The 72,089-nt window shown below is 34.6% G+C and overlaps 1 protein-coding gene across 1 annotated transcript; it reads left to right on the forward strand.

Moving 5' to 3' along the window:
- Nucleotides 1–7,352: 7,352 nt before the first annotated feature.
- Nucleotides 7,353–26,298, forward strand: LOC149168935 (ABC transporter G family member 39-like). The gene is made up of 22 exons (XM_089426995.1): nt 7,353–7,681; nt 7,793–7,913; nt 9,703–9,791; nt 9,871–9,955; nt 10,041–10,200; nt 12,226–12,302; nt 12,452–12,505; nt 12,728–13,120; nt 19,226–19,504; nt 19,615–19,931; nt 20,300–20,460; nt 22,134–22,237; nt 22,338–22,482; nt 22,644–22,780; nt 23,023–23,130; nt 23,313–23,645; nt 23,740–24,030; nt 24,138–24,346; nt 24,727–24,954; nt 25,067–25,238; nt 25,565–25,819; nt 26,029–26,298. The coding sequence occupies exons 1-22, from the start codon at nt 7,353–7,355 to the stop codon at nt 26,296–26,298; spliced, it is 4,317 nt and encodes a 1,438-aa protein (XP_089283121.1).
- Nucleotides 26,299–72,089: the final 45,791 nt, after the last annotated feature.

A 72,089-nucleotide genomic window follows, 5' to 3' on the forward strand; every position in this document is an offset into this window, starting at 1 on the left:
TCTCCGACCAAGAATTCCTTCCGGTCTGCAAAACGTTTTTGTCTATCCTGGGCAGCCTTTAAGTTGGTACGCACCCTTTTCACCATGTCTTCCATTTCCTTGAGCATTTCTGGGCCAAATCTTAACCTATCTTCAGGTCCACCCCAACTTGAGGGTGTGCGGCACTTCCGCCCATACAGGACCTCAAAGGGACTCAGCTGTGTTGACGTGTGATACCCATTATTATACGCGAATTCAACCAGGTGAAGATATTCTTCCCATTGCGTCGGTTTCAGCATCACACATGCTCTCAACATGTCCTCCACCACCTGGTTCACTCGTTCCGTTTGGCCATCGGTCTGGGGATGATAGGCTGTGCTAAAGTTCAGTTGTGTTCCCAGTTCAGCAAACAATGTTCTCCAAAAAGTTGATGTGAACTTGACATCACGATCAGATATTATCACCTTCGGGAGTCCATGCAATTTGAACACATTTTGCATGAAAATATGAGCAATTTGCACAGCCTTATACGTGGATTGTACAGGTATAAAGTGTGCTGCCTTACTCAGCTTATCCACCACCACCATAATGGAATCATTATTTTTCTTTGTTCGAGGCAACCCGGTTATAAAATCCATGGAAATAGTTTCCCATTTCCATTCCGGAATGGGTAAGGGTTGTAGCAGTCCTGCTGGATGCAAATGCTCCGCCTTAATCTGTTGACATTCCAGACATCGCGCCAGGTATTCAGCTACATTTTTCTTCATTCCTGGCCAAAAGTATTCCTTCCGAAGTGCGGTGACCATTTTTTGGTATCCTGGGTGCCCGGTGTAGTGGCTGATGTGAAACTCGTCCAGAATCAGTTTTCTAAGGATATCTTCATTAGGTACATACAGCCTTTTATTAAAATACAACATTCCGTCATCATCTAATTCATATCCTTGCTGTGTATCCCTACCAGAAAGTTGTTGTACCTGCTGTTTAATTTGCTGATAATCAGCATCCTGATCAGCTGCTATTTTTATCTTTTCAAGCAAGGTATTCTGCCATCTACTGACCGAAATTTTGCACAAGCACTGCACCTTTCGACTCAATGCGTCAGCTACCCGGTTCTCCTTTCCTTTTAAATGTTTAATTTCAAAATCAAACCCACTTAGGAAATCCGCCCAACGAGCTTGCCTCGTGTTTAAGGTGGGTTGGCTGAAATAGTTTGTTAAACTATGATGATCTGTTAACAACAGAAATTTTCTTCCCAAGAGGTAATGTCGCCACATCTTCAGTGCATGAATAACGGCTGCCAACTCCAAATCATAGGCAGAGTATTTCTGCTCGTGTTCCTTTAGTTTTCTTGATTCGTATGCAATTACCCTTCCTTCCTGCATCAACACTCCTCCCACACCCTCTTTACTTGCGTCAGTACAAACCACGTAATCCTTATTAGGATCAGCTATACACAAAATGGGTGCGGTGGTGAGTAAGTGTTTAAGCTGCTCAAAGCTCCGCTGACACTCTGGGGTCCATTTGAACGTCTTCCCTTTCTTTTGTAAGGAGGTGATAGGGTATGCTACCCTTGAAAAACCTTCCACAAACCTTCTATAATAGCCAGCTAGCCCCATAAAGGACCTAATATCTGCCACGTCCTTTGGTATGGGCCATTCCATTATGGTCCTTATTTTCTCAGGATCTACTGCAATTCCTTCCTTGGTGATTATATGGCCTAAGTATTGTATCTCTTCCCGGAAGAAATCACACTTACTAAACTTAGCATATAACTGATGTTCCCGCAGAGTCTGTAGCACTACTCTAAGATGTTCCTCATGCTCCTCCCTCGATCGAGAGTAGATCAGAATATCGTCAATAAATATCAACACAAACTTATCCAAGAACCTGTGAAACACACTGTTCATCAAACACATAAATGTAGCAGGTGCATTGGTCAGACCGAAAGGTAGCACCACAAATTCGTAATGCCCATACCGTGTTCTGAAAGCTGTCTTAGCGATATCTTCCTCTTTGATTCTAATATGTTGATAACCAGATCGCAAATCGATCTTAGAGAACATCGTTGCCCCCTTCACCCAATCAAACAGTTCATCAATCCGGGGCAGAGGGTATTTGTTTTTAATCGTGAGCTTATTCAGCTGACGATAGTCAATACACATCCGAAGAGTTCCATCTTTCTTTTTGACAAATAACACTGGGGCTCCCCATGGTGATACACTAGGACGGATGTAATTTTTGTCTAGCAGCTCCTGCAGTTGCATTTTTAATTTTGTTAATTCTGGTACGCTCATTCGGTATGGTGCCTGTGACACGGGTGCTGCCCCCGGGGTCAGTTCGATGGTAAAGTCCACATCTCTTTTAGGTGGTAACCCCGGTACCTCCTCTGGAAAAACATCTGCAAATTCTTGCACCACTGGAATGTTATCCAGCGTAGCGGTTTTGTCCTTCTGATTTGCGTAACCCACCTGAATAGCATAAATCTGACATTTCTTTTTGATGCATTTAGCTAGCTGGGACGCTGTAATGGGTCGGATCCGTACGGGGTGCTTGATCCCTTGCAGTTCTTGCTGCTCACCAAGATCATTCTTGTAGTAAATGGTTTTAGTCTTGCAGTTTACTAATGACCAGCGTTTCTCCAGCCAATCCATTCCAATCAAGATGTCATATGAACCCAAGGGTAGTACGTTCAGATCTACAACTATTGGCTGTCCTGCTACAGTTAAAGAGCAATTATTTATTTTCGCCAAGACCCGTCTTTTGGCTCCCGTAGCTAGTTGGACCAACCACGGATTTCTGAATTTTTCAGATTATAATTTACACTGTTCCACTATTTTTGGGCTAATATAACTTAAAGTAGCTCCTGGATCAATGAGAACAGCTATAGAAAAGTTTGAGATTTTACCTTCAAATTCCACCATAGTCGGCTGGTATTCTGCCTGGCGATCATCCAAAGCTGCGTTAATCCTCGGTACACTACGTGCCACATCCCCAACGGTCGATGCTTCGTGAATCTGGGATATCTGGTCTGTACCCTTTCGCTGTGGGCAGTTCTTAACATAGTGGGGTCCTCCACAGCCCCAGCCGTAAATCATGGAATTCCCTTGCCTTTTCATCGTAGAAGCGCTCGGTCAGATATCTCTCTTTGAAGTATTTCTGGAACTTCTCCCATGTGATAGTCCGTTCACTTACCCCCTTGACTATCTTGATTTCCTCCCACCACAGGGTTGCTTTACCTTGTAACTGGAAAATAGCCAGTCGCGCCTTCAAGTTATGATCATACTCATACAACTGGAAATATTTGTTCATGTTTATTAGCCATGCTTCAGCTGCTTCTTCCTGTTCCCCATCAAAATGTGGGGGTTTAATTTTTTGAAACTCTCCCTGCAGTTCCATCCTCTGACGTTTTGAAGTTTGTTGTTCTGGTACATTATCAGAATGGTCCTCCTTACCTTCTGAATTTTCAGGTCCAATTTGATAGTTTCGTTCTTCCATCATCTTCTGTTGTTCCGCACTGGGATTAGATAAGGGTGGGTTCTGCCTGTCCGACAAACTCTTCAGAATTCTCTCTTGTTCCACCGTCAAGCGCGCGTTGTCTTCTCGTAATCGTGCCATCTCATTTTTCAACTCCTGAACGGTTTCCAGGATTGCGAGATTTGTACTTCGTGTTTCCTCGCCCAGCTGTACCCACAGCTCTGGGTTTTCCCGAGGGGCGCTGCCGGCTTCTTGCATTTTTCTTCTTTTTCCTAGCTAGCTATTAGCTGTTGAGTTCCTGTATCTCACCCCTAAAATGGACAGAAACAGCAGTTAATTGATTTATTAACTCTCTATACATATGTATGGTGTAATTTTCTGCACAGTGAAACATGTCGTTCCTGAGGCCACAGTGTTGAAACTGGGCTCTGATACCAATTTGTCACACCCTCATTTACATATACATAAAAAAAATAAAATTAAAAAGCCATAAACGGGAACTTTACTACCCTATACAACTTTTCCCTTTACGCATTACTGCATGTTAATTTATGTGTTGCATTATCCAACACCTTATACTATATAACTTTGTAATTTATATGCTGCATTGCCCAACACCTTACCGCATGTCGGATTATATGCTGCATTGATGTTTATATACTGCACTGAGATTTGGTTTATGGTGGGTTGTATGATATTGCATTTAACCCTAACTCATCAACCCCCACCAGTACGCGACTTATATTAATTTGGCGCGGAGATTTGTGGTTGGGCCGCAGCCCTTGCAGGTGCCAAGTCATCCGCTGTCTTTATGGTTTTGGTACACACTATGGCAGGTGGCATGGCTTGCCCGCACGGCCATGTGACACCTCGGGTTCTGGTTTCTCAGATTTTCCGCTCCAGTTTCCCGCTCTACTTCAACAACCGAGATTCACTCCTCAGATCGAAGGGCTGGGAAAAGCCAGAGGGTTTTAGGTCAATACATAAACCCGCCGGAGCAAGCCTGGAGCTCATTTGTTTCACAGGGTTTACCCGACTCCACTCTGGTGCTCAGACGCCAGTTTGAATCCACCAGCATCGTCCTCGCAACCTGTTAACCTTCCGAAGGCTGTGGAGTGCTCAACGTAAATCTTACACAGGTAATGTTCATCTGCTTCTCTATTTGTGATTCGCATTCAGAGTTAAATTTGTTACCCGTTAGAAATTCATACTGATTTGTTTTTCCTTTGCTGATAGTGCGTGCAAATGGGTTCGTTCAAGCCCCTCTGACAACATCGAGGTGCTAACCTCAACGCCTCATCTCTCTCGGCAGTTACAGGTATTTTATTTTCCTTCTGGGTGTGAGAGCTCTAAGCTCCTTCGACCCTAATATATTCGCATTTGTGATTATTGCAGTCCATTGTCCAGATGCTGGTTTTCTCTCGTTTTCGATTTGCTGAGGTATTTCCCCAAGAGGACCCTCACGACTTATATGGGTTTTATAATCTAACTTGAAATCCATGTTCGGCCCTGGTGCAATGTAATACACGGCGGAACCTATGTACTCGATTTCATTTATCTGTGGATTAATTCTTGGTATATCTACCCTTTCGGCATCTTTGGACAATGGTGCCTCTGTATTTAATTTAAAGGCAAACTGTATACAACTGGCCGTAATGCCAACTTTTGGTTAGCAGAACCAGTCTATATTTTTGAGGTTTCGGTTTTATATACAAATGTTTACACTTTCAAGGTTATACTATCTGGGTTCTTTTCTAATTTGCATTTGAAGATTTTACTCTGTCTGAGCCCCCTTCTGGGTTGCTTGCGCTTTGAGCAATTGTTAATATGATTTGCGTTCTTAACAATATTAATATGATGCACGGTTTTCTTTGCTTACCAATGGTTTCCGCCTCCAGCTATGGTTAAGCTGTCCGTCTCTGCGACGGCAGGGTTCTTCAAATTTACTTATATTTTGTTACAGTTTCGGGGTAAATAGTTCTGGTATCTCCGTGCAATTCTTGTCATTGAATAGTTCTGTTATTGATGTTCTCGGCTCGGTTTATTCAGTAGCGCCATACTTCTTTCCCTTCCTTTGAAAATGTTGGATTATAACACATGTATGGGGTTTCCTGGTAGCATGCACAGGTTCTTTGTTCTGATATGGGTTACCCCGGAGGAAAATTCCTCTCGGCCGTGCTCACAGCTGCGGTTGCGCCTTCTCCAAATTGTTTAACCCTAACGTGTACCCTGTTTGATGTCTCGTTTTCCTTTGTTAATCTATATTAGTCTGATTCCTCTGCTGCTGTAGCTTCAAACATTATTATTTGATAACTGGTTACTGTATGGCTTTCTCCATCTCATACGATTGCAGAGTTTGTTTTTCTTTGCCTGGAACAATATGTTAGATCTTCGAATTTCAGCAGTTTCTTATAATTAGAAGTGGGTTCATCTCCTTCCTGTCGATGTTTTTAAGAAAAGATTTACAGCCGGCATTCATTGCTCAGGCTCAGAATGTCTCTAATATTGTTTCGGCACATTACATTAACAGTTGGTTATATTCTAGGGCATTCTGGACTGCTTGTCTCATTAAATGCTTTTCTTTACTTGAGACTACCTCTGTCTCTCTGGTTGTTTCTTATTATGTCTATCGATTAATAGCCTGTCTTTTTAGTTAAAACTACACCTGTGTAGCTATATTAACAGCATGACAGTATCTAAGGGAATGAAACACAGTTATTATTTGACTACTATAAGTCCACTGTATATTCATCATTCAAAATTCAGTAAAGGCTCTGCAGTTTGAAACCATACCTGGTTCGCCAGAGTCATGAATAGGTACTTTAGCAAGTCACCTGCATTTCGATTCTGCTCTTCCACCCAACCATGAGATCCATCTATCAGACTGGATTCTCCCCCCGAGCCATCTTGCAGGCCTTCAGCCCTCAACAAGATTTTCGCACCCTTGTGCCTGGTTATCTGGTCCTCACCAGACTTAACCAGTTTTCTTCTATTTTCCTCTTTTTCTCTTCTTGGAAGAGAGATCCTTCTGTCTGTCCCCACAACAGAGAACTTCCTCCCCACTACCAGGACTTTTCCTGTTTGGGAGGGTAGTTTCAATCAGTTATTACAACTGACTTCTTTCTTTTAAATCCTTCTTTAAGAGACTGCCAGCATTTCAAGAAAAATATTTAAATTTTTCAATAAAGTAACATATCAGAGTTTTGTTTTCTTTTTCTTAAAATAAAACAACAACTACCACACTATCTTTTACCATAGTAAAATTCCACATTACATCATCTAGCGTCATTACATAAATGACTCTGAACTATTTATTGAATATTATTAGGTTACATTATATTTATTCAATGCTTAAGAAAGAAGAAATTGAATTGTCAACTAACCATGCTATAGAATCTTCCTGTAACATGATTACATCTGATAAGTCACACCAATTGTTAATTCGATTTCCTTGTATATCTGTCACACCAATAGTTAATTCGATTTCTTTGGATCTTACTTGGACCCTACCGAATCTTCCAGTAACATCGATAATTACATCATCTGATAAGTCAAAACAATTGTTAATTATGTGTTGTCACTTTCCCTCGAAAATTCCGAGGTAAGTTAGGTACGCAAGCGCGATGGTGAGCGACGATGGGAGATGTGCATGAATGTGCCAGTAGGTTAAAATGGCGGATCTATGCATGAAACATTAACACAGCCAAGAAATGCTGTGGCAACGATGTCAACGATGGTGTCGTAGGAGAATGTGACACCCTCCGCCTTAAAAATGCAAGAGATGTATATAGTATAGTAAACTGGCAATCTCTGAGAATGAAACATTGATTGCAGCTGTCTGTGAAATAGAAATTGGTCCCATTTGTAGGTCATGATTATTCAGAGAATTGCAGGAGGAAATGGAAAGCAGCATATTGGGCTCTGGCAGATCAAATATGTTTGGGGGCAGCGATCAATTCCCCAGTCTGTCATCGAGCTCAATAGCCCGCAGATGCGAGGAGGAGGAGCTGGCATGGGCAGCCATAGAGAGGCTCCCCACATACGAACGTCTCAGAACTTCCATACTGAACGACCTCCTAACCAATCACTCCATCGGCTCTGGTCACCAGCCGATAGATGTCACAAATATCCCACCTGAAGCTCGGAAGCAACTCATTGAGAGACTCTTGGGAGTTTCGGAGGAGGATAATCAACGCTTTCTGCTCAAACTTCGTCACAGACTCGACAGGTTCTAAACATTTTACACTCTCTGCTTTTCCTTTTCTTCTATCGAATTTGCTTCAGTTTGTTGTACCCGTATTTATGTGTAATGCCATCATCTTGTGCTTGTGGTACTCAGAGTGGGAATTACCTTACCAGAGATTGAGATCCGTTTCCAGGATTTGAATATTTCCGCTGATGTTTACGTTGGCAGTCAGGCCTTGCCAACCTTAATTAACTGGACAGTCAATATGGTCGAGGTAATATGTTCAGATACAGAATACAGAATATATAGCTTTTTACAGTAGAAAATCATTTTGTTGATCAACTGTCCTTTTAGAAATAATTGTAAAGCGTAGGGAAAGTTATCGATGCTTTAGATATTTTCAGGGACAAGTAAAGCTTTCACAACGCATAGAATATGTAGTTTTTCACTATTGGAAATCATAGTGTTATTCGTCTTTCATCATTTTTACAATTAACCGTAAAGAGTCTAGAAAACGAATTGATGCTTAATCACCATTACAGATGAACAAAGTTTTCGAAATGTCTACCCAAAACTTATGACATTTCCTACACTGTACATAACTATTACCTACACTACATATTTATTTTTCATTTCCTACGCTCTACATATTTATTTTTCATTTCCTACACTACATAATTATTTCTCGCTTCCTACACTACATAAATATTTCCACACTGCATATTTATTAAGAAACTTCAAACATTTCTATTTGATGCTTTGAGGCATCATCAGGGACAAAGAAAGCCAAGCTTTTAGAATGTTCACTTGAAACTTGGGAAGTTTCTTATATCACAATTATTTCTAAAAGATTTCTACACTCTTTATAGTTATTTTCCAAAAATAATTGATTAACCATCATGATGTATGAAAATTCAACATGATTTGAAAATTCAGAAGGAAAAAATATTTGCTAATTTAAAATTTTGATTTGAAAATTCAGAAGGAAAAAGTATTTGCTAATTTAAAATTTTCTATTTAGTTTAAACTAATAGAAAAGACGAAAAACTAAAAAATACAAGTAAAAAAATTGTTGATTTATATTTTTTTATTTATTTCAAAAAAATTAATAAAAAGAAAAAGAAGTACAGGGAAACCAGTGTTAGTTGATTTCAATGTTTTTATTTACCTCAAAGATGTCTCATTTCTAGTTTAAAAAACACCATATATATCTCAACAATGCCTATTTCTGGTCCAATTACATTTTAAATATAAAATATAGGCCATAATAGTTAGAAAAAAAAAATACCATGTTAAATATAAAATATAGACCATAATAGTTAGAAAAAAAATGATTTAATTCAAAAATGCCTCATTTCATATATATATATATATAAGATGTCTTTGTAACTTAGTACCATAAAATTTTGTATTATAAATCAAATAATTTGTACTTATTTGTTTGTAAAATATTTATATGGGACTGATGACATATTTTATACTGTTTTTTCTGAAATCTATAATAGTATGAATCATTATAGAAATCTATAAGATGTCTTTGTAACTTAGTACCATAAAATTTTGTATTATAAATCAAATAATTTGTACTTATTTGTTTGTAAAATATTTATATGGGACTGATCACATATTTTATACTGTTTTTTCTGAAATCTATAATAGTATGAATCATTATAGAAATCTCCAATTAGTCATATTATTTTTTTTAAATATTTATAATTTATCAAAATTAATCTCTTATATATATACTTGAAAATTATTTTGACTATATGAATGCAGCTTCATTTTTCTATAAGGTCTTTAAAAAAATGCTATAATTTTTTATTTTTAATCCATTTTATCTTTTCGCAATGTCATTTTTATTTTGAAATGCAAACTTATTTTGTACTCAACCATTCTTGTCTGTGTGTATAATTGACAAGTGTTAACATTGTTATTATTATGTAAACAAATCTTTGCAAAATACATTATTTTATATATTTATATTTATTATAATAATAACCCCGGGTTGCAAAGCCGCGTTGTGTCTTATTTTTTAACATAAATGTGTGGAATGTTTATCGTAGGATGCTTTAGTAGCTCTTCGGTTCCGAAAGACAAAGAAGAAAACTCTAACAATTCTTCACAATATCAGCGGTATCGTTAAACCCAGCAGGTAAATATCTATCTTGAAATTTATTCCGATGCTCGAAGCTCTGGGTTGATCTGTGGCTTATAAAATTAAAATCGTGAAGATTGACGCTGCTTCTTGGACCTCCTGCCTCGGGCAAGACTACTCTACTCTTGGCACTTGCCGGAAAGCTTCAAAGCACGGTAAAAGTAAGTATGCTTCCAAATCTTAAGTTCATTGGGCTATTTTGAATGAAGGAGATTAAATGTATTTTGTATGAGGTTTTTCGTTCAGGTTGAAGGAGGAGTTACGTATAATGGACATGCCCTCAACGAATTCGTACCAGAGAGGACTTCTACTTACATCAGTCAGCATGACACCCATATGGGAGAAATGACTGTTAGAGAAACTCTCAACTTTTCGGCTCGTTGCCAAGGCGTTGGTTCAAGATATGGTATTTTTCTATTACAGGCGCTTAGATTCTCCTTATCCGCATTTACATTGTTGAATATGGTTATTATACTGTTGAATCTGTTGTGTTTTTTTCTTCCTTTTTAATTTTGGGTTTTTTTAATGGTAGGTGGGTTACTTAGTGGGTTACTGATCTTAGAGATTAGTGACCACTATTTTTATGGATATTTGTATAGGGATTATAGATTCTAGAATATTCTAGATATCAGTGTTGTTTTTCTTTTCTTTTATTTTTTCTATTTTTTAATTGTAATTTAGGATGCAGAGATAGGCAAATCCACTCAAAGCTCAATCTACTATTTTTATGGCTATTTGTATTTTAGATATCAGTATTGTTTTTTTTATTATGTTTTAATTTTTTAAATGTAGTTTAGGGATCTTAGAGATTTGTGATGGCAGATTCACTGAAAGCTCAACTTTTTATTTTTATGGATATTTGTATTACGACGGTAGATTTTAGAATATTTCAGATATTACTGTTGTTTTTATTTTATTTTATTTTATTTTTTAATTTTTTTAATAATAATTTAGGGATTCGAGGAGATTCACTCAAAGCTCAACCCGATTGTAGATTTTAGAATATTTTAGATATCAGTGTTGCTTTTCCTTTTTATTTTATTTTTTATTTTCTATTTTTTTAATTGTAGTTTAGGGATCCCAGACATGGGTGACCGGATCCACTCAAACCTCAAAGACAGAGAGTGATCCATAGAGTATTGAGATAATTGAGAGTGACCAATAAAGTATTGAGATATTTGTATTTTAGATACCAGTGTTGTTTTAATTTTAATTGTAGTTTAGGGATCCCAGAGATCTTTGATGGTAGATCCACTCAAAGCTCAACTCATTGTTTTCATGGATATTTGTATAAGGACTTTAGATTTTATTTTTATTTTTTTAATAATAGTTTAGGGATCCCAGTAGATCCACTCAAAACACATATCAGTGGTTTTTTATTTATTTATTTTTTATTCTTTTTTTTAATAGTAGTTTAGGGATCCTAGACATCTATGGCTGTAGATCCACTCAAACCTCAACCCAATTGTAGATTTTACAGTATTTTATATATGAGTGTTGCTTTTTTTTTTTTCTATTTTTTTAATTGTAGTTTAGGGATCCCAGACATATGTGATTAATCCACTCAAAGGGAGAGTGACCCATAGAGTATTGAGATAATTGAGAGTGACCAATAAAGTCTTGAGAAAATTGAATATGTGATTTTCCAATAATAAAAGTGCTTTAAAAACTGACTCAATCAATTAAGCTAATTCTCAAACTTAAATATCAACATTATTCAAGTTGTCTTTAGTGCGATTTTTTTGAAGCTTTTTTCGTGAATTTTTCTGGTCTAATTCTCTATAATCCAGAAAGAATTCATTGAAATCATAAGTTTGATGGTTTCTCTATAATCCTGAAAGAATTCATTGAAATCACAAGTTTGATGGGTTCTCTATAATCCTGAAAAAATTCATTGAAATCACAAGTTTGATGGGTAAGTCCTGCATCATAAAAGTGTCCTAGGGTTTTTCAGGGTGCTGAATCCATATATACAGTTAAAAATTTAGTTTAAATAACATAAATTAAGATTTGACCGCAATCTTTTCCACATTAAAAATTCCAAAAAATCACAAAAACAACTCCAAAATTATTTACTTAACCATTATAAAATAGGCTAATAACATTAACCTCAGTCGCTCCAATTCGTAATATTTTAGAAAAATATAACCCATTATTGATATATCATTATAGAGGTGCTTATAAAATCCAGAATATTTAAGAATCTATAATAGATATAAAGGGATCCATTGTTCAGATACATTATGAAATTATTTATTAACAAAAAACTACACTAAAACTTCACTAAGTTATTAAAGATATGTGTGTGTAAATAAATAGAAAATCTCTATATCTATATGAAAATATCTATATCTGTTTTCATATAAGCTTCCAGATTTTAATTCCTTATCATTAGCATGGATCTATCCTGAATAACCGGTCTTGGCTGCAGATGTGTTGACTGAGCTTTCCAGAAGGGAGAATCAACTAGGAGTGAAACCAGATGCCGATATTGATGTTTTCATGAAGGTATCGACTTTAAAAATGGTGCAGTTTTCCATTAGTTAATAGTTCTTAATGAAAAATGGTGGAGCTGAAAGAAATATCATGACCTGTTGAATATATATATATATATATATATATATATATAATATTATATTATATTATATTATATGCAGGCAATAGCAATAGAGGGACAAGAAACCAGTGTTATGACGGATTATGTTTTGAAGGTGACTTCTTTTCACTTGACTGTAATTTGTTTGTAAATCTCATAGTAATTTTCACAACTTTAATGTATATCATTAATTTGTTATGCTTTTAAAATATTTCCAAATCTACTGTATGTATTTTTTTTTTTTCAAATAGAAAATGAAATATTGAAATTCATTGTAGCAATCAACATGTTTTTGTGAATGATGGCGCAAAGCATAATATGTAAATACTTGTTCCAGATATTGGGGTTGGACATATGCGCGGATACGATGGTAGGAGATAGTATGCGGCGGGGCATTTCTGGAGGTCAGAAGAAGAGAGTCACAACGGGGGAGATGATGGTGGGCGGTGCCAAAGTTTTTCTGATGGATGAAATTTCAACGGGATTGGACAGTTCTACCACGTATCAAATTGTCCGATGCTTCTCCCAGCTCGTTCGTATAATGAAGGAAACAATGGTCATTTCTCTTCTGCAACCTGCCCCTGAAACCTACGACCTCTTCGACGATGTAATTCTGCTGTCAGAAGGTTATATTGTGTACCAAGGACCTCGCGAATTTGTTCTGGAATTCTTCGAGAGCATGGGATTTAAATGCCCCGAGAGGAAAGGCGTCGCAGATTTCTTGCAAGAGGTAGGTGTTTTCTAACGTTCCCACTATGAATAAAATGGAGTATAGTATCAATTTTACCTCGTCGTCTTTAATCAAATATCTTTAATATATGTATTTATTTCTTTCGACCAGCAAACACCCTTTTCTTTCTTAAATATTTTTTTCAAACCATTGCTTTTGACTTCCTTCCTCGCATTTAACCTATCTTCATGTCGATTTACGTTTACAAATTCAACGGATCTTTTTATCCTTTCACACGGCTTTATCAATTGCTGCTCTGGATTGTTTCTTGCTTATAAAACAACTAAATAGTCTATAACGCGATTTTTTGAAAGCTTTTCTTGCGGGTTTTTCAGGTCCAAATCCGGCAGGAATTTATTGGAATCCCAAGTTTGATAACTAGTTTCTGCACAATGAAAAAGTCCCAGGGGTTTTCGAGGGTGCTGAATCCAAATATGCAGTGAAAAAAACCATTTTAACTGCAAAAAATTAAGATTTAACCTCAATTTCTTCCGCCGAATTCCGTCACCGGAATCTCCAAAAAATAGCATTATAAACAACTCTTAAAACAACTATAATTTTTATTATTTTCAACAACTTAGATTTTTTTCCTTTCCTTATATATACACGATATGCTCAATTTCTTTGTTCAGGACTTCAATATCTTTTTTATAATTTTTTGATATGCTCAATTTCTTTGTTCAGGACTTCAATATCTTTTTAATCATTTTTTGTTAGCATGCTAAATAGATTTTAGTTAAATACTCTTAAGTTCGCATTGAATCATTTTTAAAAAATAATTTGTGTGTATACTTATTGAATAGGGAAGATATGGAAGGATAATTATGTGTATTTTTGTTAAACAAAAAGTAGTTAATCATGTATGAAAATTTTAGCTTTTTATTTTTGAATTTTTATAGTGTTAAATTATGTTAGATTTGAGATTTGTGATCTATATTGTAAATGAAAGTCTTGTCGATCAATTACATCATTAGGATTGGGTCTACTTTTCCAATCAATTAATGTGGTTCGTCCTCACTACAAGGTGAACAAAAAATCATGCAATCTTTGAGAATAAATAGCAGGAATGCATCATAACCCAGTGATCCATTGGAAAGCTAGTTGTTGAAAACTAATTATTAATATTTTAGTTCTGGTAAATTAGTAATAAGTTGTCAAAATAAAATAAGTTGTCAAGATAAAATAAGTTCTTAATAAAAAGAGGATGGGAGATTATATAACAATAAGATAAAGATATTTGTTATATATTAATTAATAATCATATTACAAGGTTAAGAGAAAGATTCAAATATGCTCCAAGGGATGGAATTATTTATTATAAATTTTAGCTATAAATAAGTAATATTTATTATTTATTATTATAAATTTACTTATAAAGTAGTATTGTTAAGAATACTCCACATTAATAAGATGCTTAAGGATAACCTATAAATATTACTAGTCATATTTATTAGGAAATTATAAGAATATTAAATACTAGAGAGGTATAGATCTAAATTATTATATACTATAAAGAGAAGGTAAAGAGGATTTATGATAATGAAAAAAAGAAGAGTTAAGAGAAAGGTTCAAATTATTATATGCTAAGATCTTAATTGTTAAAATAGGGTTAGAATATGCATAAAGGTATGTTATCAATATACACAGAAAGGGAGAGGAGGGAATTTATTTAAAAAAGAGTCCTTAGGAGCTTGAGAATTATAAGATAAAATATATCAAGAAAAAAAGAGGGTGGGGAGGGATAATAATATTAGAGAGGACAGAGAGAAGAGGATTATAAGGAGAGGGTTGGAATCCAACATTTACTTAATTTCCAACCATCGTCTCTATTGAGATTTCTAGCAAGCCTTTCAATTTCAATCACCTCCCTAAGCTTCCTATGGTGGAATTGAACAACCCTAGTAATGTCACTGGAATCCTTAATACACACACGTGTTTGGTGCTCAGCAAGAGCCGAGGAGCGAGAACGATTGTGACTTATGTCTGCAGTGTGCTCATGGATCCTCTAGTTAAATGATTGACCCGTTTATCCAATATAAGGAATACCTGAGGAGCATGGAACTAGGTAAATTTCCTTCATGTCCTTCAGGTCAACAGGGTCCTTAACCGTACCAAGAGAATTTCTAATGGTTCTCAGAGGTTTGAAAGAAGAGGAAACATTATTCCTTCTAAGGATATGGGAAATCTTATCTGAGGTCCCTTAAATGAATGGGAGATGAACCTTTGAGACACGATCAACACGAGTAGATTTAACTCTAGGTCCTTTACTAGCCCTTTGAAAGGCCTTAAGGCTCTCTGAGATTGTTGTACCCATTATTTTTAAAAACTTCAAGGAGATGAGATTTTTCCTACTCTAGGTTGTTTTCATTAGAGATCCTCATAGCCCGGGTAGTCAAGGTGCTGAAAACACCAAATTTTTTAGCAGGAAAATGATGAGAGCTAGCATGAAGATATTGTTCCATGTGATTTCTTTTTCGAAAAACTTGGTAAGGAACAGAACCATAATTCATTTTATAGAGGAGAATGTCAAGGAAATGAAGGCATCCATCCACCTCAACTTCAATCTTGAATTGATTCAGATTGGGAATTAAGGTGGTTTAGAAGCAGATCGAACTTCTCATGGCCATGGGGCCAGATGATGCAAGTGTCATCGACAAACCTCTTCCATTTCTAAGGGCAGAATTAAGCTGAGGCTAAGGCCTTGGACTCAAAAAATTCCATAATAAGCTGACAACAATAGGGGAAAGAGAGGAACCTCACCTTGGAAACCGAAGAAAGTTGGAAGTTAAGTAAAAGTTGAATTCCATCACTCTCCTTATAATCCTATTGTCTCTGTCGTGTTCTTTTTATACCTCCTCCCCCCATTGTCCCTTGTATATTTTTAGTCCTCACCCCTGTCCCTCCTTTCTTTCTTGATATATTTTATCTTATAATTCTAAAGATCCTAAGGACTCTTTTTTAAATAAATTCCCTCCTCTCCCTTTCTGTATATACTGATAACATATCTTTATGCATAGTCTAACCCTATTTTAACAATTAAGCTCTTACCATATAATAATTTGAATATTTCTCTTCACTCTTATTTTCTTCATTATCGTAAATCCTCTTTACCTTTTTCTTTATAGTATATAATAATTTAGATCTATAGCTCTCTAGTATTTAATATTCTTATAATTTCCTAATAACTATTGCTAGTAATATATATTATTTATTCTTAACCATGTTATTAATGTGGAGTATTCTTAACAATACTAATTTATAACTAAATTTATAATTATAAATAATAAATATTTATTTATTTATAACTAAAATACATAATAAATAATTGCTATCCCTCGTATCATATTTGATTTATTATTACTAATTTACCATAACTAAAATAGTTATAATTCATAACTAAATTTATAACTTGAAATAGAATATCAAAGAATACCATTTTTTGAATTTGGATTTACCTGATCTCCAACTGCCCTGGGCTATGATGCATCCCTGCTATTTACTCTCAAAACTGTATGATTTTTTTTCATCTTGTCCACATTAGTTGATTCAAAACGTAGACCGAATCCTAATAATATGATTAATACGGAAAAAATTCATTTACACTATTAAATTATATTATAAATTATATATATTTTTAAATATTATATTATACTAAATTTATTAAATAACAAATTTAAAATAAAATCTAAAATTATTTTTCACTTGTTAAAATTTATTGCTTTTTAATACAAAGTAACATGTCCAAAAACATATAGGAATTATTTTCTTTTACAATCGTTCAAATAAAATGGTTTCATAAAAATATTTTCTAATAACATTGCAATAGATAAGTAATCATGCTAATGGCATGTTTTAATCTATTTAAATAATCTACTTCTATTTTAAATATGTTATATTTTATTTGAATAATGTGTGATAACAAGTTTTATAATATTTTGAGAAGAGTTTTTATCTGAAATCACATTATAATTTATTTGTCCACGCATTTAGAATCAACAAGTGTGGTTCACTTGTAGTGATGATGAAACATACTTTGTTGGTTCAAAACACGTCGATAAATGAATTATATTTGGCGAAAAATCTTCTATAAAATGTTGATATGCATCGCAGAAGCCTAAATTCAACAAGTTTTATAATATTTTACAAATAGATATTTTAAATTATTGAAATGATTTTTTAGAATATTTTTTTTTTGTGTATGCTTTTTTATATGTATTATGGGTAAAAGAACACATGTGCATAAGAGTTCTCAAAACTATAATTTTGGATTTGGATGTGGGTAATCTTGAAAGCATATCTTAATAGTACTACTATTCTTATATTTAATGACTAGATGAAACTACTGGAAAAACCTCATCCACTTGTAATGATTGATTTGTTGAAGCTTAATCTTGGCCTAGAAATATTATAGTGACTAGTAATAAATGTGGACAATGGTTTCCTTTTCAATTAGACAATGCTTTCATTTCTTGAAAGCTTGAACCAAGGCTAGAGTTCCTTAAGAAATGTAGAGTAGTTTAGGACTCCCCATGTTACAACTTCATATGTACGGTAGTTTAAGACTGCCCATGCTACAACTTCATTTCCCACCTTACTTGTTAGCTTGAGAGACATGTTCACCTAATAGGTCTAGACACTAGTTTTCTACCTTGGAAGAGAAAAACTAGGAACTTCTTCGCCCATTGCACACTGACAAACAACATGGCCTCAAGGGCCATGATCACATGATGCCCCTTAACACAAAACAAGTACTACCTCTCTAGAATTTGTATTGGACTCTATATTCTCTATGACATAGGGGTCTAGATTCATTGTCTCATGTTTTTCGTCAAGTTCATATAATGAATGCAATCCTAAGGAAAATATGGAGAGGAAAAAATGTAACAAAATGCATTGGTAATCTATTTTTTATCAATAAATTTATGTGTATTATTTCATTATATTCAATTTATATATAAATTTATTTATCATAATAAATAATCATTTAAAATTTATTTTAGTCATATATTATAAATTAAGTAATAAAAATATATATTTTTTATTTATTCTTTCAATAATAATTTTTCTCTTCCATTTATTTATCTCATTTCATTAAATTATATTACATCAAATTCTTAAAATGATAATTAATATCTAAAATATATATTTTTATATAAAATATTTAACCCATTTCTAATATTCAATGAATATGACTTATTAATCAATCATACTAAGCTTGGAAAAACATCCAAACATGAAAACCTTGTTTCCATATCATTAAAAACCTATTATCGTTGTGAAATACCATCATCACTAAAAATATTAAAAGCGACCTTTAAATCATATAATTTCTTTAAATGTCTTATAACTATATATAAAATAAAACTTTAAAATCCATTTCAATATTTTTTCAACCAAATTTATAATTTAAACATTTCAAAATTTTTACTAAATATAATCATTTTTAATATTCAACTTATTTCAAGAATAATATTATACATAAACAAAAATATAAAATAAATTATTATTATGAAAATAAGAGTTAATTTTATGATTTTTATAATACAAATGTATATGGATAAACTACACTAAAATAATTAAAGATAAAAAACACTTTTTATATTATCCATTTTATACTCACATTAAATTTAATTTTCAATATATTTACTAAATAACAATGTATGACTTTTTTTTTATTAAAATAATTAAAGATAAAAAACACTTTATTATATTATCCATTTTATACTCACATTAAATTTAATTTTCAATATATTTACTAAATAACAATGTATGACTTTTTTTTTATTAAACCCTTACCTCCCGCAGGTTGACTTCTTAAAATGCAATAAACCCTATACATTTTAGTAAAGGTTAATTATCATTATCACCTTGTAATCAATAAACTTAATTTTAAGTTAATTATTTCTAAATCGGTAATTGCCTAACCGTGCGTTTCAACATCTGTTGATTTACATCGAGTTCTTTCAATATAATAATTTTTTGGGATATGTTATCGATACGTTTATTTTGCTGTGGAATCGATGTCTGCTTAGATATTCGTAAAGCAGTTGAGCACTCTGCAACCTATACAATCTGGTAAAATAATATTTTCCTTTTCCGGCATAGGTGACTTCGCGGAAAGACCAGGAACAGTACTGGAGCAAGACACAGGCATACCACTACGTTTCGGTGAAAGATTTTGCACATGCATTTCAATCTTTTCACGTGGGATCCAATCTGAATGCAGAATTGTCAGTTCCATACGATAAACGTGACTGCCATCCAGCGGCTCTTTCTACAGAAAAATACGGTTTAAGCAGATCAGAACTTTTTAAAGCATGCTTTGATAGACAAGTTTTACTTATGAAAAGGAATGCCTTCGTACATATATTCAAATTCTGTCAGGTGGGTAAAAATGGCACGGGAAAATACGTAATGTTCTTGGAGCTGAAATACATTAGATTTTCAGTCTATATTTCTTAATTCTGAAAGGATTTGTTCGCTTGTTTTGCCAGATCACTGCTGTCGCTCTGCTGGCTATGAGCATTTATTTTCGTACAAATATGCATCACCGAAATCTGGACGATGGGAGCATTTACTTTGGGGCTCTATTTTTGGGTCTCGTCATGAATATGTTCAATGGAATTGCAGGAATGGCGTTGACGATTGAAAAACTTCCCGTGTTTTACAAGCAAAGAGATTTCATGTTCTACCCTGCATGGGCATACTCGCTTCCAATATGGATATCTGAAGTTCCTTCTTCGTTAATAGAATCTGCAGTGTGCGTAGCTCTTACGTACTATACCGTTAATTTTGCCCCGAATCCAAATAGGTAAAAAATTCCTAAAACTGTTACTATTTTCAGCAAATTCAAATTTTGTAACTTTTTTATACCTTCGTTTTTTATTTGAATTTAACTGCATTCGGGATTTTAGAAATATTTCAAAATTTAATGTTTCAACCTATCTAAGTATCCACAAAAACTCTTAAGTATTCCAAAAATATACCAAGAAATATATTCCAAGAATACACCATCGAGATAAAAATGCCTACGATCTTTTTAGAGTGTTTTTTTGAGTTAAACATGTCTAATCCAATTTATATGTTTTGTGGAAGCTTTTTGTTTGTCTTAAATTTTGTCACAAATTTTATAAAAAGCATCTTATTCATGAAAATCGAATTTAACGAGTCGTTATACAGGTTTCTTCGACAGTTTGTACTGTACGTTGTCCTCCACCAAACAGGTTTAGGACTCTTTCGCTTCATAGCTGCTTTGGCACGGAATCTTATAGTCGCGAACTCCGTGGGTGTATTCGCGCTATTGTTGACGTTCGTCTTTGGCGGATACACTATATCGAGAGGTATATATTTTCAAAAACTAAAAGAATATACGTGCAGCGCATGGATGCTACTGGTGTTGAACTTTACGAGATTCAGAAGATGCATGAAATAAAGTACAGGACAAGATCAAACAAATATGTTTGTAAAGTTTTATTATAATATTGTTTTGGTACAGCTAGTCCATTCACAATCTCTCAAATCCAGTTAAAAAATTAAGATACCGATACGAACTAAAATATTTAAAACGGTGTAAGTATTTTTTCCTCATTAAATTTTTTAAGATTTTTTTTTTTAAGTTTGGTATGATTATATCTTTATCCAGTCTAACTTCTCACTCTGATATCCCTTAACTTCTCACTCTGATGGGGATATCACAATATTTGAACGGTAGACTTCAAATTCTATGAAACTTCATTTTCACTGCCATTGCCCATTGATCTAATCCAAGCTGACTTAAGATTCTTGTTTTGAAATACTCTTTTCTTTAGATTCTAAACCCAATGTTAAAAAAATAGCATATATAAATGTCTTTCTGATTAATTACATTCTTAGGATTTGGTCAACCTTTGGAACGAACTAATGTGATTTATCCTCAAGACAAGGTTGAAAAAATCATACAATCTTCATGGCATCATTGTCTAGGTCTCCAAAGGCTAGTTCTCAATGCCTAATCTTCAACGGCTTGTTTTCATCCCCTAATTTTCAGCTCCACAATGATGCATCCTTACTATTTATTCATGAATATTGTATGATCTTTTCCACTTTGTCCTGAGGATGAACCACATTAGTTCCAAACATCAACCAAATCCTCAAAATGTAATTAATCTGAAAGACATTTATCTACATTATGGATCACAAAAGTCTTAGATTTAACAAAAATAGCATAGTTTGATGTGATATTTTCCCTTGAAAACAATGGAATTTCCTTTAAGATTTTGATAATGATGGTGAATCTATTTCCACCATGATAAAAAATTCAAACCCCATAGTCAAATTTTTTTAAGAAAAAAATTAAAAAAAACAAATTACTAAGAAAATAAAGATAACCCAAAAAATTCAACATTTTGAAGATTAATGATTCTAACAAGATAGTAATTTTTTTTTAACCTTTTAAATATAATTAAAACAAAATTCAGATGTAATAAATATATCCAATAATTTTTTCAACTTCAATATCATGAATAACCATTTTATAACAATATGATAAAATTAATCAAAATTCAAAATAAATTTTTACTTCTTATAAATCCAATCTAATCCATTCATAACCTAATTAATAAAATTAATAAATACCTACTTAAACGAACAATCATCTTTTTTTTAACCTTTTAAATATTGTTAAAACCCAATTCAGATGTAATAAATATATCCCATAGGTTTTTCAACTTCAATACCCTGAATAACCATTTTATAACCATATGATAAAATTAATCAAAAATCAAAATAAAATTTTACTTCTTATACATCTAATATAATGTATTCATAACTTAATAATAAAAATAATAAATACATACTTAAACTAACAATCATCTTCTAATCCCAGCTGTTAAAACTTTTACACTTGTTAAAATCTCACTTTCTATCCTTTTACACTAAAATTTTCTCCCTCAGCCAGCGAAATCCAAACCTTTCTAATGTTCTTTTGCATTTACAAGTTGAAACTATAATAATAAATTCAATTTGTGCCAAACAGAGGATATTAAAGGGTGGTGGATATGGGCTTATTGGTCGTCCCCTCTTTCCTACGCTCAAATTGCTGTTTCAGTGAACGAGTTCCTGGCAACAAGGTGGCAGCAGGTCTGATATTATTTTAATATTTTATGCAACATCTTTACCAGAAGCAAATCACTTTGCCCGACCAAAATGTTCGTTTAATTTATGTTTTGTTCTGATGTAGCCAAACAACCATATTGGAATGCAATTGTTGCATTCACGCGGACTTTTTACCAATAACTACTGGTATTGGATAGGAACGGCCGCGCTCATTGGGTTCGTCGTTATGTTTAATATCATCTTCACACTCGCGTTGGAGTACCTGAACCGTACGTTATATTCAACTCCCCTCATTCATAATAGAAGTTAAAAAAAGTCTAGCGCTATCAACTTTCATAACCGTTCCAAAAAAAATATAGCCTCTAAATTTAAAACCTTTAATTACCTTTAAAATACAGTCAACTAATCTTTTACATATATTTCTTCGCAGCTATTGGTAATGCGCAGGCAATAGTTACTGAAGACGAGTTAGAAAAAGATGAACGGGAAATGCAAAACCTTCCAGGAAACAGATCAATTTCGTTGTCGACAAAGCGTCGTCATGAAAACCAATCAGCTGGTAACATTGTTCATGAAATCCTAATTATTAATTATAACTATTTTTATTAGTTGGATCTAATACAAAATGTAGGTTTTGGAAATGTTTTAAAATCAGAATGATAAAAGTTAATTCAATGGGAATTGTAAAAATATTTAGAAAATCAGTTCTCTTAAATTACAAAATATTCCTAAAATTTATAATCTCAATAAAAATAGCTTTCCTATTCGTATTATTTTCGGATGAAAATCAAGTTGTCAACAATTTTGAGGAACATCGTAATACAGGGCCTACGGTGAAAAGTAGAGGGATGATTTTACCATTCAAACCATTGTCGTTGGCATTCCACAACGTCAACTACTATATAGATATGCCTGCAGTATGTTCTCTTTCCCAACATATTCATAACTTTAAACATAATTTAAAATGGGATTTTCTTTTCATAATTTCATATTAAGCTGAAGTTATATTTACATCATTTATTACATTCACGAGTGTATAATATTATAAAAAGATTATTGACTTTTCTCAATGCAATTGTTACTGGTATGAAAAATACAGGAAATGAAGAAGCAAGGGATCACGGAAAAAAGACTTCAGTTATTGCGGGACGTGAGCGGATCATTCAGGCCTGGAATACTCACTGCATTAGTCGGTGAAAGTGGCGCCGGAAAAACCACACTGATGGATGTTCTTGCAGGGAGGAAAACTGGAGGATACATAGAAGGATCCATTACAATCTCTGGATATCCGAAAAAACAGGAAACTTTTGCGAGGATTTGTGGTTACTGCGAACAAACTGATATTCATTCACCATATGTCACAGTTCATGAATCCCTTGTTTATTCTGCTTGGCTTCGTCTTGGCGAGGAGGTAGATTATGATACAAGAAAGGTATTTTTATATTTATCAATTCCAGATCGGTTTCGGTCAATTAATTGCAATGTTAGTTTTTTCTTGATTCTGAACAATATTTCTGTGTATGCAGATGTTTGTGAATAAAGTAATGGAACTTGTAGAGATAAATAATTTAAGGGGTGCTCTTGTGGGATTCCCTGGAGTAAATGGTCTGTCTACGGAACAAAGAAAGAGATTGACAATAGCAGTTGAGCTGGTAGCAAATCCTTCAATAATTTTCATGGACGAACCAACATCCGGACTGGATGCAAGGGCTGCAGCTATTGTTATGAGAACAGTTCGAAACACTGTTGATACTGGACGAACTGTGGTTTGCACCATTCATCAGCCCAGCATTGATATATTCGAGGCCTTCGATGAGGTATTTTTATGATATTAGCAAGAGGAGGGACACGGCACAACCTTTTAATTCAAATTTTAAAAAGGATTTTAACATGTTAATTATATTTTTTTCCTGTGGAAATGCAGCTGGTGTTGATGAAACGAGGACAGATGATCTTTGTTGGACCCCTTGGTCACCAATCCCAAACACTTGTGGACTACTTGGAGGCAATTGAAGGTATACCGAAAATTACAGCTGGTTGCAACCCTGCTACATGGATGTTGGAAGTAACCTCTGTCACTTATCGGCTTGGAGTTGATTTTGCTGAAATCTATAAAAATTCACCCCTCTATCAGTAAGTCATTGCTATAGTGTTATTTTAAGTTTTGGTTTCTTTTGAATTGGAATAAGAGGATTACAATGGTAATTGTGATTTTTGTTATTTAAAATGTGGTTTCAATTATATAAATAAATTATAAATTTAATATTTTTTAAATATTTAAATCTTAACACATATTTATAAAATAATAAACAAATTAATCAAAAAGACCTTTAAACACCTAAATCGTACCTATTACACGAACTTCCAAAAAAAGCAAACCCTAAAATGCTCAAAACGAAGAATAAAATAGTTAGACTACGGCCATCGTTCGTTCTACATATGTTGACGTTATATGTTTTTTCATCTTAATGGTTCAATAACGCGGAAAGATAATCGAATTAGTTTCTGTGCAGACGTAATGAAGCTCTAATTCGGGAAATTAGCAAACCTGTTCCTGGCTCCAACGATTTGAGCTTCGAAAGACAATTCGCTCAACCCTTTGCAGTTCAAACTATGGCTTGTCTATGGAAGCAGCATTGGTCTTATTGGCGAAATCCTCAGTACAACAGCGTCCGATTCTTCTTCACCCTTGCCTGTGGTTTGCTTTTTGGCACCGCTTTCTGGAGAATGGGCCGGAAAACGTAAGTATCAATTTCAGCTCCCAAGATATAAATTATAATAATATCTATTGTGATCAATTCAATTTAAACTAAATTCGGTTGTGATGTATGGGGTGGTTGTAAATTTTTCCAGGCACAGGCAACAAGATATATTGAATGCAATGGGATCCACGTTCGCCGCAATTCTCTTCCTAGGCTTCAGCAATGTTGTCTCTGTACTACCAGTGGTCGATGTCGAAAGAACAGTCTTCTATAGAGAAAAGGCAGCAGGAATGTACTCCGCTCTGCCCTATGCCATTGCTCAGGTAAATACTGTTTCTTGTACTTTGTTATTATTGGAATTTGATATTTACATAGCTAAATATTACTTGAATTTGATAAACATAGAAAAACATTTCCACCGGCGTTAAATATTGAATATGCTTGATGAGGATTATAAAGATAATTGAATATAGTTTTATTTGTGAATTCTGGAATTTATAGATATGAATTTGTCTATTAAATTTTAAAATTCTAAAATTTCAGCTATGATATTAGCCAACATAAACTATAAAGTTCAGCACCTTGTTTTTCTCTTTTATCTTATGGAAAAGATGATTTATGATGTTGAAATTATGTCTGTGTGGGTCAGCTTTTGATCGAAGTACCGTACGTATTTGTGCAAGCGCTAGTGTATGGTCTGCTCGTTTATGCATTGATCGACTTCCAGTGGACAGCGGCCAAATTCTTTTGGTATTTTTTTATGATGTTCTTCACGCTCCTTTACACAACATATTATGGGATGTTGACGGTGGGTCTCACTCCCAATTCAACCATAGCTTCAGTTCTCTCCACCGGTTTCATTGCAATCTGGATGGTCTTCAGCGGCTTCTTAATTCCACGTCCGGTGAGATTTTCCGTGAATTTATATTGATTGTAGATTTAGAAATTTAGATGGTAGATTTCTCGATATAGAGATTTTAAATTTAAAGTCGGCAATTAAATTAAAGTAACTACACAATACCTTCAATAATCAAAATCTACAATTGGGTTAAACTCAAGTCTCCACTCTCTGATATTCACGTGGATGGTTTTGTTTCGTGACTGACGTTGCAGCGGCTTCCTGTGTGGTGGAGATGGTATTATTGGGTTTCCCCCTTTGCATGGACTCTATATGGACTGACAGCGTCTCAGTTCGGGGATAACTCAGATGAAATGGTGATGAACAATGGCACAAAACAACAAGTGAACAAATTCCTGAGGAGCTACTTTGGATATAGGCACGATTTTATGGGACCAGTAGCGGTTGCCACAATGTCATTCGCAGTTTTGTTTGGACTGATCTTTGCCATCAGCATTAAGATTCTCAATTTCCAAACGAGATAGAATAGCATTATATAGAAAAACAAAAAAAAAAACATCATATTTTGTTTTGCGGTATTCGGACTATTATTTTGCATGATTCTTTTGACCTCCGCTAGATGGCAAAACATTATATTATGTTTTTGTCACAAAAAAGGTCCACCAGTGTTGTAGATAACCGACGGATCAGGGTTTCTATTTTGTTTTAATTGTCTTTTTTTGCCAATTTCAGGCAGAAGTATGAACTCGTTTTTAAAAGAAGCCATAATTATGAACTCTCTGTGCATAGCAGTTAACTATCGAGCTTACTAATGATGTATAAAATAATTGTTGTGGCAGACGCATGAACTCTCTCTATTTATTGCCCTTAACGTAATGATGGAAAACTATCTCTGTTGACGGATCTTAGAAAAGTTGAAAATACTTAATATTATTTTGTTATTAATGGAGAAAATAGTTACGTTGTTGTAACTTTTTCCCTAGTTTAGGATTAGTTCCTATAATTATGGGGTTTGGGTGCAACTTCCTATTTCCTAGTATTGTATTTATTGATGTAATCTTTGATTGATTGATGAATAGAGTGGACGAGAGTGATCTCTCAAGTTTTGGTGAGTGTAGTCTCCAGGTGCAGGCCACACCTAAGAGCTACATCTTTTTCTTTTCAATTATGTTCACATTTTATCTTGGTATCAGAGCTCAGAGTGAGTGAGCCTGATCTTTTGTCACCTGTGAGGCTGAAGTGACTGTAGTAGCTAGCTTGCCTGTGTGGCTGGAATAGCCTGTGTGGCTTGAAGCGCCTTTGTCGCTGTGTGTACACGAGAGCTCTGTTCTCGAAAATTGAGCAGGTGGACTGCAAAACACCTGGCTCAGACTCGAAAGTTTTGGCGCGGATTTTTCACGGATTGGCGCGGATTTTATGCTGACAGTCGCGCCAATAGAGGAATTAGCGCGGTTATTGAGGAATAAACTGCGCCAGAGCGCCAAAAAGCCCGATTGGCGCGGGATTTTACCTGGAAAGTCGCGCCAATTTCAATACTCTAAGCGATTTTTCATTAGCGCGGATTTTTCGCTCGGGGTTGCGCCAGAGGATCTGTGATAGTGTGAACTTCGTTTGGCGGTCTGCAAACGGTGCAGATCGGCGGAGTTGTAGATCCGTCCGGGAGAGACAGATCGGGAAAGCGCCAGAGGAGATCTGCGGGAAACCTCGACTTCGTTTGGCGATCTGTAGGGAGAGCAGGATCGGCGAAGTGGCAGATCAATCCGGGAGAGGTGGATCGGATCAATAGTGATCAGATCATTGTTTCGGCTGTGTTGGAAACGCCGAATTTGCTCATTGGAGCGGGAGTGCCAGACACTGCAGATCGGTGGCAGAGGTGACAGATCGATCTGACAGGTATTGTTTTTTGTTGTTGTTAAGTAGATTCACAATGAGTAATACGATGGAATCTTACCTTAACGAGTCTGGTAAACTCAATGGGTCTAACTTCACGAATTGGAAGTTTAAGATCTAGACCCTGCTCGAAGGTGCGAACGCTTGGACTATAGTGACAGGCGATGAGCAGAAGCCGACTGCGAGCACGCAGAAGGAAGACTGGGAAAAATGAGAAAACAAGGCCAAAGTCCTGTTGAAGATGTCTGTGAAAGACAATGTCATTGCACACATCAGAGACTGTAAAACGTCCGCAGAGATTTGGACGAAAATCAAGAATCTGTATGAAACCCAGAATACAAACAGAGTTTTGGCTCTGAAAAGCAAGCTATTTTCAATGAGGATGGACGAAAGGGAGTCTGCTACTGCATTTGTCGCGCGAATTAAGGATGTTAAAGACGGATTGGTGGCCATTGGAGTGGCGGTGGCTGATGAAGATCTTGTTGCAATTACAATGAATGGGATGCGTGATGATTTCCAAACCTTCATCACTGGAGTCTCGGCAAGGGAGAAAACACCCACGTTTGATGATCTCACTGCGATCTTGCAGCAAGAGGAAGAGCGACGGCAGAATCTGAATCTGAACCCCCAAAGTGACGATCTCGCACTGGTGGCAAAACGACGACTATCTAAAGGGAAGCAGTCACAGCAGCAATCAGTCCAGAAAGGAGGAACAACACATAAAAATCACTGTCATAAAGGTATGCTTGCAAATTATTCTGAAAAGAAATGTTTTTATTGTGGAAAGAAGGGTCATATACAGAGAGATTGTTATCATAAGAGGCAGGCTGATGAGGCAAGGAGGAGACAGGTAAATCCAAAACACAGAGGATATTTTGTTGAAGAAGAAGACTTCAGTCATGAATTTTGACTGTTCACAGTCGACTGTGCCCTTTCTGCATCAAATGAAGATGACATTTGGTATGTCGATTCTGGAGCATCCTCTCACATGACAGGTAATAAAGAATTTTTCGACAGTCTTGAAGAAATTATAAATGGATCAAAAATATATCTAGGGGATGATAATGGATATCAGATTAAAGGTCATGGGGTGATTTCAGTTAAGTTACCAAATGGAAAAATTAGTCACCTTTCAAATGTTTTATATGTACCTGGAATAAAGAAAAACCTGATATCTGTATCCATGATGGCTGACCAAGATATGAATGTCGAATTCTTCAAGACTCACTGTGTGATAAAGGATTGCGGGAATGAAATTGTTGCAACAGGCATGCGAGTTGGAAGCCTATATAGATTGGATGCAAAAAGTATATCAAAGCAAGCCATGGTTGCAGGAGAGTCGACAGCTGAACAACTCTGACATCAGAGGTTTGGTCATCTGAATCTGCAGGATCTCATGTTGTTACAGAAGAAAGGTATGGTCGAAGGTCTCCCCATCTTTTGCAACATTCAGTTAAACTGTGAAGGTTGTGCCTTAGGAAAGATGCACAGAGAACAGTTCCCTGTGCATGATAAGAGGAGGCAAACAGAAATCTTAGGGCTAGTGCACACTAATGTATGTGGTCCCATGCAGACAAGGTCGCTAGGGGGAGCATATTATTTTTTGTTGTTTACTGATGACTGCACTAGGTATTCATGGGTTTATTTTTTAAACAAGAAAAGTCAGACTTTCCAATGTTTTATAGATTTCAAAACCCTGGTGGAAAGACAGTTTGGAAAAAGTATTAAAATTCTTCGATCTCATCAAGGAGGAGAATACAAATCAAAGGAATTCATGAAATACTGCAAATCTCACGGGATTCAACAGTATACAGTGCCGCACACACCACAGCAAAACGGTGTTGCAGAGCATAAAAACAGAACCCTGGTAGAGTGCGCAAGGAGCATGCTACAAAGTAAGGGTCTATCTAATTCTTTTTGGGTAGAAGCGATAAATACTGTTGTATATTTGAAAAATAGAAGTCCTACTAGGTTTCTTGGCTTCAAAACTCCTTTTGAAGCCTTGTATGGATTTAAACCAGCAGTAAATCACTTAAGAGTCTTTGGGTCAAAGGCATTTGCACATGTACCCAAAGCTGATAGAAAGAAACTATACCCTAAGGCAGTCAAATGCATCTTTGTTGGTTATGGCACAGAGTTTAAAGCATACAAATTGTTCAATCCTGAGTCTCGTAAGACATTTGCAAGTAGAGATGTAGTCTTTCATGAACAGGTACAGGAAAGGAAAGCTGATGTTGGAGATGATTGGCACATTCCATTGCTGTTGGAGGAAAGCAGCGAGGATGAAAGGGAGCAGGAACAAGAGCAGAAAGAAGAGAATGAAGAAGAACAGCAAGAAGGTGAAAGAGCAGGCCCAGTTATTGCAGAAGAAAACAAATTTGAGGTAAGTCCCCTACCAAGAAGGTCAGGTAGGAAGACTCAATTACCATTGAAGTTGAGAAACTATGCTTTGATGTCAAAAGTTTTGAACATTGTAGAACCCTCTAATTACAAAGAAGCTAGTCAATTTGAGGAATGGAGAGCTGCAATGAATGAGGAGATGGAATCAATTCTTAGAAATAATACTTGGGATTTAGTTGAGCTGCCTAAGAATAAAACACCCATAGGATGCAAGTGGCTGTTTAAACCAAAAATGAATGCAGACGGAAGAATAGATAAGTTAAAAGCTAGGCTGGTTGCAAAAGGATATTCACAGCAGAAGGTATAGATTTTGATGATACTTTTGCACCTGTAGCAAAGCTAAATACAATCAGAATGCTTATTGCTTTAGCTACTAAATGTAATTGGGAATTACACCAGCTTGATGTTAAATCTGCATTTTTAAATGGTGATTTAAAAGAAGAAATTTACTTAGTACAGCCAGAAGGATATGTAAAGCAGGGGCAGGAACATCTTGTTTGCAGATTGAAAAAGGCTTTATATGGTTTAAAGCAAGCACCCAGGTCTTGGTACGAAAAGGTTGATTCTTTCTTTATAGAGTATGGTTTCCATAGAAGCTTAAATGACCCAAATTTGTATACCAAGTACAATGATCAGAGGCAGATTATTTTGATTTCTCTATATGTGGATGATATGATTTTAACAGGAAATGCAGAGGATTTAATTAGAGGAATCAAAAGGCTCATGGCACAAGTTTTTGAGATGAAAAATCTCGGAAACCTTAACTATTGTCTGGGATTAGAAGTATTCAGAGATACTGGGCAAACTTTCCTTACTCAAGGGAAGTATGCGAGAAATCTGTTGGAAAAGTTTGGGATGGATCGGTGTAGATCAGCAGCGACACCTTTGCAGCAAAATTTGAAATTGAGCAGTGACGATGGCACTAAGGAGGTAGATGCCACAATGTACAGACAGCTGGTTGGCAGCCTTATATATCTTACAACAACCAGACCCGACTTGGCATACTCAGTTAGTGTATTAAGCCAATTCATGTCAAAACCGCGTGAAAGTCACTGGACAACAGCAAAAAGCGTGTTGAGGTATCTTTGTGGTACTGTTCATTTTGGTATTTTATACACTGATGTATCTGATGTTACTCTAGCAGGTTTTTCAGACTCGGACTGGGCAGGCAACTTGGATGATCGGAGGTCCATCACAGGTTATGCATTTAACATAGGTTCCGGGGTAATTGCATGGAGCAGCAAGAAACAAAGTACTGTAGCTTTGTCGTCATGTGAAGCTGAATATCAAGCATTGTGTGCAGCAACATGTGAAGCAATCTGGTTGAGGAGACTTCTTAACGATGCAGGAAAAGAACAGAAGCAACCCACTTCTATCAAAAGCGACAACCAAAGCACTATCAAATTAGCATACAATCCAGTGTTTCATAAAACCACCAAACACATAGACACCCAGTTTCACTTTGTTAGAGAAAAAATACAGTCAAAAGAAATTGCTGTTGAATATTGTAAAACTTGTGACAATGTGGCTAATATTTTTACAAAGCCTCTTGCACGAGTGAAATTTGAATTGTTTAGAAAGATGCTAGGAGTCCAGGAGAACCCTTTCTCCATTAAGGGGGGGAGTTGAGAATAATAAATATTATTTTGTTATTAATGGAGAAAATAGTTATGTTGTTGTAACTTTCTCCCTAGTTTAGGATTAGTTCCTATAATTATAGGGTTTGGGTGCAACTTCCTATTTCCTAGTATTGTATTTATTGATGTAATCTTTGATTGATTGATGAATAGAGTGGACGAGAGTGATCTCTCAAGTTTTGGTGAGTGTAGTCTCCAGGTGCAGGCCACACCTGAGAGCTACATCTCTTTCTTTTCAATTCTGTTCACATTTTATCTAGAAAATCCGTGTGGAATGCAATCACGATGCAGGCATCCATTTATTCTTAGTTGTGCAATGTAAGCTATTTGGAATTAATGAATTAATCAATGACCTTGATAATTTGGAAATGCATTCGTGTGCTTACATAAGCTATTTGAGAATACGATTGAACTCTATTATGTGTTACATGTTATTGAAATGGGTTGTGATGGAAATTTCTGTTAATTTCAAACACAAAAGAAATTTGCATAGAGAACAACACTCTGGTTTTCTACAGGATCTTAATCATATAAAATAATAATAAAAACTGTTACAGAATTTGTCTTCCTCGACTCAGAAGGATTTACAACAGGAACTTCAGTTCCAGAATCTGATTCCACTATTTCAGAAAATTATGTCTTCAGCACTGTTGTGCGTTGCAGAGAAGAAAGAACTCTTCTTGCTAATACTCTCTACACATCTCTCTACTCTTGCATTTTTTTTATATAATGAACAACACAAAATATCTTTACAATACGTGTTGCTTTTCCCCACTTCCGTGAAATAAAAAATAATAAAATTTAAAATTTCACCTACATTTACCAACCCTAGTAAATATCATTAATTACACGCCTCAAAATATCTTGTTGGAATTTAATGCATGGCTTATCACACCATCGCATCGCAAGAAGAGAAAGAATGTGCCACCGCCTCTATAACCTTTAAATCATGCGATCTGCGATCGCATCGAAAATATCGCATCGCAGATAATACAAGCATGCAGCGAAGGGTGACCAGGGAAAGTGCGATATGCGATCAGATCGCATCGCAGGGAAAGTCCAATCGTTGTTTTCTGAATAAGCTGGGTCGCTGCTCAACTGTCAGCTCCCGGCAGTTTTAAATTATCATTCCAACACTCCCCCTTAATTTTAACTGCTGGGTTTATTCTGCATACCCAGGCATTTCCTGAAATGATCAAAGCTTTTCTTTGCCAATGGTTTTGTCAAGATGTCAGCTAGCTGATCCTCTGTTCTGCAGTGCTGCAAAATAATCTCACCATTGTTAACCAATTCACGTATGAAGTGAAATTTGGTGTCTATGTACTTTGTCCTTTTATGAAAAACATAATTTTTAGACAATGCTATTGCCGAGCTATTGTCGCAGTAAATGGTTGTGCCATTTTCCTGTTCATGACACAAATCTCTGAGAACTCTTCTCAGCCACACTGCTTGGCATGCTGCTGCTGTTGTTGCCACATACTCTGCCTCTGTTGTTGACAAAGCCACAACTGGTTGCTTCTTGGAAGCCCATGAGATGGCTTCCGATCCCATATGAAACACATATCCTGATGTGCTTTTCTTATCATCAACACTTCCAGCCCAATCACTGTCAGTGTAACCTGTCAATATGAAACTTTCAGAAGAGGAGTATAAAATACCAAACCCCTTCGTTCCATTTACATACCTTAGAATCCTCTTGGCTGCCTGACAATGAGTCTCTTTCGGTCTTTCCATAAATCTGGAAATTAAACTCACAGCGTGCATAATGTCCGGCCTAGTTGCAGTCAAGTACATAAGGCTCCCAACTATGCTCTTGTATAGTTTTGGATCGAAATCCTTGCTGCTGTCTTCTTTGGTCAATTTTAACCCCACTACTGTTGGAGTCACAGCTGCTTTGTTGTTCTGCATGTTAAATCTCTTTAACACTGCTTCTACATATTTAGCTTGAGAAATGAAAATGCCATTTTTGCTTTGGTCTACTTCAATTCCAAGAAAATATCTTAAGAAGCCCAAGTCAGTCATTTCAAATTCACTTTTCATGACTGCTTTAAAATCAGCAATGAGAGACGCATCATTGCTAGTAAAAATCAAATCATCTACATATAAAACAACAATAATGATCTTACCGTCATTATCCTTTATGTAGAGTGTGGGTTCACCATCACATTTATCAAGCCCATTTTCAATCAGATAAGCATCTATTCTGCTGTACCATGCTCTTGGAGTTGCTTTAGCCCATAAAGAGCCTTTTTCAGTTTACAAACTTTATGCTCTTGGCCTTCAACTTCATAGCCTGGAGGTTGTTCAACATAAACCTCTTCTCTTAATACTCCATTCAGGAATGCAGATTTAACATCCATATGATAAATCTTCCATTTGTGTTGTGCTACAATAGACAACACTGTTCAGACTGTTTCCAGCCTTGCTACTGGTGCAAAGGTTTCATCATAGTCTTTACCTTGTTGCTGCTTGTAGCCTTTCACAACAAGTCTTGCTTTGTGCCTGTCAATCTTGCCTTCAACATTGCTTTTGGTTTTGTAGGCCCACTTAACTCCAATGGCATCTTTGCCTACAGGGAGGTCCACTAACTCCCATGTTTTACTATTTTCAATTGCACCAATTTCTTCATTCATTGCTTCAATCCATTTATCTTCATTTACATCATCTTCAAAATGGACTGGGTCATCAACATGACAATATAAAGCGAATAATGAATTCAGACCGGTATTGTTACTTACCTCTCCTTGTTCATAAATCTCATTCAGTTTTCTGAATCTTGGTCTTCTTGGTGTGCTAGGAGTTCCATCCGAACTTGAGGGTATTTCTGATCCCTGTGGTGTGCTTGGAGAAGCACTTCCTTGACTTCTTAAAGTTGTTCGAATTCCAGATTGTTGTGTGGTTTGCTGTACTTGCTGTGGTGGGGGAGGACCCACCAAGTAAGGATTATTTGCTGCTGTTCCTTCCTCTTCTTCTTCATGAGACACAATTGTCTTCACATTCATTGTCTTCTCTAAGCTTCCATCCCAAGCTTCATCTTCAATGAACTGCACATCTCTGCTTACTATCAATTTCTTGGTGGATGGATTATAGAGTTTGTATGCTTTTGACTCATCACAATAGCCAATAAAGACACACTTCTCCCCCTTATTATCAAGCTTCTTTCTTAGCTGATCCGGTACATGTGCATATGCCACACAACCGAATACTCTCATGTGAGTGACAGTTTGCTTTTGACCACTCCATGCTTCTTCTGGTACTTTGTTCATGACAGCTTTAGTTGGGCATCTATTCAAGATGTAAACTGCGCAAGTGACAGCTTCTGCCCAATACTCATGCGGCAAGTGTTTTGCCTTCAGCATACTTCTGACCATGTCAAGAATGGTCCTATTCTTTCTTTCAGCAACTCCGTTCTGCTGAGGTGTATATCTTGTGGTGAACTGCTTTTGTATGCCATTCTCTCTGCAAAAACGCAGAAAGTCTTGGGAGATGTACTCTCCTCCTCTATCTGTTCTGAGCACTTTGATATAATGCCCACACTGATTCTCAACAAGAGTTTTGAAGTGGCGGAATTTCTCAAACACTTCACTCTTCTATTTCAGCATATACACCCATGTCTTTCTGGTGTAATCATCAATGAAAGTTAAGACATATTTATTTCCAGCAAATGATGGTGTTTGCATCGGTCCACACACATCGGAGTGTACAATTTCCAATGGTGCTTTTGCTCTTATACTCTTTCCTGCTGGAAAGCTTTCTTTGTGTTGCTTTCCCAAGATGCAGCCTTCACAAAGGCTATCTGGTTTTTCGATCAATGGTAATCCCTTTACCATTCCCTTTCTGTGCAACAGATTCAGGCCTCCGAAATTGAGATGTCCAAATCTCAAATGCCACAACCAATTCACATCTTTCATTGTTCCTGAAATACTTCTTTTGTTACAGCTGCAATAGTTCCTGCCTTCCTTCAAATCTGCCCTAAGTTTGAGAGGAAACATTCTATTGTTGGTCATCTGCACCTGTGCAATGATCTTCTTACTTGGAGGTATGTCTCTGATTGTACACAAATCATCTTTGAAGAACACGTTGTAACCTTTGTTTATGAGCTGTCCAATGCTCAAAAGATTACATTTCAGACCAGGTACATAGTATACATCTGGCACAATCATTTGTTCTCCATTTTATGCTCGGATACTGACTCTGCCCTTACCGTTGACGGATATCATATCATCAATCCCTGTTGTTACCTCAGATTTCACATTTTCATCCAAATTGGCAAACATTTCAATATTACCAGTCATGTGATTACTACAACCTGAGTCTAAGAACCAAAAATCTTCTTGTTTGTCTTGTGCTATGTTACATGTTAACAACACGTTCTTCGGGTTCTTATCTTCTTCATTTGCAAAATTAGCATTCTGCCTATTATTCATGTCACTTTGTTTTTTCTACATTCATTGGCATAGTGCCCATATTTCTTACAATAATGACATTGGACTTGGGATTTGTCATACCTTTGTCCATGAGCTTGCTGTTTGCTTGAACCTTCATCTTGGTTCTGATTGCAGCTCCTTCCGCTTGTGCTTGCAGGATAATTGCTGCCTCCGTTTTGGCTTCTTCCACGACCTCTGTTATTTGCTCTTCCTCGACATCTTCTTTGGCCAAAAGACATCTGAGTCTTGAATGCTTGCTCAAAAGAGGAATCTGTTCCTCTGCTCAGTTAGTGTTCATGAGACAAAAGAGATGCACTCAGCTCATCTACCGTGAACTGTGAGAGATCTTTTGTTTCTTCTATTGCTACCACAATAGATTCAAACCTTGAGGGTAAAATTCTCAAGATTTTCTCTACAATCCTTCTTTCTTAAAGAATCTCACCATGAGATCCTATCTGGGTTATCAAGCCAATAACCTGAGTGAAGAATGAATCTATTGTATCAGATTCCTTCATGCTGAGATTTTCAAAGTCTCTCCTCAACATCTGCAACTTTGCAGTCTTCACCTTCTCCATGCCTTGATAGGCAGTTTTGAGAATATCCCAGGCCTCCTTGGACTGTGTTGCTGCTGCAATCCGTGGAAAAACACTTTCATGTACTGATTGGAAGAGGAAAAAGAGGGCTTTGGCATCCTTCTTCTTGTCACTCTTCAACTGGTCTCTTTCTGCTGCTGTCAAAGCAGCCAACACTGTTGCATCTACCGGTTCAGCATAGCCAGTTTCAACCAGCTCCCATATTCCTTGAGAAGCAAACAATGCTTTCATTGTTATGGACCAATAACTGTAATTTTTCCCATTAAACTGTGGCAGTTGGGGATTCGTCAAACCAGTTCCAGCATCTGCCATCTTAACTTGTGAAAAATAAAGAAGAGATACTGACTGAAAAAAAAGCAAGAACTTTCTCTGCTAGGAAAAATCTGCTCAATAAGCTTCTTACAGCTCCTACAGTGAAAAAACAAACTCTTGTTTTTTTTTTGACTCACTGAGTGCCTAGACTAGCTCTGATACCATGATGGAAATTTCTGTTAATTTCAAACACAAAAGAAATTTGCACAGAGAACAACGCTCTGGTTTTCTACAGGATCTTAATCATATAAAATAATAATAAAAACTGTTACAGAATTTGTCTTCCTCGACTCAGAGGGATTTACAACAGGAACTTCAGTTCCAGAATCTGATTCCACTATCTCAGAAAATTATGTCTTCAGCACTGCTGTGCATTGCAGAGAAGAAAGAACTCTTCTTGCTAATACTCTCTACACATCTCTCTACTCTTGCATTTTTTTTTTATATAATGAACAACACAAAATATCTTTACAATACGTGTTGCTTTTCCCCACTTCCGTGAAATAAAAAATAATAAAATTTAAAATTTCACCTACATTTACCAACCCTAGTAAATATCATTAATTACACGCCTCAAAATATCTTGCTGGAATTTAATGCATGGCTTATCACACCATCGCATCGCAAGAAGAGAAAGAATGTGCCACCGCCTCTATAACCTTTAAATCATGCGATCTGCGATCTGCGATCGCATCGCAAATATCGCATCGCAGATAATACAAGCATGCAGCGAAGGGTGACCAGGGAAAGTGCGATATGCGATCAGATCGCATCGCAGGGAAAGTCCAATCGCTGTTTTCTAAATAAGCTGGGTCGTTGCTCAGCTGTCAGCTCCCGGCAGTTTTAAAATTATCATTCCAACAGGTTGCATAGCACAAAGAACCCTTTGAACTGTCCATGTGTCAAAGTAGTTTGTGAATTAGGGAATATGCTCGTCATAGTATCTAAATATATTTCAATGTAAGTTCATCACGGATTTTGCATATAGAAAATTAAATAATTGGTTTTAGTGTATGTGAAAGAGAAAAATATGAAAACAATTGAGATTTGATCTTTTCATGTCATGTTAAAGATAAATGGTTTAGCAAGGTATATTAATTTTCAAGTTTAAAAGATTATTCAGTTTATTTATATGGGTAAATTTTATTAACACCAGAACAAATAAAGATAAGATTTACCTAGTAGATTACAAAAAGTTATCATCCCATTTCTTATAGGGGAGACTGGACTATAGCAGAAAATATACACTCCTTAGAAAGAAGAGATGCATCTAAGAGCTAAATGATATCCAAGTAACTAAACGAATATTGAGGCTCTTGTCTTCTTGGCCTTCAACAAAAGTAGTTGTAAATCTAATCACAAAACAAAATCATATCATCATCAAGTTGAGGGGTGCAAAATCAAAGGCTTATACTAGGATAGGAACACTTGGATATGCTAGAGGTTTTCTTGTTTTTGGAGGAATGTCAAGGTGCTTCTCCTTCCTCTCCATCTATTTCTTAAGATTCCTCAAGTGCTTGTGTAGGTGATTCCTCCTTTTGGAGGAATGTCAAGGTGTTGCTCCTTCCTCTCCATCTATTTCTTAAGATCCCTCAAGTGCTTGTGCAGGTGATCAAGTCATTGAAGGATATCCATACAAGATTCTTGGTAATCCAACAAAGTTCATCCCAACAACAGTCGTCTGCATTCCTCATATAGCTAGTATAAGGGATCCATTTTGCACACTCAATTATAACTTTAGTGTCTAAAAGGGAGGTTTTGTGGGAAGAGGCTTCCCCCTATAATTTGTTAGGTTCTTCCTGTACATGGTTAAGCGTAAGCTCTTCATAGCTAGGTCCTCAATTCGATGGTGCAAATGAGTGTTTCCTTGATGAGCCTGCTTATGGCAATAAGTGCCCCCCCGTGTGACTAGCTGGTTGGCAAAGCATGGAAAGCCAAATCAAAATGTTGTTCCACACTGGCCAAGAGGTTCCCAAAAAAAGCACAATTTCCCCGATATAATACCCCCAATAGTCGGGAAGTGAATGACACAATGATCTATGAGAATGAAAACTTTGCCAACCATGCACAAAAATAGGGAAGAAGCTAATTTACGTAACCACTACCAAACTTGTCTACACTGAACACCAACCTAACAAGAATTCCACCATGCATAAAAAGAAGACAGAATAATCCCAGTCAGAGAAAATAAATATGTCAATGCTTGTTCCTAAAAGAGTGTGATTAAATTAATAACAAAGTTATACAGTTTCATCCACTAGGATTTGACCGATGACCTAGACCTTGGCCAACTAATAGAATAGTATAGACCAAGACAATAGAGACTTCGTGAAAACTCAATTACATGACCATAAAGCATAAAATTACCCAAACCCTCTAGCCAAACATCGATTCAAATCCAAGATAGAGAAAAACCTCCCCAACCACCAAAGTTCCACCTAGCGGCTAGCTTTTAAGTGGTGAGCATCCTGACAAAGAAAAAACCAGAAAACACAATAATACCAAATGAAAGATTAGAATAGTCCCAAAGACACTATTTTAGCTAGGAAAACTATAATCACAATCGGAGAAAATAACACAAAATAGCATGAAGATATCACGTGACACGAGAGGGGGAAAACACCATATTTTAAGCTTCAATGAAGACAAAAATAAAAATCACCTCATCTATTGCACCACATTCGAGCCAAAATATTTTCATATTACCTAGATGAGATGTGGAGTCCCATAAAGAACATGTTAGTGAATTTTCTTTCTTATCTATAGATTCCTCCAAGCTTGAAGAAAATTTCCATTCTTTTGTTGGTAAGCAAGTTGCTCAACAAAAAATGCTTTAGAGTGGCCATTTATCCCATGGTTGTTCTTTCCCCAATTCCATGCATCCCCTTTAGCTCCTCCTACACTGTAATAATAAACTAAATATTATTTTTCCCTACCCACTCTTGATAGCATTTTGAATGGCCCAAGATTTATCACTACCAAAACCATCATGACCACCTCCCATTCCACATGCACTAGGCTATCTAATAGATCACCATGTTGTCTCTTCATCAATAATTCTCCCAACATATTAATGATTCGTATGCCCTCATTTACAATTTCCATGGGTGTTTCGCCATATCCCCCAACTCATTTTCTAGGTGGGGCAGTGGCAACCCCCCACTCCCCCCCCACCAAACCCCTCTTCTCTTGATTGTCACCCGGTTTTGGGTTGGGATTTCTTTTTGATCCAACCACCAACATGGCATTTTCAAGGATGAGTCAGGTAGGTGTTTTTAGGTTGACACCATAGCATGGAAGGTATCAAGGCTTTCATAACAAATCCGCACTTATATTCCCTTTACATTTAATAACTAATGTAATGAGAACTAGGATAAGAAAGATAAGGGTAGAAACTTGTTCTCGCAGTGATTCTAGTCTCCAACTAAATGATAGCTTTTGGATTCTAGCCACATTCTCGAGTCTACAAAGCATGTTTATGGTTGCCTGTGAATTCCCATCGAAAGAGAGTTTAGTGTAACCTTTGTTTGGGTGAACTCCAAGCCCATTCATAGGCATGTTAATTTTGCTATGTTTTTATTGTTGATGTCGATTATTATTGAATAAATGTAAATTGGAATTCCTCCATGATCTCTAATTATTCCTCCGCCTTTGGAAGTGTCTTCGAAGTTTAGTTTTAAGAAGAAGAGCAATGGAAGAATCTAGTTGACTCAACTATACACAAAATTAATCAACAATGAAGAATTTGTGATTCTAATCTTGATGCTTTCCAATACTAAGCAGACCAATTGAGTGCTAGAATCATTTCCTTTACCTAGCTAACAAAGGAATCCCATATGGAATCCGTAGGAATTGCTCAAACTTTGAGAAATTTCCTGTTCCATTCTTTCCAAATTCCCTAAAGAAGAGAGCTAAGGGAAATGTTCCAAATGTGATTGAGAACTAGATTTTTAAAGGCTTGGGCATGCCAACTGGAAAGGGTGTTTATAATAATTACCATATCTATATTCAATCTTAAGAGATATTCATGAAGCGTATTTGATCAACCCCCAAAAAAATGTACAAACGTTAAATAAATGCTCCAAAGTCTCATTGTGCAATAGATAAAGTAGGCAATATGAAGGGCCCTAGAAGTTTCTTTTTTGAATTTTCTCCAATGTTAATGTATTATTCTACATCAACAACCATATGAATATGGATACATTTTTCCCCAGGCATTTCTTCCATATTTTAGTCCAAACCTCCTCTAGAGGCTAATCTTGGTATCCTACTTCTAGATGGTAGGCTTCAATGATTGAGAAAGTTCCTTTATATATATACACACACACAGATATATATATATATATATATATATATATATATATATATATATATATATATATATATATATATATATATATATATATATATATGTCCATATTAAATTATCATCTTGATTTGATGTTGGGATCTATTTATGTTGTATATTATTCCAGAAATTCGTCTACACATCCCATTTTGGTTTTGGGTTCCATTTGCTCAGTGGAATCCATTAGCGCAATCATTGATCGGCCACCTCCACCACCCAGTAATATTTTATTTTTATTTTTCCTTGGGATACCATTTGTTACCTTAATATTTTATAGTTCTCCTTGATCCTCTATATTAGTAAGTTGTTGCAAGGAGTCATCCAAGAATGAAGTTGTGGTCCTATTTTTAATTTCCCATAAACAATTCTTCTTAATCAACCCAATACCATTATTTTCCAAGGTCCAAATTGAGGATCCAAGTGTTAAAATATTCTATCTTAACAATTATTTTTTACGAGTATGAGTGTATGTTTATGTTTCCAAATTATTTTCCGTAGGTCCATTCCTTCTTGTAACCATTCTCTAGTTTTTGGCACCCATAATTGTTGCCATAATGCTTGGGTCCATCAACCCTAGTTCATCTTTGAGCTTTGGTATGCACATATTATCCCATGCCACTAAAGGCTATTTTGGTCTAATATTGAACCTCCCCAAGGGAAGGAATGATATTGTTCATAGTTCCTAATGAATGGATGATGGTGCCATCATGGATGGGCATAGGTTAATCAGGAGAGCTTGATGGAAAACTTTTAGGATTACCATACATCTTGCGATGTTTAGAGATATAAACGCTGAGCTTGACAATTTACTATGAGAATTTGTGAAAAGATCCTCCTATACACTCCATCTGACAGAGTTGTCTATCAAAGGAGTACCCAGATACTTGGATGGAAGCTTTCTTATTTGAATATCTAGTATTCGATGCACATGTTTCTAAACAGTAACATGAGTATTAAATAAAAACACATGACATTTAGTTTGGTTTATTTCAATTCCTCGGGCCACAAAAAATTGATCTAGGATATGATTGAAAGCATGAGCTCCCTTCACGTGGGGTACCAAGTACCATTGTATCATTAACAAACTATTAATGGGTTAGAGGCATATATTCTCCATAAATATTGATACATTTTATTTTATGCGTGAATGTTGCAGCCTTAGATGCTTGACCCAATCACTCCACTAGTAAAATGAATAAAAAGGGACATATCATAATACAAGAGCATAGACCCCCTCCCAAATAATATATGATATTGGAAGCCTATAGAATGCACATCATGAAAAGATGAAATGATTTCCTCAAATTATGTAACTAATAAATAATAAATGGAAGCCTCTAGAAGGTTTGTCATGGAAAGAGTGTGTGATTCCCTCATATTATGTAAAATCATAGGGTTTTTTTCCCTTGGTACTTATATGCAACCTACGATTAAGTTTGAAAGAATGTGGCAAATATAGTGCAGACGCGGTTGAGAGGGAGGCCAACCCTTGAGAGGTCGTGATATGTAACAAAGCTTATTTTTGAATATTTGTCCAGTATGATTTTGAATCTGTATGTGGTTAATGTGTGCATAGAGACATTGTTAACATGATTATTTTCCATGCTTTGTTAGATAGGCTTGAGGAGAGAGAAAGAGAGTTATCGGAATGTGCAGTGGAGAGTTATACTGGGAAATTAATTTTGTCGCATCCAGTTGGATAGAGGATGCTACGTCACTACTACATGGGGAGGGACTCAAACATGAGACTCCACGATGGTCAAGAACTCGAGAAGAAAGATATATGTTGATTTAAATCAATAATGTATGTTGATTGTGGACCATCCCCCCACCCGCGGTCCTTGCTGACATCACCCGGGTACACCCCTAGAAATCCATGAGAATCATGGATTTCCCTTAGCAGTCCTATGTTGTTTTATTTTCATTGTGGAACTAATAAAAAACCATGAGTGTGGACCACCCCCCCCAATTGATGTCATAAGGGGAGGCACCCACAATTCACTACGATCGTTGATTTCAATTACATGATCATGGTTGTTGTTCGATACTCATGTAAAGAAATGAGGTATAACAAAAAAAAACGAAGGAACCATGTCCAGTGGGAGAATTCGGTTATCTTCACGATCACCTTAAGGGTGGTTTGCAAGGTCCAAATACCTTTAGTGCTAGAGCTTGGTGACTAGTGGGTTTGAATGAGCAGAGCGTAAGGTTGAGCGTTGTGACTAGAGAGGTAGTTGTCTTATGTTTTGTTCTAACTAAAGCTTGGAATGCTACAAGCTTGAGGTTTGGAGGTTGTAAGCTCCATTTCCACTGAAAGGAGGAGATATCCAAACTTCCATGGGCCCATAACCCACATGTTAAGTAATTGAAGTAACAAGGGTTCTATTTTATCAGACCCCTATGATCCACCTTCACATAGCATATCTCCTTGAAGGATCACTAGATATGGTTAAAAAGGATGAAAGGGAGAACCATTGACTAGAATAAAAAATGTGGTAGAGGAGACTAGATTGTAGACCCAAGAAATCCAATAATTTGCGAAACCAAAGGCCCTCAGGATACTAGGTAGATATTCCCAACTTAGTTTATCATAAGATTTTGATAATTCCAATTGAATCATCATTATTAGTTTCATAGTGATTTTCAGGGAATGGATTGCTTCATGTGAATACATTATATCATCTATAATCTATCTTCCTTCTACAAACCTCATTTGTTCTAGTGATATGAAGTTGTAGAGAAACAACTTAAGCCTATTTGTTATAATCTCAGTGATGATCTTGTAAATGATGTTGTGGAGTGCAACGAGTTTATATACATTAGGGTCTTCAACCTTGTCCTTTTTTGCTACCATGGTAATGATGGTGGCATCCATTGCTCTAAGAATAGATCTAGACTTCCTTGATTCCTCCATTTCTTTCTAGACTTCTTCTCCTATTATTTACCAATAATATTGAAAGAATTAAATATTTGTAAAACCATTTGGCCCTAGTTCCTTTTTATGTGGCATCGACTTGATTGTTGATTTGACATCCTTATAGGAAAATTCTCGTAGAAGTGCCTGATTTTGTTCGATTATGATAAGATGGGGAAATATTGAGTTTTTTGTTGTATTTCTCTTGATCTATCCCATATTGGTTTTGTAAGAATCTTATAAAAGAGTTGAACCAACTACTAAGATATGTCTTGAGGGATTTATATTTTTCTTTTGTCCAACCCTTTTGATTAAAATATCCTAGTATGGTGCCTATGGTGTAGCATAGATTTATGGAAAAAGATGTACATTTCCCCCCGTTCTTAACGAGTAGATGTAAGACTTCTGTTTTGACAAAATTTCTTCTCACTTCATGCACTACTCTATTTTGTTCAATTTCTCTACCTTCTTCTTAATTAGGTGCTCATATCTACCACATAAGATAACCTCTTGCTGGATCCCAACCACCTTTTGTTCCAGTTTACTTTTTTCTTCTAAGATGTTGCCAGACTTCCCCTATTCCACCCATTTAATCTCCTTTTGATGTGTTTCATCTTTTTATATAAGAAAAACATCATTGATCCATCAATAATCCTTGCTCCTCCCACCATTTTTGTATTTAAATGGAAATTAGGATGATAGAGATAATTCTTTTTTAAATATAAAATGATAGTTCAGAGGTCATATCTTTAGATCAATGTTGAGGCATAAATCCAAATGATCCAATCGGTGGCTGGGTAAAAGGCTTCAATAAACAAATCCCAGCCCAATATGTCTTCTAATATTAAGGATCAATCCAAATGTGAGGGCACTTGCTATTGTCCCCCTCCATGGTTGTTCTAGGTAAATATACTATTTATTGTGTCCACCTTAACTAGGTAGAGGGGAAAATTGATTCCTAAAACTTCTTTGCATCCGCATCCAACCTTGAAACCCCACCCTTATTATCATTGAGTGACTTGATAATATTAAAGTATCCTTCAATATATAATGGTGATGGAAGATATTAAGGTTCTAGTTTGAATAATATAGTGAAGAAATAATGGCTTATCATTTGGTAAATTTCGGCCATAAACATTGGAAAGGTGATCATATTCCCTTGATCCCACAATCTGGAACTAGATTGTTGAAATCCAGAATGTAGAAAACATATTGGTGACTTGAATTTCCTAATTATCCCACATAATAGCTAATCCTCTAGAGTGAACCTCGACATTTTTTGCTGATGTTTGCCAGTTTTTCCTCTAATTGTTGGTTATTCTTACCAAGACCTTACTTGAAAAATTATTGTTAGATTTTAGACTTCTGTGGGAGTTTTTTGATTCATGATCCGGATTGACCACAGTTCTGAGTTCATTCTGCCAACGTTTCAAACCCCAAAGGGGGTCCATCATCAGGACAATTATGAAAGAATAAGAATGAGAGATAATTGAGAGAGAAGAGAATGCGACCTGGAAATAAATACAAGAACCCTAAACTCATAAATAGAGGCCGACATATAATTTATTATTTTCCAATTTATTAGAACAGTTTTTATTAATTAGATTAGGGACACAAATTAAATTAAAATTTTATTATAATTAATATACCAATATAAATTGTATTTAATTTGTATAATTTTCTTAATTCATATTAATTTATACAATCCTTGTGATTTTATATTAAAAGATATACTATAATTCATCTATATAAATTATATTTATTATCATATATAATATAATATAATTAATATAATTAATATAAACACATTATAATTAATTTATATAATTATTCTAATTTATATAATTAATAAAATTAAAATAATTTAATTAAAATATTAATATAGTTTGATTATAAATTAATATCATTATAAGATTTTTATAAAATGATATAATTACTGTAAATTAATTAATAAGATTTATATGATTAATATAATTAATTAATATGAATTAATTTATATTAATATTAATAATATTAATATAATAAATATAATTATAAACTTATGAAATAATATAATTTAATAAAGATTAATTAATAAATTAATATAATTTAATAAAGTTAATTAATATAGTAATATAATTTAAAAATTTTTAAAATTTTTTTTCAATTAATTAATATAATTTATAGGATTTAATAAGATTTTAATATAATTCATAATATAATTAATAAGATTATTTAAAATTAATTAGAATGATTAATAGAATTAATTAATATAAATTAATTTTTACTTAATTAATATTAATATAATTAATATAATTATTATATACCTATATAAATTTTTGCTTACCAGTTTTAAGTGAACTCCCGGTACGTAAAGTCCTTTATTTCCGATCCTGAGCTTCCAAGGTTTCGGGGGGGGTTTTATTTGCTTTATCAGGGGAAGCCAATTTCCACTGATTTCATTCCCATTGTCCCTGTTGAGGTTCCGAGGGTGTTTCATAATTTCAATGGCCTCCCTGATTTTTCTTTTATGATAGTTGTCTTCTCTTGCAATAACCCTGGCGTTTTCCAAGCACACCTGATGTTTGGTTTTGGATGAGTGTTCAGCAAGGGCTGATGTGCGGGATCTTTCCTTCTTTATGTCAGCGGCATGTTCTTTAAGCCTTATTTTCAGAGATCGCCCTGTTTCCCCGATATAACTCTTGCCACAGGAGCAATCGATCTTGTACACACCCTTGAGCTGTTGACGATCAATGTTATCCTTAACCGACCTCATTATTTGCCTTATTGTTCCACATGTTGTAAATTGAGTGTGAATGTTCCTCCTCCTTAAAATTTTTGCAATCTTGTCTGTAATCCCTTGGATGTATGGGAGGTAAACCTTCCCTTGATTATCTTCTTTGTCTCCAGGGGGATGCTCAGAGAGGGCCCTATCCCGTGCCTTTCTTATAGCTTTCGTGATACTCCCCTCTTTGTATCCAATGTTTTTGAAGACAGAGATCAAGTGATGAATCTCATCCTTTATGTGATCAGGGTCAGAGATCCTAAAAGCCCTCACAGCAAGGGTGTTTAAGACGCCGGACTTTTGGGAGGGATGATGATAAGAGTCAGCGTGAAGATAGCTATCAGTATGAGTTTTCTTCCTGTAGACCTGGTGTCCCAAAGTACCATCCTCCTTTCTACTGATCAGGACGTCCAGAAAGGGGATCTTACCATTCTCCTCAAGCTCCATCGTAAATTTGATTTCGGAAGAGATAGAGTTAAGATGATTGAAGAACTTCTCAAGCTCTGCCCTACCATGAGTCCAATTGAAAAATTATTTTCCTCGATCATCGTTATTTTTATTTTTTCTTCAATCCATTTATCTCTTAGGAGGCGTTTCCTTTCTTTCTTTCTAAGGTCGATCATGTTCCATCGCACTATTTCCATGAATGAGACTTGCTGGATCCAAATAGCACTTTTGTGATAACCTTAACTCATCTTGAAGTAACCAATGTGCCTCCCAATTCATCTAATAGTTGTAAAATACTTTTACATCCCTAGGGGCCCATGATTACCATTTTCTGAGTTCCATCTGTTTACTACATTCTTATACTTCAAATACACTTTTCCTAATATAAAAGCTTAATATTCTCATAGAGTAAAGTGATCTTTATCTTTCCACACATTTATAATTTCCAGTAGATTTAATGCATCTAATTTCATGTATTTAGCTTCATTTGGAAGGGATTTGACTCCCTCATGCACTGTGTGAAGCACTATAGGGGGAAATGATGGTTTGACTAAGGATTCATGGGGAGGAAGAGAAAATGTCACCAGGTTGATTTCCATCCAAATCTAAATTGAAGCTCTCATGAAATCTTCCTTATTACGAAAAAATCACGCAGTCCAAAATCAAAAGTAGAGGCCATCCAGATTGAAAAAATATTTCCATTCTGGAATACCCAGCTCCAATCTTCTAAGCTAGTGATAACTACAATAAAGAAACCTTTCACTTCCAACTCTAGTTTGATGTGCCCCTTTCAGTTTCCATTTGTGGTAAACTCATTGTGGTAAGGCTTTTTCAAATGGCTAGATGTTAAGTAGTTTTTATGTGAGTGCATGATATCTCATATATTGTATATACTCTCTAATCATGGTAGATTGGACCTTGAACTTAGGGACGATAACTACTTTAGGCAAGCACCCTCCTGGTCTTTGCTTCCTAACCTAACTAATTATATGTTGTTGGTTCAATTGAATGTCATCTGTATCAAGCTATGAATATTTCAGATTGTAAACTATAAGGTGTTATGAGGTTTTACCTTTTGATACAATCTAGCTGTAGAAGGGTAGACCACTCCCTTTAATATCATTCACCATGAAAGCAATAGTTAAAAAGAAAATTATGACCACATTTAAGATTTAAAAAAAATCATATATATATATATATATATATATATATATATATATATATATATAATTTAAACATATATTCAATTTTCATTTTTTAATTAAATAAATACATGCATATCTTATTCAAAAAATAATAATGATTGAGATAATTAAATACAAATCATAATTTTAATGAATGTATATATATCTTATTTTTATATATATATATATATATATATATATATATATCTATATATATATATATATATATATATATATATTTATTTATTTTTAAATTAAATTAAATTATATATATATATATATATATATATATATATATATATAAATTAATATAATTTTTATTTATTTATTAATATCTAGATAAAAACGGCACATATACATTTTGGAATTTAAAAGATCACATATATTACATATGATTCATTTACTCCAAAAATATTTAGAACCCTAAATCATCGACCTCTTACACAAATTTATTAAAACTCCAAAAGCATCCAGCTGCACATTTATATCAAAGTATTATATCATATTTTGAGGATTGAAACACGGGATCGAAAGCATCACATCAAACTTGTTTTTTTAGTAATGTATTCCGAACGTTATCAGAAAAATGCTATTTTAGTTTAATATTAATTGAAAAATGCTAATTTTTTTATTTTTTTTAAGTAAATGTATTAATAGGGAAATTTAAATAATTTAGATCTAGGAGTGTATTTAATTTTATTTGTCTCAAATGAGATGAGAAGAGATGCACTAATGAAGGGTGTGATAAGGCCATTGTGAATATATGCAATAAATGGAAGAGATGTGCCATGCCATCCTTTCATCCATGTGCTATACATGAACCGCGTCTCTATCGAATAAAACATTATGAATACTCGAACATTGCAGGACGCCTTATTCATGTTTCTTTGTCACCACCCTCTCATGTTTGTATGTTCTCAGATTATTTACAATGATCTACCACTAAAGAATCTACCACTCGTGGTCACGATAGAGATATATTATTTATTTTCATCCTTCTTCTGATGTGAGGATATTCTAGATTCCTTTCTCTCCTTTGTGGAGTTCTCTGCAGTTGACAAGAATTGTTTCCTTCTAGTACTTGGCTTAGTTAAATAGCTCTATTCATAGCTTTTATAGGATCTAGTTAAAACGTAGCTTTCTTCTCGCCAACCTATATAATCTTTAGTGTTGGAACTTTATGGTTTCCATTATGAAACTAGCTCAAGAAAAGATAGAAAAGATAGATCAATGCCTTAGAATTCAGCCTCTTCGAGGGGGCAACCTCCTTTACATTACATAAATGAACAATTCTTGGATGATTCAAATGACAAAACCTCCTTTCTATATATAGGAGTCTAAGGAGTCACAATATAACCCAGCCGACCTAACAATAATAATATAAAGCCACAAAAATAACAATAGAGGGATTCTATGGGGCACAATAATAACAATATGGGTATAATAGGGGCACAACAATATTAATAAGGGATGCAAGTACAATAGTAATGTGGTAATCACTAGTATTATAGGGACCTAGCATGCTCCTCTCCTTCAAAAAAGTGTTGTCCTCAATGTTTGAGTAGTTCTGGATGCTTCTGTATAAAATTCTCATCCTCCCTTGTGGAATCTTCAACGGATAAGTTCGTCCACTTGATAAGATGCTTTGAAATTGATCGATTTCATAGCTGTCGAGTTCTTGTTTCTGTGATTGCTTCCAGTTCCAATATATTTTTTCCTTCCTTATCAAGTTATGGCAATATTGTTTGAACTGAGAGCTTGTTGCCTATAACCTTGTTTAAAAATGAATCACAGAAAACTGGGTGCAATCGAGAAGCTGCAGGAAGCTTCAATTTGTATGCCATAGTACCAATCTTTTGCAACACCTTATATCGACCATAATACTTTGGTGATAATTTATTATCCTTCTTAGCTTTCTTGAGGGACATTTACTTATATGGTTGTAGTTGTAGGAATAACCAATCACCTACATCAAAACTTCTTTCGCTGCGATGTTGATCTGCCTGTTGTTTCATTCTATTCTATGCCAACAAGAGGTTATCCTTTAAGAGTTGGAGGACTTGTTGTTGATGTTTGATGTGATGTTCCACTGCTTGAACCTTAGAATTTTCTCTTAAATATGATGTGATGGATGGTGGCTGATATCCATAAAGTGCCATAAATGGGTTCATTTTTGTTGCTGTATGGAAGGAAGTGTTACATCACCATTCAACCAGAGGCAACTGTTTGACCCATTGTGTCTGTTTATCAGATACAAAGCAACAAAGATATCCTTCCAAACATTTTCTTACTATCTCAGTTTTCCCATCAGATTGAGGATGATAATATTAGCTATGAGCTAACTGAGTACCAAGACAAGAAAATAATTATGTCCAAAAATTTCCAGTGAAAATGGGATCTCTATCACTTACAATAATCTTTGGGTTTCCATGTAGCTTTTGAATTGTTTCCCTAAATGCAATAGAAACTGTACTGGCTTTAAATGGATGTGATAATGCACAAAAGTGTGCATACTTGGTAAGTCTATCAGCTACCACCATGATGACAGCCTTTCCCTCAGTTGAAGGCCTTTGTTGCTTCTGAAGTCCATGAAAATGCATCTTTTTTCAATAATGTTGTTAGAGGTGCTGCTATTCTCCCATAATTCTTAACAAACTTGCAATAATACGCTGTCATCCCAAGAAATCCTCGTAGATGCGTTATGGATGTGGGGATTTTCCATTCCTTAATGGATTTAATTTTACTAGGGTCTACCTTAACTCCTTCATGAGATACAATATGACCTAGATATTCCAACTCTTGTACTCCAACGAAACATTTGGATCTTTTTGCATATAATTGTTTCTCCTGCAATAGTTGCAACACCTTGTCAACATGTTCAACATGATCCTTCCAAGAATGCTTGTAGATTAGTATATCATCAAAAAATACTAACACAAACTTTCTTAGGAATAGTTTGAAAATGGAATTCATCAAACCTTGAAATGTTGAAGGTGCATTGGTAAGGCCAAAAGGCATGAACCAAAATTCATAATGACCCTCATGAGTTCTAAATATTGTTTTCAGAATGTCTTCAGTCTTCATTCTGATTTGATGATATTCTGAACGAAGATCCAACTTGCCGAAGTAAATTGATCCATTCAATTCATCTAGTAATTCATCAATGATAGGAATGGGAAAATTATCTTTAATAGTGATCTTGTTGAGCTCCCTATAATCCGGACACATGCGCCATGATCCATCCTTCTTTGGCACTAATACTACTGGAGCAGAGAAAGAACTTTGACTCGGTTGAATTATACCAACCTCTAGCATTTCTGCAACCATATGTTCAATTTCACTCTTTTGGGCATAGGGATATCTGTACGGCTTGATGTTTGGAGGAACACTTCCTGGAATCAGATGAATAGCATGATCATGATCACGAATAGGTGGGAGACCTTTGGGAGTCTCAAACAGCTTGGAATGATTGTCTAAGACTTTTTGGAGATCTGGAGAAATAGATGATTCCAATGTGGAAACATCTAGCGAACATAATTGCGCAATTACACCCCTTTGTTCCCTTTTTATAATCTTTGTCATACCGTCAGAGCTGGTTATCCTTCTCGGTTTCCCTGCAATACCCCTTAATTCAACTTCCTTTCCTTCCACAGAAAATTTCATGATAAGTTCTTGAAAATTAAAAGCTATTGTACCCAAGGATTGTAGTGATTGGACTCCTAGTATAACATCAGCACCTCCCATTGGAATGGAAAGCATTGGGCTAGTCAATACATATTCTCCCATCGATAGCTTAATATTATGGCACTTTCCAGAGCAATTTATTGTTCGTCCATTTGCAACCATCACTTGACACTCTAGTGTTGGATATAAGAAGCAATTCAATTGTTTTGATACCTTAGAATGAATAAAATTGTGGGTACTTCCTGAATCAATCAACACTATTACCTTTTTCTTCTTGATTTGTCCTTCTATCTTGATGGTTTGAGGAGTGGTAATTCTCGCCAATGCATTACAAGATATGGTCGGATTCATTTCTTGTTTATCTAGGCTTTGTTCCCTGAGTATATACTCTTCTTTTGACCTTTCTTGCTCCTTTTCTTCTTCCTCTTCGCAATCTATGTAGAATAATTTCTTCTCAGCACACTTATTACCTATAGTGTATTTGCTATCACAATTTTAACAAAGCCCTTTTGCTCTTTTTTCTTCCAATTGTTGTGTTGTCAACCTTATAGGTTGTGAAAGACTAGGGGCAACAACACTTCCATCTTTATAGTTGTGAGTGGTATGCTTCCTGGTTACCATAATTTTGGTTTTCATTTTTCTTGCTAACCTGAATGCCTTCTCTAATGAATCAAGTTCCCAAAGGTGAACATCATGTTGGATATTATCCTTTAAAGTACCTATGAACACATCAATCCTATGCTCCTTTGGAATATCTTTTACCCTTATGTTCAATTTTTGGAACTCCTCAATGTGCTCCATTATTGAACACTTTTGTTTGAGACTTATCAATTGGCTAAAAAAAAGTGTTGCTTTTTGTATCCTCATAATGTGCTGTCAATTCTTCCGTAAAAATTTCACAAGTGATAATTTGTTTACAAGAGAAAAGCCATTGATACCATAAAAACTGATTTGGTTCCAAATATAAAGTTGCAATATGTACCTTTTGTGTGTTTTGCACATTATTGAGATTGAAAAACTGCTCCATTTGTAATATCCATGTTGCGGGATCCTTGCCATCAAACTTCCTCATATCGATTTTTGGAATATGGTGGGTCTCAATCCCACATTAGAGTCTATGAAATCATGATTAATATTTCTTTTGTTCGCATCATGAGTTTCCTTTACTACCTTTTCACCATTAGTAAGTATTTCTTGTAGAAAATTTGTCAAATCTACCATGTTTGTCTTCAAATCTGTCTTCAAATTTGCCATGTCTCTCTTCAAATCTGTCTTCAAATCTATCTTCAAATCGTCCATCTTAGCTTCCACGCCCTTTATCTTAGATTCCACACCATTTATCTTAGCTTCTATTAGCTTTTGTGAGAGTGACATTTGTTGCACTTGTTCTTGTAATTTTGATATATCATGTAGCATTTCTTCCTCTTCTTCATGAGCATTGCTAGAGCTTTCAGGTTGCTTACTAGGTGTCTGCATTTTCTTTCCTCGGGGCATCAGTTACCGATAATAATGCTCTATTATTCCCTTTGAATTCCTTCAAAATAAATTTTCAAACCAATATTAAGCAAAAATTTAGAAGAATCTACACACCTTTTTTCACTTTGTAGGAGCTCGATATTGCCTCTAATGTATCTCTGTACTTTCAAATCATCCAGTTTTGAAATTGCGACCTGCAATATCCCTCTTTGTCCTCTTTCCAATGCCACTAGTCTGATCTAAATTGGATTCTCCAAGGAAGAGTTATGCGAAATCTCCCACAGTGACCTGATTATAGACTAGTTCAGTAGAGCGAACTTGTACGACGTGCCATGAGTCACTGTTTTGAACTTTGGCTCTGAAAAATATATACAAGAAACTACAGTTTGTCCTCTTTCTGTACCTTCTTACGAAATTTCAATCTGATGCTTAGAGAGAAAGTTATGACGATTTTCCCCAGGTCACCTGTTTGGAATGTAATTCAGGAGTCTGCAAAAAGACCAATTTCTTCAGATCATATCTCCGCAAATATAGCACAAAAATTTGTGACATTCGGACCAGAGGTTCAACACGATTTCTTCTCAAATGCATTTTTTGTTTAGCTTTTAAAACATCACAGAAAAAAAGTTATAGAGAAAATGCCACGATGACCTATTTGGAGTAGCGAAACCTTAGAATCCAAAGATCTGATACCAAATGTTATGAAACCAGCTGAAGGAAGGATAGAAAATATAGATCAATGCCTTAGAATTCAGCCTCTTCTAGGGGGCAACTTCCTTTACATTACATAAATGAACAATTCTTGGATGATTCAAATGACAAAACCTCCTTTCTATATATAGGAGTCTAAGGAATCACAATATAAGCCAGCTGAGCTAACAATAATAATATAAAGCCACAAAAATAACAATAGAGGGATTCTATGGGGAAAAATAATAACAATATTGGGATAACAGGGGCACAACAATATTAATAAGGGATGCAACTATAATAGTAATCGGGTAATCACTAGTATTATAGGGACCCAACAGTTTCCTCCACTCAACTGCTAATTCATTATGAATTTTCTTGCTCCCAATCACCACTATGAGAAGACATTGAGCTTAATGCCATGGGGATGTGGAAGCAAAGGTGCACAAAGTGGTTCGTGGAATAGATTCATGGTTGAGCGGTTTATGCAAAAGTTTCACAACCAAACATCAACAAAAATCTAGCATGAGATCTTAGAGACTTGAGGAGGATATCAACCAAGAATGCAAGTGCCGTTCAAATTATAAAATTCTTGCAGATATAGCCACTTGGGTCCGAAATACTATCCATTCATTTGGACACTAAAACTAGTACATTTTCACAATTGACTTATACTAGCATATGAAATCTACTTAGTAAAGTTCTCTTAAAGAGAAATGATGCACATGTTCACATTCCGCTTTTATTGGATGAAAAACAACTACAATTAAAGTATATGGGCCACCATTTAGAGCATATTAATGCTAATCTTATCCCATGAATAGGTCCTAGTGTTTCTTGTCACCTTAAAGCCAATTCCATAGTGGTGGAGTCCTCTCAGAGACTGAATTCTTTTATTTTTCTTAATAAAAAATGACCTTACTTAGTTTTTTTCTAATCCATTAACATATGAAAATCTATACATAGTAATATGATCAATATTTTATTGCTATAATTTTATTTTATTATGTTATTTTGTGTTATTTTGAATTTGAACTCAAGAAAAAAATCCCAATGCATTTTCAATAGTTTGGTTACCTAAATAGTACACGAAATTCTTACATCATGCAAATATGTAATATAATAGATTATCAATAAATTTAACTTCATAGAAAAATTAATATTTCAAAATAATTTGATATAAAGATGAATTTGAAATTTAATTTAATAGCTTTATTAATAAGATATAATAAACCATTAAATTAAAAATAAATGGAGAATTAATTAAAACGAAAAAGAAATGGAAAAGATAGAATATTTTTTTTTTCCATTATAATACCAAAATCTAAAGATATAATGTTACTACAAATATATAATATTACTAGATAATGAAAGTTTAAAATTAAAATTATGGTCTTTGTAACAACCCTTGCATGTTTTTTATTGGCATTAGAGCATGGTTCCAAGCTTCGATAATTAGAAAATGCATATGTTAAGCAATGTTATATAACTTCATGTTGCTTTTTTTCAAGCTCATGGAAGACCTATCATAGCTCAATTGTCAATTGCGGATAACAATCATATTGCACCATTGCACACGAATGCAAGATGGCTCATCATAATTAACCTTTAAAGTAGAGTAATATATTACTTGCCTCTTAAGGTCAAATATTTCACTAAAATAAATTCCAATAATTAGAATTTTGATAACACTACACAATGTTAAATTTAAATTTTAAGTATTTTTAACAAATAATTTAATCCTAGATTCCAATAAATAATAATCTCTTGCATATTCAAACTCCAAACTTATTTATTAAAGTCTCTTAATGATTTACCTAACCTTCTTTAATAAAATTACATTATATTAATTACATTAATTAATTATTCAATTATTAATATTTAAAATAGAAAAATACTTTTATTTTTATAATAATAAAAATTACTTTCTTCTTCAAATAAAATCATTTACTAAAATAAATTTCAATAATTAGAATTTGATACACCATGTTAAATTTAAATTTCAAATATTTTTAACATAAATTTTCATCCTAGATTTCAACCAAAAAAAATACTCTCGTACATATTCAAACTTCAATATTATTTATAAAGCATAAATTTCAATTCCACAACCATTTACCCAACCTTCCTTAATAAAATTTTATTATAGTAACTTCATTAATTAATTATTCAATTCTTAATCTTCAAACTAGAGCAATGTTTTTATTTTTATGATAATAAAATATTAATTTGCTCTTAATATAAATTTTTTTACTAAAATAAATTCCAACAATTAAAATGTCATCATGCAACACCATGTTTAAATTGAATTTTAAATATTATTAACAAAAAAATTATCTTAAATTCACTAAAAAAATATTCTCGTGTACCTTCAAACTCCAAACTTATTTATAAAGTGTAATTTTAAAAACCCCTTAACTATTTACCCAACTTTATTTAATAAAATTACTTTAAGAAAATAAATTCAAGAATTGGCATTTGATCATACAACCCCTTTTAAAATTTGAATTTTAAATATTTAAAAAAAAATCTCTCATGCCAAATTCCAATAAAATACATATCTATCCTCCAAACTTATTTATAAGACTTAATAAAGCCTCTTCAGGATAAATGTTATATTATATTTATTCAATCCTATATTATTATCCTTAAAAAATACACATTAAACTATTCCATTCCATGTTACCTCCCAAAAAATTCAAAATAATATGAAGTTGAATTCCCATCATAACCTTCTAATATAATTTTCCTTTAATATAATATCTATGATTACATCCGATAAGTCGCTAAGCACTTTCGACTATTCTATCCCATGTTACGACAAACCAAAAAACACAAAAGAACATGAGGTTGAATTGCCATCATAACCATCGAATAGAATTTTCGTATGATTACATCCGATAAGTCGCACCAATTGTTAATTGTGTGTTGTCAATTTCAAAAATTTTGCATTCCGTAGTAACTTAGTTACACATGCTTATCAATGATGAGCGCAATAGGAGATGTGCATGAATGTGCCAGTTGGTTAAAACGAGGGATCTAGGTATGAATGACAGCCAAGAAATGCTGCAGCTGCTACATTTCTTTCATGCGAGGCAACGATGTCAACGATGATGTCGTGGGAGAATGTGAGACTCTCCATGCTAAAAGGTAAGAAATGCATTTAATATATTAAACTGTTAATCTCCGAACACGAAACGCCGTACGAAGCGGGAAGCGGGAGATTGTGAGACTCTCCCTGCTAAAAGGTGAGAAATGTACATGATATATTAAACTGTTAATCTCCGAACATGAAACGCCGTAAGAGGCTTCAATTTTCCTAAGAAAACAATAGAAATTTGGGTAAATTCTAGTAGTATTTTGAAAAAAAAAGTAGTCATTATTTCTGAAATCCAAACAGAACTATCTAGTTGTGTAAGCTTATTCCAACAGAACCGTGGTCGGTGGCCGATGTTTGTTGCATACGCATAAATAGATTTACATAATAAAATTGACTCATACAAACACTTTGACACAGCACAAATCAATCTATCATAAATAGATTTACATAATAAAATTGACTCATACAAACACTTTGACACAGCACAAATCAATCTATTTAGACAGAAATAATCTTAAGACTTTTTCACATTTTCCTGGCGCCTTTTTGAGAGAGTTAAGCCAGTGCTGGTTTTGATATCGTATTAGAAAATTAAGAGAGATCAGAGAGATCAGATGCACATATTAAATTATATTTACTATATTTTATTGATTTCAATGGTTACATATTTATGGTATCTAGATTACTGATAACAACACATCATTTAGATAGCTATTATAACTCACATAAGTAATTTGACACTTAAAAATTCATAATTACAACTCACACATGACATTAAAAATTCACAATTACAACTCACACATGACATAAAGACATTACTTCCAATATTTCTTTCTAATTATTTTTTTTTTCCTACCTATTTCAATCTCACCACTTCCCATATGATTAAATAATTTTCTACCCGTTTCAATCCTTGCCCATAAAGTAATTGGAACCTATGCTAGGAATCCCCTACCCGACTCCTAACTCTGCCCAGTGAAGAAAACACTAACTCAATGCTGTGTTTATTGTGACTTTACACGAAGTATGTAACTCTTGCTCCTTTGCATTTTGATCAATTCTCAGCGGAGTCCAACGATTTTATATCGGAGGGTCAAGTATATCGGTTTAAGAATCCGATCCCTCCCTAGAGTAAAAGTGCCTAGCCCATTGCATTAGTTGCACTGCGAATGCAGCTTCTTGTTGTGTCCTACCCTTCTTGAAAATAAAGAACCAACACCTTTCTGCTGAGTAAAAGCTTTCATGCCACTTTATCAGGTCTCAAAACCATAAAATGAAAAACCAAGGCATAGTGGAAATGATCTATGCAATCTAAAGAAAGATTGAAGTTGCGACGGTAAAACCCTTCATCGAAAATTTACAATACTTGCAAGGGAAATGACAAGGCTTATAAATTGTTGTGTAAATGGATCTACAACATAAAAATTTAAACAAACACGAGCATGAAATGCCTTACTTTAACGAGTTCATAATTTTGTTAGAGAAATAATAGAAATTTATGTAAATTTTGACAGTATTTTGGAAAAATGTAACATTTTTTTTTATTTTTGGTTGTTGCGGGGGAAATCTCAATTAATTTTGGATGAGGCTGAATTCATTTTAGCTATTAAAATAATTCAAACTTTCACAAAATTAGATTTCTTGAATTTATTTTTACCAAATTTATGCGATAATTTTGCCTTCCACCGAAATTTTGTTCTCGACAATGCCGCATGAAACATTGATTTGTTTGCACCTATATGTGAAATATAAGAATTGACTCCGCACCTTGCTACGCAGAACTTTGATTTGACATATTGATATATTAAACTGGTAATATCGGGTTATTAGAGAGGTTGACATCTATGCACTCGGGTCCACGTGACTCGCATTTCTAAGACAAGTCCGCGGAAACAGCCGAAGCAGCTAGATGCTCAATTTATTATCGTCTCGTCCCATTTGTAGCTCATGATTATTCAGTGAATTGCAAGAGGAAACGGGAAGCAACATATTGGGCTCTCGCAGATCCAATTTTTCTGGAGGCAGCGGTCGATTCCACAGTGTGTCGTCCAGCTCAATAGCCCGCAGATGCGAGGAGGAGGAGCTGGCATGGGCAGCCATAGAGAGGCTTCCCACATACGAACGTCTCAGAACTTCCATACCGAACGACCTCCTAAACAATCACTCCATTGGCTCCGGTCACAAGCAGATGGACGTTTCAACTTTCAACTATTAAATAAACTATTTATTTCTTTCAACCACTTAACTATATTTTTCAAACCATTGCTTTCGGCTTCATCTTTTTGCCGAATTATATTTAACGGATCATTCTACAAATCCTAGAAATAGTATTATCGTTGCGTAACGTATTCTGAATTTCTGCCCTTGATAGTTAATCAAGGGAATAGTATTATCGTTTCACACCGTATTCTGAATTTCGGCACTAGTTTCTTCTTGCTTATAGGAAGTTATAATTTTTATTGTTTTCAATTTCTTTGTTCGGTCATATATGTCTTTTTAAATATTTTTAATTTCACGTGGAACATTTTATTTCAAAATAATTTATTTGTATTTTTATTAAATATGGAACGGTTAATCATCTCTGAATTTTTATTTTTTATTTTTATTTCATGTTTTTATAGGTTTTTTTAATGTTAAAATTATTTTATAATTTGTATTTTTTTAAATAAAAATTATATTATATTATTATTGTTTTTAAATAAGACACTTTATATGGATTTCAAAAGCTTACATAGATCAAATAAGGTTTTGAGATTATGATAATCTCATTTGATAATAGCATTAGCTAAACAAAAAGTATATAAGATAAGTTGAATTACAAATCATAAATATAACATGTTCATTAGAAGAACTATTAGTAGAGTGTTTGGCAGAGATGTTGAATATTATTTGGGATTATCATAATCTCATTCGATAATAGCATTTGCTAAACAAAATGTATATAAGATAAGTTGAATTACAAATCATAAACATAACATGTTCATTAGAAGAATTATGAGTAGAGTGTTTGGCACATATGTTGAATATTGGTGTCATCTGTGGGAAGCACTCCCAAGAAGGCATTGTGGCCACATATTGAGAATAATATCAAGCTTATGGTCTATTTCTCTCAGTTTGACAATGAATATTGCATGCTTGTGAATGTTTTGTTGTTGGTCAATGTGGTAGTTAGCCAGAATTTGCCCAAGAAGAGTTTCAGTATGCCCGTAGACATTGGTAGTTTGCATATAACCAATGTATCTAGAGGGTGTGGATGTGTTCGTATTAGCAATTTGATTTGTAGTGTGAACTTATGCATGTTAATTTGGAGTACATTTGTGAGATTGCTAGACAAGGGCTTCATATCAAGAAATCTCTTAGTTCACCAGGTTTGGGATGATTTGTTCATAGCGAGCTTGTGAATGCTTTGTTTGGTTACAAGCTCTTTATTGTGTGGTGGGAGGTAGATTGTTGGATGAAGGAGTGGAGGCAAAGGGGCGACCTCTTCCCCTTGCTCAACAAGAGGTTGTAGGATTTCTTTGAGTTGTGTTGATGAGAGGAGGTTGACTTAGATGGAAGAGGAGTAGTTGAGGGATAAAAAAGGAATGTTGTGAGGTAAAATAGGGTCGAGAGAGATGGAAATTGATGGAGAGCTAAAGGAGTAGAGGCTGAAGGAGAATAAGATGGAAACATAGGCGTTGATGAAGAAGAGCCTAAATTACGAGTCCAACGAGAGGGGCTAAGAGAGCCCAAAAATGAAGAGAAGGATGGATCCAATTGTGTCACTAGGTAAGGAAGCTCTAGTCTAGAATCCAAGATGGCGAGAGAGTAGCAGTAGTTCGATTCAGAGGGAATTGAGTTGGAGTCAAAATGTCCTTACCCTAGTGTTCCAGGATGTTGCTATGAAGAAGTGGATGACCTAATTTGTTGTTGCTGAAATTGTAGGTCGTTCTAGGTTGAATTCCCTAGTGAGAGGGGATAATAAGCAGAGGCAAATTTGTATGATCCTGATAAGGGGGTGATGGTATCTCGATTTCAAGAATTTTTTGAAGACCGAGAAGGCACATTTTGTCCATCATGAGAGCACACCTTCCTTGCTTTAAAGAGATCACCAGTGACTCAGATTTGCATTCAAGATTGTGCATAATAATGAGGTTATTATGATAAGAGGTGATCCTAATAGCCACATACTCGGAGGATTTAAGGTGAGTAGTCTAGCAATGATGGTAGACTATCATTCTAGCATGATGATACACAGTGTTCATCCTTTGCCTTGATATGTCTATATTTGGAGTTGTACAAGTTTGGTACGTGTTATCATGATGGCATTAAGTAGTCCTTTGAATGAGTGTCCTTGGGATGGCATGTTGCACATAGTCCTAATGGATTGTAGACATGTTGTGTAATATCCCTAGAACCTATGCATAATTTTGAAACGTTGGCTTTTATTATTTTTGTAATATGGTAAATATTATTGGACTAAATATGATTGACGTAATTTGAAATGGTTTGTTTTAGTTAATGCCAAGTAATAGTTATGGAGTTGAGAACTCCACATAAACTCCCACTTGGTTTTGAACCGTTTTTGAAACTACCATTAGGTTACTAATATCATTCTTTCTTCACTATGGATCTATGCTCTAAGTACTGGGATGATAGCACCACTGGTTTTATTTTAAAAGGATGCTTGAATATAGTCATGTTGTTAAGAGGAAATATTGTCCTCAGAGTAAGAGCATCTAGATTTAACATTTTTTTTCTAAGGACATGAGAATTGTGGAACTAAATAATGATAAAAGCTTTCACTAATCTCCGAGTGTAGCTTCGAGGATTGGAATTTTTTTTCAAATTTCGTCATCACAATTTTGAACTTCGACGCTAGTTTCATCATGACAATGCCAATGGAAATTGTGGTAGTGGGTTCTTCATGTAGCCAGGAATAATTATATGGATAACTCTGTAAATGGATGCCATTATGTAAACATAGAATATCTTCTTGAAGCAACACATGACGAATTAGTATACCTCCAAGTATGAATTCCTGGAAACTTTTCAACATAAACATTTCAACCACTCAATTATTAATATATTCGGAAATTACCCTGAAGTCGTACTCTCTAACTGTAGAGATGCAGTTCTCTTATTTTTTCAATTATTAGATGCTTCCACCTCATTCATTTAGAATGATGAGGCAAAAACGTGGACTTAAACATCATGACCATCAATGTCAATCTCTCTTACAAGGGAGATGGTGAGTTTGTAGTTTCTTATGATATCATGCAAGCCAAAAAAAGATTCTCTCTTACAAGGGAGATGGTGAGTTTGTAGTTTCTTATGATATCATGCCAGCCAAAAAAAGATTGAATGGCATGGCCTTGAATAAGAGATAGGACACTTTTGATCCATAAATAAGGTAAAAAACACACGACCAGGTATGAAGATAATAATTTGAAATGCTAATACCTTTTGTCAAGTTGAATATTCATCTTGGATTTTAGGGTATCCATTACTGTCCTTTGGATTTCTCTTACAAGGGAGATGGTGAGTTTGTAGTTTCTTATGATATCATGCAAGCCAAAAAAAGATTGAATGGCATGGCCTTGAATAAGAGATAGGACACTTTTGACCCATAAATAAGGTAAAAAACACACGACCAGGTATGAAGATAATAATTTCAAATGCTAATTCCTTTTGTCAAGTTGAATATTCATCTTGGATTTTAAGGTATCCATTACTGCCCTTTGGATTTTATGGTACATTTATTCTAAACATTGGAAAGTATAATTACTATGTGGTATCCATGCTTTGCATTGGAGGTTAATAATATAAATACGAGTTGCCCATGAAAATACATTGCATCAGGGAAATACAATAGTGATGTTGGGATAGTTTTTGCATTCATAAATAAAAGTTGAACCTTGAAAATGCATTTTCTATTTTATAATTATATTGCATTTACGTAATGCATTTGAAACATGGATAATAAGGCATGATTTTATAGTATTTATGTATTTATTTAATTTGAAATATGGATAATAAGGCATGATTTTATAGTATTTATGTATTTATTTAATGCACATGAAATAATGATGAGTATGTATTCTTCTACCATCTTTATGCATTTATTTAACTCATGTGAAATGAGGATGAATAAGAATGTTCTTATAATCTTTATGGATGTAAAATGTGGATAAATTGACATGGTTTTATAATTGTGTGCATTTATTTAAAGCATTGGAAATGTGGGAAAAATAGATGTGCATGTGTGCATTTGTATTATGTTTGGGAATAAAGACAACAAGAATGAACCATATTTTATATTATTAACCTATGTTGTTGGGTTGGTGATAACGAGAATGGTTTGGTATTAGTAAGTGTTAATTTTTCTCAGGGCTATATTGTTTGTTTCTTAAGATAACCGCATTTCATTATTTACACATTGAATTCACCTCATAACATCATAACATTATTAACAACATATGCAGTTATATAGAAAGAACAATATCGTCATCAATACAATAGAACATAAAGGAACAATAGAAGAAAATCATTTACACATAGAGACATCGGGATTGGTCGGATGTTAGGAAAAACCCCACAACGGGGAAACCCTTTAAAATTCTTCTTCTTCTTAGATTGTCATTGAGTGTTTCAACAAGAGAGAATACAATGATCCATTTCCTCATTCACAAAAATATCTAGCAAAGGCAACTAAATAACATCTAAGAGATTATGCTAATAATCCTAATAATCAAAACTATGATTCAAAAGCTTGTAGTCAAATGTTAATATCTTCAGACAACTTCCGAACTTTGTTGTCAATTGAAGAAGTTTGCGGTCAACTAATCGCATGCAGAGAGTGTACATACGTGCAACTGAAACCCTCCAACCATACTCATGAGTCTGGATGCCTGTGGTTGCAACCAAAAATAGCTTGTGTGATTCTTGTGGTTGGAAAACAAAAACCATAATCACATGCGCAAGCTTCAAACCCCGTAATTTCAAACCTATGTGAACCAACTTCCATAAACCAAAATCCTACCTATGTGAGCCAAAACAAATAAAGTATGATTATTTATCATATCTAAATGAGTGTCACTTGAATTGTGTTTATAACTACCCAAGGGTGTCCAATTTATCTTTTGGGTTGACCTGTCCTTTTTGCGACATGGGGGTTTCCATCTTAAAATATAAATTTCCTTAACCAAATTAAATTCTTCCAAGGGAGAGTAGGGGTCTTAATTGATGAGGAAGATTGTCTAATGGAGGATGTTTGTCCCTGAGCAACCAAATTAACACTCCCCCTCATCTAGGGAGAAATCATTGACTGTAACATATGTCCCATCACAAATACCTTGTCAAAAAATGTCAAATTTTCTCATATCTACTCATCTATGCTCATATATTCTCATATTTTCTCATATTTACTTATGTCATCTCTAATCATATGTTCAACACTGTCAAATATAAAATAAGAAGAATTTGACATCAAAGTGGAGCCCAAGCTACCACCCTCTATCCATTAGGGAGCCACTACTACTACCTAGAGTCACTTCTAGCACATATCCTAATGCTACTACCTGGGAAACTCATCATCGTGGAGTTCCAACTCAACCCAAATCATAGTAAGGGAACCCAACTCAACCCTCAACAGGATTACGGATCTTAGCTCAATCTGGAACAACATCAGAGGTCTCTTCTCAATATGGAACGACATCAGGGAGTCCAACTCAACCTCGAACTAAAGACAATGGGTGAGATCAACATACTCCAGTGCATATGGATCACACTCTATCCCAAAGTCACTAACCATAGGTGAGATCAACTTACCGAAGGCAAGGATCACACTCTACCCTATTTTCCTTGATCATCCATCTTAACCCTAGTGAGTTAGATGGTAGAAAACTTCCATCAACCAACTTGGTCGAAATGCACTTACGGAAAGGGGCAGGGGTCACACTCTATCCCAAGACCCTTGTCCCATTAGAAAAATGGGGATGTTATCCCTTAGATTGAACATGACACTAACTGGGGCATACTCTTACTAGGGGAGATCTCATGTCTCTACATCCTATCATTCATAGGTCTCTCACCCCTAGGAGATCGCCAACTTCGTTCCTCACCCAGAAAGCTCAACCAAGGGGGAAGAGCACTAATCAGTGTTCTTGATCAATTAGTACCCTTACCATAGAGTTTCACACCCATCAATCCATGATTCTCCCTCTGAAGATAAAAAACATATCAAAGTTCTCATATCTGGAACTAGCTTAAACAACTCACTGAAGAGTTCAATCATATTACCTCATACATTACCAAGAGAAACAATTTTATGTTTTCCTATTCATATGCAACATCAAATCAAATATTATTTAAAAAATATATATGACATAAAAGGATACCTTATTCTTCCTTTCTCCCTCTCATTGAGGTAGCAACCACATCCCTAAGCTTGTTTCATATACCAGCATTGTCTCAATGTATGAAGATATCTGAGTCTCAGTAATATACATGATTTTTTTCCAATCAGATCCCACTCTTTATTGTTGCAATTTATCATTATCATATCCAAAAAATTCTCAAACAACTCTCAAAATATCTTCCTCAACCAAACTTACCCATAATTATCCATGCTAGCAAAAATGTAGTCAACTTTGATCATGGTTAGAGTTACGAACTTCTACCTTATCCAAAATGTCATGGCAGATTCGAAGCTAAAATAACACCCAAATGTGCTCTTCCTATCAATAATGATTTCCAACCTAGTCAACATTAGTGTATCCATGCACTCATACAACTCCAGAAGTATATCTCAGACCAAGATTGATCATCCTAAGAAAATTTGCTTAACGACAACAGAATGTGTATGAATTAACTCAATCACGAATGAATCAGGTTGTTCTTTACAAAAAATATAGCTAAATGAGTGTTCACAAGGAACATCAATGCTTCAATCAATTGTCTTCTTCCAAGTCAAGTTCAATAATATCTCTTCATAACTTCTTAAAATTCAATTTCATTGAGGCATCCAAGGATTTGCATTCAATCATGCAAAATAACTTCATGACATATTTTCATTTTCCAAACTTCTAATCCTAGAAATTAGTGCATCATGCCGAGGTATTACATCTTGATCTCAAAGGAGAACACCCTCTTACTTTGATCATTAGAGGCTTGTTACCTTCCAATATTAGATTGTTAACATAAAACACCAAAATTAAAGGCATACCTTGGACCACTTTGAAGTAGATGTTTGGATCAACACATCTTCATGGCTTCTCTAGGTAACAACTATCAATGCAAACATACCATGCTTATGAATCTTACGTCAAAAAAAATAATTCTTTCTGCAAACATAATACTGACCAAACCAATATAATCAACCTTAAACAAATCAATATTGTGCAATCAAATCAACCAAGTTTCTTATCAAACCTTATATTCCAAATTAAAACTAATATCAAAGCCATAAAGGTTTCTTCCAATATTACAAACTATTCAGAACAAGTTCCATGCTCACACCCAAATACCAAGTTACAACAACCTTTTATTTACTAATCACTATCTAATCAAACTTTACTAAGCCATCCTTATGATCATCATTTCTGTCACTAATTATAAATGCATATACCAAGGACAAGTCATATAAGTTTCTATAATTCGTAAAATCACTACATACTAAATCATACTAGTTTATAGTTCAACCAATCTGCCAAATCCAATGATGTCAATATAGAATTAGTATTGAATACAAACATTTATCATTGAAAATTACTATGCCCACATAGCACTGTCATTTCACATTAAGTCAAATTATCATTATCAAGTACCAAATTTGATCAAAATCATAACTTGTTATCACAGTGAATTCAATCAATCCATAAGCCAAACCATATATATGAACTTTCATGCATCATGTAAGAATTCTAATACTTCTCATATATATTTGTCAAGCCCTTGCAACTATTACCAAATATTGTCATATACTAGCTTAAATGATTAATTCGAGGCATACAACATACTGATATGCATATTTCAATCCCTTGCAAACACAAGATTCACCAAGACATTCACATTATCTATAAGAAGTCAAACATTAAGTATATCCTAGAAACTTCCCTACTCATAGAAATCTCCATCATATGCTCCATCTGTAGGTCTATCATTCTCCTAGTGCGCTCCTGGTATTGTGCATAAGATTCTAGTTTTTTAATCCTGCATGATTAACCACACCCATAGGCCTTCTTACATGTGGTTGGGAGGCTTATAGGCACACCCTTAAACCTTTCCCCCAGTGGTTGGGGCTTGATCTAGGAGAAAACTTTTCTGCTAAGATCAAGACTTTGCGAAGCCTTTTTCAACAACATCAAATGGTTATTCGTGTCCATAATCCTTCCTTCAACAATCAAGAGTCGTCTACAAATAATAATATGTGTTTGGATCTTATGGAGAGTTTGTCCCTCTGAATGAGAAGCCACTTAAATCAATATTAATCAAGACATCGACTAGTCTATCATAATATTGTCTTGCATCAACAAAATGGTTAGATCATGAAATCAAACCATATCCGATCCTTAGACATATATAAAGCATAGTCATAACATATTAGCATCGACTACTTCAACATCACATACAAACATGACATCAAACTTTCATCAAGGGTTAATGTCATATAATTAGGGAAACTGACAAGTGCATCATCATACTTCAAAGATCATAATCACTTCTTTATCATATCATGGGATGCATTCATAGGCAATAGCAATAATATCAAGATCAATACATCTAGGAAATTTATGATCTCTAAAATGTAACATACCTACTAAAATATCAAGTGCAACAATATATCACATGAATTAGAGATTAAGCTTACTTTCATATGCATGCATGAGTCAGAAGGTGACATCCTCGACATACCTTAGGGGTTAACTTGACATCAAATTGCATAGCCAAAAATAATATACTACACATACCTTGTAGTATTCATATACATTTGCAACTTGTAACACTTACTTATCATTGGAAGCTATAGTATTTTCATATGGATCCTACTTTGAAGACTTTCAAAGACATTCCTTAAGTACTTCTTTCTATTTCCAGCACCAACTCTTCTCTTCCTACACTAGCTCTCTTCCATACACCTTAGATGATCCTCAAGAAGGATCTACTTATCACATCTCATTTGGAGGATTTAACGAGAGATGACCAACACCCTCTTGAACTATCCTTCAAGAGTCATTACTATACATTATTCATATAACAATTTTTCCTTCAATATACCTAATCGTCTTCTTCAACAACCAAGGCCTCACTAAGACTAGCCCACGTAGGGTTATACTGAATCTATCACATGTGATAAAAAAATCAATCCTTTATCTTATCCAAGGGTTTCTTCTAAACCATAAACTCATGAAAGCGATCAAATATTAATAAAAAAATTTCTTAGGGTTTCATTTAAACCCTAATATTATTTTAGGTCTCTTCCATATACTATTACTCTCATCAGTGGTGTCTTAACAGGGGTGATCTCAATAAATTTCCTCCAGCTTGGAACTCTTAAAGCATGTTCATTTTTCCTAGGGTTATATTATTCTTTTCTTAAGATAATCGTGTTTCATTATTTACACATTGAATTCACCCCATAGCATTATAACATTATTCAACAACAACTTTTATTACATAGAAAGAACAATATCATCATCAATGCAATAGAACATAGAGGAACAATAGAAGAAACAAATTCACACAAATAGATATCATGATTGGTCAAAGACGAGGGAAAAACCCTTTCAATTTGTTCTTCTTATTAGGTTGCCATTAAACATTTTAGAAAAGAGAGAGTACAATGATCCATTTCTTTATTCACAAAACTATCCAAGTCAACCAAATAACATCCAAGAGATGAATCCAATAATGCTAATAATCAAAACCCTGATTCAAAAGCTTGCATTCAACTATCAATATCTGTGGTCAACAACTGAACTCTACGATTAACTCACAAAATTTGCGTTCAACTGTAAAACTCAAATCCTAGGTTCCAACCACACATAGAGAGTGTATGTGTGTGTGTCTGGAACCCTCCAACCGCACTGATGAACGCACATGCCTGTGGTTGAAACTAAAAACTGCTTATCACATCCGTGTGATTGGAAACCAAAAACCCTAATCACACATGCGAGCTTCAGACCCTCCAATTTCAGACCTGTGCGAAACAACTTTGACGAACCAACCTCAAACCTACGTGAGCCAAAATAAGGAAATGAGAATGATTGATAATATCCAAATGGGTGTCACTCGACTTGTATTTATAGCCACGTAAGGGTGTCCAGTTTATATTTTCAAATGACCTATCCTTTTTGTGCACATGTGGGTTTCCGTATTAAAATATAATTTTCCTTAAAAAAATTAAATTCTTTCAATGGCTAGAAGGGGTTTTCCTTGATGAGGAAGGTTGTCCAATGGATGGAATTTGTCCATGACCTTAAAAATTAACAAAAGGTACCAATATATTATTAACCATGGTTTTTCAATGAGAAGAGTAACTTAGAAAATAATACCATGGATGTGCATATTTATTTTCATGGTTTTCCATGTTGATTATGATTTTGAAAATAGTAATTAAGGTGTTACATGCATTGAATAGTTATGTTTTTGTACGTGATGCATGTAAAAATAAAAAATTAGCTATGGGGATGAATTTTACTTTTATTTATGCATGTGAAAGAAGGTGTTTTCATGAAAATATGTATAACACATAGAGGATTATTAGTATTTTGACATAAAAATGATAACTAGTAGGTTTTGATAAATCGATACTTCCGATAGTCATGATATTGGAGTTTGCAGGAAGGAAGCATGATTTTCTAAAAGAATGGAGTAATAAACTAATCCCTTTTTCAAGGACCAAAGGATGGATTATAAATAATAATATTGCAGGTGGTGAGGTCATTATGTATAACCATTTTTACATGCATAGTGGATTATCGTCAAATGAAATTTATAAAAAATGTAGTTTACAAGGGGTAATTTACTATAGAAAAAAACATGCAATGAAGACATTGTGCTCGAAGAATTATTGGGTAAGGTGTTTCTGAAACATGGCATCACGATTAATGTAATGGCCTCTAGGTAATTATTCTTGAATATTATGTTTCTTTTGTAAAATTTCAACAATGGACAAGGGATGGACTCCCTTGTTACTAATGATGAAGGGTGAACTTACTCACGAATAATTTAATAAAGTAAACATTGGTTGGCTTTTCCCTTCAAGGTTTCTAGGGTAATATAGGTGTCCATTTATGTGCTTGCCGATTATGCTATTTTGATGATATTGCTACCTTGAAAGATGTTGAAAATTACATTATTCAATGTGTTATTAACATATTATCATTAATAGAATAATGTTAATGATGCAAAGTTGCAACAAAATGCATTATGTTAACAAGTTGCACTAATGAGTACACAATTTGATTGTTCCATTTCTACATTGTTATATGATTTGATGAGGAGTTAAGTAGGTAATAACTCATTTATGTGATCCTATGTGTTGGTAAAACTTGAAAAAAAATTATAATCTTGTGTATTTTATATGAGGTATAGCGAGGGATGTTACATGTTTTATAAGGGGGATGTATTTTAATTGAGTAAGAGTAGAATGGGGAGATAAATGCATGGGGCACCCACCTTGGTGATATATTTTATTAAATTTATTTAAATACAAGTTTTTAAATAAATTTAAAATTGTTCTTAATTAATTAAGAATTTATTTCTTTTGAATATAAAGGAACATGTTAGTGGTACAAGATCCCATGTAATATAATAAAACTCTACCCTCTTACAATCTTTCAAAGAAAAAAGCTAGATAAAAATACTTTTACTATTGTGATTTTGTATCTATATATGTTTATAATTTAAATAAACATATGCTTACCATTTGCATATTTTGATTTGTGTAATGATACCATTTTAATAGATAAGTCATTATGTTAATTTCATGTTTTTAATGTCTTTAGATACTCTATTTCTATACCAAAATTTTTATATTCTATTTAAATGGTGGGTGAGAACAAGTCTTACATATTGTATAAACATATTTCTAGACTTAAGTTATTGAAACACTTCCTTAAAGTCTACAAATTTTTTGCATGCCTCTTTGTATGAACTATGGATAAAAGAAACCATGTGCATAACAGTTCCCAAAACTATAATTTTTAATTTTGCTGGTGCCCTTCAAAGAATGTCTTAATAATGTTTCTAGTATTATATTTAATGACTACATGAAATTGGTGGAAAAAATCCATCCACTTGTAATGTTTAGTTTGTTGACGCTTTCTCTAAGCCTATAAATATTTCAATGGCTAGTGATCAGAGTGGATAATGGATAATGGTTCCCTTTTTACTAGATAACGCTTCATTCCTTATCATACATAGGGTAGTTCAAGACTCACCCGTGTTAAAACTTGATTTTCAACCT

This window comes from Pinus tabuliformis, chromosome 4_2 (genome assembly GCF_031772625.1).
Source record: "Pinus tabuliformis cultivar Carrire ecotype Pingquan chromosome 4_2, CPIR1, whole genome shotgun sequence".
Taxonomy (NCBI): Eukaryota; Viridiplantae; Streptophyta; class Pinopsida; order Pinales; family Pinaceae; genus Pinus; species Pinus tabuliformis.

Coding starts and splice junctions, on each gene's coding strand:
- LOC149168935 (XM_089426995.1), top strand. CDS start 7,353: ATGGAAAGCAGCATATTGGGCTCTGGCAGATCAAATATGTTTGGGGGC. Junction 9,792..9,870: donor GGTATCGTTAAACCCAGCAG/GTAAATATCTAT, acceptor AAAATCGTGAAG/ATTGACGCTGCTTCTTGGAC. Junction 22,483..22,643: donor CGCGTTGGAGTACCTGAACC/GTACGTTATATT, acceptor ATTTCTTCGCAG/CTATTGGTAATGCGCAGGCA.